This window comes from Mytilus galloprovincialis, chromosome 3 (genome assembly GCF_965363235.1).
Source record: "Mytilus galloprovincialis chromosome 3, xbMytGall1.hap1.1, whole genome shotgun sequence".
NCBI classification, from domain to species: Eukaryota; Metazoa; Mollusca; class Bivalvia; order Mytilida; family Mytilidae; genus Mytilus; species Mytilus galloprovincialis.
This window is the reverse complement of record NC_134840.1, coordinates 96,843,997-96,916,085: the sequence shown is the minus strand read 5'-3', so window position 1 is coordinate 96,916,085 and position 72,089 is coordinate 96,843,997. Positions and strand designations below refer to the sequence as shown.

Below are 72,089 nucleotides of genomic sequence, written 5' to 3'. Positions count from 1 at the left end.
GCTGAGTCTTACCCTCCCAAAACACCTGAGATTACACCTTGTTATTAGAGGGGTTCCTGTTGGTGAGTCTTACATTTTCCTTGTGTGCATACTCACATTTCCTTGAAAGATGGACTTTAGATATATCTTATTCTGCAGTACCAAATACTTTAACTGGTCCTCTGTTAAATTACAAACAGTTCTACAATGTAAATAGTTTTCCATATTAATTAAGTTGACTTAACCATGGTTACAGAAGAAGATTGATCCTAGTTTTCAATCTGTCCCCTGATTTGTTTAAGAATTGAATGCTTCTTTTCGTAACTTTATTGGGGTGTAAAAGCGTTGACCGAAGTACATTTTGTATTCCGCGCTTCATACTAAAAATGTGCACACGGTCAACGCTTTTACAACCCTATGAAGTTACAAAAAGAAGTATTTAATACTTATAATTACATTTTTTAGCTGCGATCATGAAAACACGATTTTTATAATTGTTTTATTTAATTCAGCTGTGCACTTTATTGTGGGACCATGTGTTATCATGAATGAAAAGTTTTATTGAGTGATGCAATTGCTTTAGGAATAACATGTGACGTGTAGTTAGGGAATCAGAATAAAGTATTATGATGAAACATACATCTAATGTTATTATATGACTATGAATATCTGTATGTTCATGTAGACCATTTATCAGTAAATAACACATACATGAATTTTTAGTTTCAAAATATGATTCAGACATAATCTCTTATACATAAAAAGGTTTCTGCATAAGTTTCATAAAATTCTTTAACCTCAGACTGTATCTAAATGTTCACTGCAATTAAAAGTTTTTAATAATAAATACAAGGATAAAATAATAAGCTTCGAAAATAACTAACGATGGAAAGATATGCAAACATTCAAAGCTCTGTATTACTGTGAAAGTACTTTAATTCGTGGATATCAATTTTCGTGGTTTGAGTAATATTAACATGTTCGTGGGTTTTTGAATTCGTGGATTTTAGTTTTCTAATATAAAAATAATAATTGAAAAATTAAAGCCTTTAGAAACGAAAGTTACAAATAGTCTTGATTGAAGGAAATTGCAAAGTAAACATTGACCGTGTAAATCGTAGTGATAACACTAATTAACCTATGATAAAGTGATCAACAGATTAAAGACCATCAAAGGTGTTGATTAGGCCATAAACATGTCACCTAAAGAAAACAGTAACATAAATAAATGGTTTAAACGTATCTTGAATTGTCAAATAATCAAGCCCAGCATGAAATTATTATTTCCCACATGTAGGAAAACTATGAGGATATAAAATGAACACTTTATCATACTAGCATATCAATACCGGAAATCTGACTTTCGTCGATCAACAATATTTTTTATGAGAATAAAAAGATCAAAAGTTGTACAGTTTAGGTTATTAAAGATTAAATGGGTATAATTCTGCATGCGGTTGTAGTTCTCTGACTGCTATTAATGTATTCTCAGATTTGGCGTTATTCAATATATTCTCTAGATCATATCAGTGGTAAAACCTACCGATGGGGATCTTTCCATGTCTTGATTTGGACAACGGTTGTTTTATTTCGTTGGACACTTAAATTCGTGGATAAAGTCATCCACGAAAACCACGAAAATTGGTACCCCACGAATAAAAGTACTTTCACAGTAATATGACATGTATAACCTACCCAGAATTCTTAATTTTGTTGTCCATGTCATTGCCAGATTTGTCCACTGATAAAATGAAACATTCCACTTCTTCATCGCTCACTTCGTTCATATTGTCATCAAAATTAAAACCATTCACATCACCATCAGTCTTGGCTACTTTTGGTGGATTCAACTCATCTTCTGAAGTCGAAGGTGAAAAACTTGGAAGAACACGCTTACTTCTTTTTCTCTTGTTTTTTTCATTTTTTATTATGTCTTTGTTGGGGGAAGTTGTCACATGATGATTATCCTTGCTTGTTTTAATAAGTTGACAAATATCAATTGCCCGTTGAAAAATTGAAGTTCGTCTTCTGGATTTATATGCTATGAAGTCACAATCAGGCAATTCAGAATCACTTGAATCGCTGTCACTCAAAACATTTGTTTCTACCATATTTGTAGACGGCTGATTAACCTCCTTATCGATACGTCCTCTTCCTCTCTGGCAATTTTCAACATCATCATTTTTCAAATTTTCCGTCTGCCGGTTATTCTTATAATCAAGGTCAACCAGACCATTTACAACATTACCCCCTGTTTGAATGTCATTTTCCTCCAGTCTTTCATCTGTATCAGAATTACATAGATCAGTTATCTGACAATCACCTTCATTGTCATAAATGTCAGCATTTGTAAAGATTACATCATCCTCCATTTTGTTATCAGTTACCAGGGGAACTTGAAGAAGATTTTCAGCCATATCTAAGCAATCTGAGATCACATCTACCTCATCATTTTCCACAGGATCATAATTGGCACCAAGATTATCGTCTTCCGAGCAGAATTCAAATGAAGAATGTTCGTTAATTATATCCGGCATATCTTCGGGAGGTTCTGTGAGATCTAATGAACAATCAGATACAATGTCAGGCATGTCGTCAGGAAATTCATCTTCAACATTTTCTGAGGTAATAGCCTTATCAATGTCAGGCATGCCGTCTGGAACTCCATGGTCAACAGTATCCGAGGTTGTAGTTACATCTTTGAGTATGTTGTAGTTTGACTGCTGACTAGATTTAGATTTAGTTGTGCTTATATAGTCTGTTTCAATAAAAGTTGAATCTGACCCAGGATCACAGCAATTTTGAATTTTAGGAGGAGACATTGGACTATATTTTGGAACTATAGTGGAATGGCAGTCTATTTCTATATCAATATAATCTATTTCCGACTGACAGGAATCTATGTATGGAGGATAATTTGATCCATATTTTGTTCCTCGGTAATTGATACACATGTCATTTTGACCAGACTCTGAAGATGAGTTACTGGTTTCCTGTTGTGAGCTTACTGAGGTAACAGAAGATGAACAGTTTGTTGATACAGTTTCCTGTTCTATGCTGCACAGTCCAGTGATGGATGGTTTGCTGTCTTGTACTAGATTTTTAGTATGATGAGATTCGGTGGAGGAAGAGACAGTATTGGAATCTGGTTCTTCCCCTTCTATTTCCTTAAAGTTCTGTAAGATTTTTGCTATTCTCTTTTCTTTCTTGACCTTAGAAATAGCTTTGTTAGTTCTTCCGACACTGAAAATAGGAGATTAAATATATGTTGAAAAGGCTTTTCATATTTCAAAATGGGTTTTGCTCATTGTTGACAGCTAAAAAGTGCCATAAAGTTTCTTATTTCTACATCATTTGATCTCTGGTGGAGTTATCATATTGGCAATTATATTGATATTGTTCAGTAGTTTCTGAGAAAAGTGTGACAAAACAATTGGTTGGATGAATGGACAGATGAACAGACAGACAAGGTGACTACAATATAGACCCTAGGATTGGTTTTTGGTGTTATTCGTTAGTCTTTGACTAATGAGTTTGAATATACTTTTGGCATATTTTGTCTACTTTTAAAAAGTGTGCAATTTCTAGTAACTAGAGGGTCCAAGGACCCTGTGTCGCTCACCTGATATTTTTATTTACAATTGATGCACGATAAATGCAACTGTTGTACTGTCGTTTAGTTTCAGAGATATAATACTAAAAAGTGCGTTTGAAACCTATGTTTTATTTCAGCCATGTGGGCAGGCAGGGTCATCATACACAGTGGTCCCTGGATATCCTAGTGGTGATTTAAACTAAGTTTGTTTAAATTTGACAGTTGTTTCAGGGGAGAATTTTGTAAAATTTATCTAACGAGAAATGCAAAGTAATGAGAAAGTTGTGAAGTTGTTTTGTTGTTGCTGCATTTTACCCCTATGTTCTATTTTTAGCCATGGCGGCCATCTTGGTTGGTTGGCCAGGTCACCGGACACAATTTTTAAACTAGATACCCGAATGATGATTGTGGCCAAGTTTGGTTTAATTTGGCCCATTAGTTTCAGAGGAGAAGATTTTTGTAAAAGATAACTAAGATTTACGAAAAATGGTTAAAAATTGACTATCAAGGGCAATAACTCCTAAAGGGGTCAACAGACCATTTTGGTCATGTTGACTTATTTGTAGATCTTACTTTGCTGAACATTTTTGCTGTTTACAGTTTATCTCTATCTATAATAATATTCAAGATAATAACCAAAAACAGCAAAATTTCCTTAAAATTACCAATTCAGGGGCAGCAACCTATCAACGGGTTGTCCGATTCATCTCAAAATTTCAGGGCAGATAGATCTTGACCTGATAAACAATTTTACCACATGTCAGATTTGCTCTAAATGCTTTGGTTTTTGAGTGATAAGCCAAAAACTGCATTTTAACCCTATGTTCTATTTTTAGCCATGGCGGCCATCTTGGTTGGTTGGCCAGGTCACCGGACACAATTTTTAAACTAGATACCTGAATGAAGATTGTGGCCAAGTTTGATTTAATTTGGTCCAGTAGTTTCAGAGGAGAAGATTTTTGTAAAAGATAACTAAGATTTACGACAAATGGTTAAAAATTGAATATAAAGGGCAATAACTCCTAAAGGGGTCAACAGACCATTTTGGTCATGCTGACTTATTTGTAGATCTTACTTTGCTAAACATTTTTGCTGTTTACAGTTTATCTCTATCTATAATAATATTCAAGATAATAACCAAAAACAGCAACATTTCCTTAAAATTACCAATTCAGGGGCAGCAACCTATCAACAGGTTGTCCGATTCATCTCAAAATTTCAGGGCAGATAGATCTTGACCTGATAAACAATTTTATACTGTCAGATTTGCTCTAAATGCTTTGGTTTTTGAGTTATAAGCCAAAAACTGCATTTTACCCCTATGTTCTATTTTTAACCATGGCGGCCATCTTGGTTGGTTGGGCGGGTCACCGGACACAATTTTTAAACTAGATACCCTAATAATGATTTTGGCCATGTTTGGTTAAATTTGGCACAGCAGTTTTAGAGGAGAAGATTTTTGTAAAAGTTAACGACGATGGACCACGCCGGACGCCAAGTGATGAGAAAAGCTCACTTGGCCCTTCGGGCCAGGTGAGCTAAAAATAGATCACACGAAAAAATATGACTCTTCTGCTTATGAAACAAATGATCCAACAGACTCTAATCCTCCAGCAATTAACTCCGAACACTCATTTTGTTTTACCTTATGCACATCCTTATCAACAACTAAAGCAGCCTATGTCATAGATTTATTCTTCATGAATACGAAATGGTAACCTTTGCCATTAGGAATATTAAACCTACAGATTTTTAATAGCTTTTCTTTTTCCCTCATTGGAAGATACACCATTTTCTGTGTTTCCATTCTGTTTGATGTTACCATGACTACCATTTTGACTTGTGGATGATTGTTTGGTAAAGTAATTACTTATGCTGACTGAACTAGTCTGTGATTGGCTACAGTCATGGAGGACTTTTGCTAGCTACAATTACATAAAATAAAATATTTCTACAAATTCATAACAATATATATAGGAGCCTACAATTCAGTTGTTATTGTTAGTTACTGTATATCATATTTGTTTTTCATTTCTTGTTATGTACCAAAATGAGGCTGTTGGTTTCCTGGTTTGAATTATTTTACATATTTCATTTCTAGGATTTCTATATTTGTTCATTGCTGACAAGAATGTGTCCATAGTGCATAGATGCATGGCTTGCATTATCATTTTCTATGTTCAGTGGACCATAACATTGGGGTCAAAACTCTAATGTGGCATTAAAATTAGAAATATCATATCATAGTGAACATGTGTATTAAGTTTTAAGTTGATTAGAATCAAACTTCATCAAAAACTACTGTGACCAAAACCTTTAACCTGAAGCGGGACAGATAAACAGACGAATGAATAGACCAACAGACCAAAAACATAATATCCCTAAGTAAGGCATAATAAATATCACACATGTATTATCAACTACTGTTAATTCCCTACCTTTGTTACACTTTTAGTATCTTGAGATTCTAATGAAGTGACAAACACAACCACTTTCTCTCTGAACACAGTGTGGGCAGTACTGTAAAAATCTGAAAGTAAACATACTAAAGATGTGCGAATCATGTGCTAATCAAGGTTTACAGGAAGCAGCAAGTAAATTGCTTCACAAATAATAAATGCAATCTAAGAAACGCAATCCTTAGATTGCAACAGAAGAGAATTTTTGTTGTCATTTGTCCTGTGTAGAAATTAAGTCTGAATGTTAAATAGTTGACGATTTTCCAAAGTGTAATTTCTTGAGAAAAGTGAAGCTTCTGATCAGAAAAAGAAAGCTAAGCTTTAAAAGACATCCAAGTTATATAGGTATTTAGCCTATGTAAAAAATACATTATAATGTGTCAAGTTGACAGGTTCTACGTCCCTATACAAATTGTTTGGTTGCTGTATTCATTGATTTTGAACAGTGCTCTCCATATATTCATTACTTCTATGTTAACATCACTGACTGATTTCTTATGCTAACTAGAGCAAATTGTTTGAATTGTTAAGTACCACTCCTACTAAAATTCATCCATAAGATGATTCATGAAAGCCTGAATTTAAATGTTTTTTTAGAATGCAAGTTTATATCAAAAGCTAATTTTAACTTCTACCTTAACTTGTGTTCATAGAATGCATAATGAAAATTATTTAAAGGGAGATAACTCTATGATCCCCAATGCATTTTATGAAACTTTGTCAATTTTCTTCCATGAACAGGTACCTATACATACAGTATTGAGCAGACTGATGTGTATCAAACAGTTGAATGAATTAGGAACATTTACAAGTGTCAATCAGTAACTCAATTTTTATGCAATGTAAAAGCCAAACCCTAATAGAAATTAATTAAAATTCATGCAGAACTTTCATCTCCTGAAATTTTTATTCCCAATGCATACAAAATTATATCAAAATGTCCCAATTTGGCACAGGCCCCAAAAATCAAAGGTTGAATTACCCCTGTAAAATAAACATATTTATTTGAACGCTTCATTCGTGTAAATCCTCTTTTTCAAAATTCCATTTTCAAATTATAGACTGGTACTTAATATACAGTTATTCAAATTATAGACTGGTACTTAAAAATACAGTATCAATATATACCCTCCTCTCCTGATTCTTCTTCACCAAGTAACAAAGTATGATGGAGTGATTTCTTTTTGAACACATAACCAAGCCTCACTGTATTTCCTATAAATATGTAAAATTGTAAATATAACATGTGTAATAAATACAAATTCTCTTATAAATGTACCAGTATGATTGATACATTTACACAAAGCACTTCACACAAGCTTGTTAAGTCAGTAGTAAAGTCCTAATTATTTTGATTAATCTTACTTTGCTGCTAGCTTGATCCTTAAAGTGGAATTTGGGATAAAAAAAATCTATAACTTTTCATCTGATCTCTAATTTTATAATATATAGAAAGTCGTTGGCACATAAATTAACATACTAGATCATTTAAAATATTTAGAGTTTGTGGAGATAAAAAAAGTTTGCAAACTTGTCCTTTATTATCAGCAAATCAGCTTTCAAAAAATAAATAATCATTGTATGGCCTCAAGTCTTTAGCTAATTTCAAGAAGATTAAAGCAGTTATACATTTTTCATTATTTCAAATATATCTCTTTCTGTTTGGAAAATGTCACACTCATATAAATCATAAACAAGAGGCTGTCACAACGACAGCAAACCGGATTTATTAACATTTATTTGTGTCCTGGCATTATCACAAGAACCATTACTGATGAACGGTGAAAGTGAAAGTCGTCAATATTAAATTTGACCTCCATTTTGTCATCAGTATCAACATATTAAAATTTGAAAAGCTTAGATTGAATGGTTCATGAGTAAATGCAACAACGTGAATGGAAACGCCATATTACGATCTTTCAAGAACCATAACTCCTGAACAGTAAAAGTCAAAATCGTCATTATTAAACTTGACCTCTATTTTGTCATCAGTAACAACATATAAAAATTTCAAAAGCTTTGGTTATATGGTTCATGAGAAAATGAACGGACACGACTGGAAACAACATTTTTTCAATCTTTCAAGAACCATAACTCCTGAACGGTAAAAGTCAAAATCGCCATTATTGAACTTGACCTTCATTTTGTCATCAGTTTAACAACATATTAAAATTTTAAAAGCTTTGGTTGAACGGTTCATGCGTAAATGCACGGACACGACTGGAAACTCCATTTTTCAATCTTTCAAGAACCACAACTCCTGAACGGTAAAAGTCAAAATCGCCATTATTGAACTTGAGCTCCATTTTATCATCAGTAACAACATATAAAAATGTTGGAAGCTTTGGTAGAACAGTTCATGCGTAAATGCATGGACACGACTGGAAACTCCATTTTTCAATCTTTCAAGAACCATAACTCCTGAACGGTAAAAGTCAAATTCGCCATTATTGAACTTGACCTTCATTTAAATGTCAGTAACAACATATTAAAATTTTAAAAGCTTTGGTTAAACAGTTCATGAGTTAATGCACGGACAACATTTGATTGCCGCCCGCACGCCCGACTGCCCCACCGCCCGCCGTAAATCCCAAATCAATAACCGACATTTTTGTCACAAAAATCCGGTTAAAAATGTCCTCAAAAATAATTAATCCACAATTATAACAGAAAAAATCTTTCAGTTTTGGTTCTGAATCAATATTTAGTTTCATTTTTGTTGTTGTGATTTTTACTTTACCTGTTAAAATATTCTGTGATCTAATGTCATTTTTGTCTCTTTCTTCTATCTTTGCTCTTACTGGAACTTTAAGTAACTTTTCAATTTCCTATAAAATAAAATCTATTCTGAAGTGATTCATACTATAATCAAAGGTCTGGATTGGGAAGCAGGTTGTTGATTGTGTATTCTGGATTTTTGAAAGGTATTTTCCCCATATTTCTAAATTTTATTTCAATTGTTTTTGCTAATAATTTTCTTTTCCATTAACCCCATCTAGAGTGAAGAAGAATATTACTTGTGGGGTTGAATGAACAACACTTATCTATCATTAAACACAGCAATGGATTTTTTTTAATGAATTGTTGGGATGCTGTCTTCCCTTTTGCAAATAAATTTAATAAATTAGGACAATGTATAGCTTTTCTATTTAATGTGTGTATATTTATTTATACAAGTACTGCACTTAATGCTTTGAATATCCACCAACCTTTAGTTGATGTCGCTGAAGCCATCTTTTGTTGGACTTTTTCTCATCCAAAGAATGAATTTCTATTTGACAGACCAATCTTGCACCAACCTGAAATAAACTCACCATAATGATTGATTGTTCCTATTTAATACTAATTTAGTACTTTTAGAATAGTGGACAGTTTTTATGAATCCAGATCCGTTGGCGCCTATTCACGTTCGCCCCCTTTCACTTTCGCACCCTATACACGTTCAAGCCCAATTTTTATTGGTTTTGTGTTTAATAATTCGTAATCATGTTTTTAAAAAAAGTCAGATTGTGACAACTGGTATTTTATTTTTGTGTTGAATAATTCTTAATCATGTTTTTGGTTAATGTATTGTTATATATATATTTCATTTTTATTCATTCATTGTCATTGGTTCTAGTAAAAAATAATCAATTCTGGCAACATATTTTTTGGTGTTGAATAAATGGTAAGCATGATAAGTGTATTGCTTTAAATATATTTTTATTCATTGTTTCTAAATATAGTGAGATTCTGAAGTTTTACTCATGGCAGATTCCAAAAAGAAATGAAAAATTCCGTCAAAAAGAACAAATTAAGAAAAATAATACTAACTGTTATTTGAATGATAATGTGTGAATGTTATATTGAATAAGAATGTTATAGAAAGCAAGAAAACCAATTATTGGATATGATTGTTTCCATTAAAAGTAGAAATGATCAAAACAAGATGAAAAATGTAAACTGTTAGACAGAAATTACTTCCCATTTTTTGACACAAGGTTCATGTTTTACGATGCTTTAAGTTGACACTGGTATAATGGTTTTTATTAGTGTAGTTTGATTATTCAAACATCCCTGTTTCTAAATCTTTTGCTTTTCTTTTGTTAAAAAAACATCTGTGATATATATTTTTTTCAATTTCAAATACCTTACTTATTAGGTGCTCGTCTGTCAATAAATTTTATGATAGCAACAGGTTCATAAAATCTTGCCACATCATTGTAGGTACTTATATAAGCCTGTTAAAATTGTATTTCATAATGTACATTAAACATACACATTTTGGATCTTTCAATTTACTTTATTTAATCAATAGTTTTATCAATTCTGTTGCTAACATAATTTCTGTCAAACTTGACATTTTATGTTAGCAACATTTGGATGTGCTACAAATTAGAGTTATCTGTCCTGGGTTGAAATCTTTTTAAATTTCAGGCAGCGGTATTTTGCAGAATTCTTAATATGACTTTCAACTAGGATAAAATATAAGTATAACATGTATTCCAAAACATTGAAGTTGATTTTGTTAAATATATTTTTGGGAACTTTTCAACTTTCTCATTTGGAATCTGCCTCATACCAAGCTAAATACAGTATTTACATAAAAGCAAGTTAAAACAGCAATCATGATTTTTAATAACTCAACAATAACACAACATTTAGCTGTGTATAAATACCAATTAGCAGCATGATATAATAATCCCTCAAATTTTAATAAAAAAAAAGAATTATTTTGTTTATATTCATTTTTAAGAAAATATCTAATAATTCAACTGAAATTCGAATAATAATTTGGTGCAAACCTGTAGGGTGCGAACGTGTATTGGGCATGAACAGACCCGATAGTGATACCAGTTTTTACCAGTAAAGGAAGCCAAAGTACCCAGAGAGAACCACTAACCTTGTCTCATCATAATGAGCATAATTATGGTCAGATTTAAGGTCAATCAGGGACAAAATCCTGCTAAATAACAAAAGTGTAAATACGTTTAGATTTAGTCCAAATAATTATGACATCTAGAACTTATATTTTATTTTTTGCCTTTCACACCTTACAGTCTTAAAAGTATAAATGCCTTACAATAGTCAGAATTATTTGGACTAGTTTAGATTTTAAACAAAAATCCTTAGCATGTGCCTTCTTGTAATCTTCAATATATGGCAGCCCAATATATTAAGGAATACGAAATTAAGAAGTATTGTATAAATTTAGATGTTTCTTGTTTCTATTAAAAAAAAATATTGATGTAAAAAAAAAATGGGTATTTTTAGCTGTTTTCGGTATTTGCCTGTTGTTCCCAGCTGTATCGTCCATCGAAACATGATCTAGTGTGTTGCAACAGATCAAGAAACATATTTCACATTGTTTGATAAATACTAGGAATGATATTGTACTTGTAAATACTTTGTGAAGAATTCGCTGCCCATCGAAAAGTGCGGGTAAAATGAGTTATTGCCCCTTAAATACAGGTTTTAGAGTTTTCGCTATTTCCAATAAACACTCTAGAGAGGTTCCAATGTTCAGAGTTACTTTTGCGCTTTTCCTAACCGAAAATATACTCTCATCACAAGTTTGAATAAAACATTGAAGAAATTATTTTGCTGGGGAATTTGCAATCAGGCGACCAAGGTTAACAAATAGTATTTGGGTAGATTTAGCTTTTAATCTTTACTAAGATAAATATTTAGATTAGATGAACTTTGAGTCACTAGGTTACAAATGCATAGGTGTCATAACACAGGAGTTTGAAATCCTATCAATAAGGGGGAACTTTGACCTCCTTGGTAAGAGGAATTATTTAAGGCAGTGTCTTCGCGTACCCGCATGCGGGTAGTCCGGTACTAATAGCAAAATTGCCGTTCGTAGGCTACGCGCACCCACATCCGGTTTTATAATAAAATGCCATCGGATCGGGAATTAAACGTGAAATACATGTATATATACATAATACAGAAATTATCGCAATTAGTGAATAAAATTGATCAACTACTTAGAAGTTTTGTAAACATTTATATATAGGTAAGTGAACAGTTTTTCTCGGTTGATAAATATTCTTAAAATGGGAAGAGTTATATACATGTGGTGGGGCAGACATTATAAAGTTATCATGAATTGGAACAATTTGTTCAAAAGTATCAGTCGATTAATTTTATACAATTGTATATAAAAACCGGCAAACTCAGAGTATATTGCAGCTGCAGAGAAAAGAAGAACTGGAAAAACAAAAAATAAAAAAGAAAGAGGAAATAAAGTTTAACAGAATAATTTTTTCCTGTATTCACGGAAAGTTCGACAGGAAAAATTTTAAAAGGCCTAATACATTATTTCTGATAAACAAAGGCCGATGTCAATAGTCTTCTAAGAAAGCTTCGTTAATTAATAACAAAATATTTGACGAAAATGTAAAACTTCAGCGCATCAAAAAATATTTCACCTCTGAAGCGTGGAAGCAACTTAAATTTCGGATATTATATATTATAGAACTAGTTTACAGGGATTTTCAATCAGTGTGCATTTAATTTGCAAGGTTTATTATGTGTATTATTAACTAATACATGTAAATACAATTCGAACATATTATTTGTCATACTCTTCACTCGTTCTACTCGAAATCCCAATATTATCAATAATTTCTGTATATATTTCACGTTTAATTCCCGATCCGATGGCATTTTATTATAAAACTGGATGTGGGTACGCGTAGCCTACGATTATCAATTTGACTATTCGTACCCGCATGCTGGTACGCGCAGACACTGCCATTATTTAACTTTAAGGATAGCAGTGTCTGCATGACCCCACATGCAGGGACTAGTAGTCAAATAGGCATTCATAGGCTACACATTCCTGCATACAGTTTTGTCTGCTGTTAACCCTTTTGCTGCCAGTTGTTTTTCAAGGTTGCATTTCCACGGTGTAGACATGGTAGAATGGTTACGGACTTATCAGGTTTTTTCGCCATTTCCGCACTAATCGGGTTCAGCAACAGACTTATCATGTTTTCATATGACAACATTTGGAATAAGTGATTATTTCTTTCAATTTGTATTAAAGCAGAATTTATATTTCCAAATAAGCTTGCTGTCACGGAATGGGGAAATTATTTATTTTGCTGAATATCTAGTCATATACTCATAAGAAGCTACGATTTAGTTTAAATTGTTTCCACCAATGTGGTACCCCAACTTGAAAACAAACATTTTTCATGGAAAGATGTCCAATTGAAGCGTATTTTAAGCTTATTGTTTTCTTCTCCAAGTAAATATTTGGTTATTATTCATTAAATTTAGACATTTTCCCTTTCGTAACTGTTTCATGCACTATTAAGGTCTTAAATGATGGTTAATTTGGAAAATTTGTGGCACCAGACTCTGTGTTTTTGGCACCAGACTTTTTGTGCGCAAATGAATATGGAAACTCATATCTTCTCAGTCAGTCAGTATGTTTTTACTCTGCCTCCATGGTTTTTCAACACTTCTTACTTTATACATTAATCACACATCACTAAATTAAATTCTTTATTAATTCACAAGCAAATGTGTGGAATTCTATCAGTATTCGGCCTCATAACTGGGACGGGTTCTAGTCCAAATAATTATGACGTCTGGGAAGGCTATTCTAAATGCTTACTTTGACGCCCTTCTGCGACCATGTAAGGCATCAAAGAAAGCCTTTCAAGACATGATAGTTATTTGAACTAGTAGGTATAAAAAAGAAGATGTGGTACGATTGCCAATCAGATAACTCTCCACAAGAGACCAAAATGACACAGTAATTACCAATTATATGTCACCATACATGTACATCCTTCAACAACTAGAATATGACTAGCAAGGCCCATACCGCATAGTCAGCTATAAAAGGCCCAGAAATGACAATGTAAAACAATTCAAACGAGAAAATAAACGGCCTTATTTATATATGGACCATAATTTGCTATTGGGCTCCGTTTCCTATAACTATAGAAAAGTGATAAAATTTGAATTACTGTAAGAAAAGTTGTAACTACATCTAAAGATGCCATTATTTTTATTAACATACAAGTGTATGCTACTCTTCCCTAGAAAAAAAATTGAAATATACGAATTTCAAAGATTCTACAACCGTATTTTTGTGTCGTTTCTCGCGTTACTTTTTGCTTCCGAAGAGCATAACGCTGACTGATTTATAGATAATCGTCACCGGCAAATTCGTAACTTTTGCTTTCAAATAACAAAGAACATCGACCAATAAGAATAGTGAGAAGAAAATGCCGAGAACTATAAGTATTTATGTAGCAGATGTAAGAACAGTGGCGTGATTTTTTTGTCCGATTTCGTAACGCAAATTTTAGATGATGTTATCTGCTTTGTTGTAATAGAATTCTTAAAAACAATATGCAAATATGAACTCTCGCGAGATGTTCAAACAGGTAAATCAGAGATGATTTACATTCTTGTTTTGATCTTCGTAATAATTAAGTAAGAAAATGACGTTATCGTTATGCGTTACATTTCACACGAAACAGAAGTCCAGTTATTTATTAAAATTGTTTTTGTCCTTAAGTTCTAATCATTTCCGGTCATACGTCAAACATGTGACTAACATGTGATCACGCCCTTACAGCCGGACATACGATATACTAGTTCTAAACATTGTTTTTGTTTCCAACGGGATGTTAGCAAACATAATCTGTAGACTTGTTTCGACTTGTTTAAAAAAGGAAAATACAATTTTCAAAGAGATTGCGCCGGGGGTCTATTATTATTCCTATGTGCATAATGTTACATACGATCTTGTGTGAAAATAAATGCCCAATGACTTGACAAAATCGATTTCAAATTTGACCGACGTTTAAACACACTACGTTTCCCAATAACGATGTAAAGGGTCCTTGGAAAATTCAATCGAAATTACGTCTCTTATCATGGTGCCGATGTTCGTTGGATTGATTTTGCTTCAGCAGTAAATATTACTGGATATTTTAGGTGAATAAAGATAATTAAATGAAAAATGCATATTAATATACCGTTACACTAGGAAAGTACAAAGTTGGTAACTTTGTCACAATTTTTAATTATTTTTTTTTATTCATGTTCTGCAAACACTTTTCAGAAACGCAATAAACTTGTCAAAGGAAAAGTAAACTTTTACCAGGCATGACTTGAAAGGAAGTACTTTATTGATTTTAGCCCACTAAAGTAGGTTAAAATGTGGAAACCATGTAGATGGTGTACAGGTCACAAATATCACATGGCGCCTATTTCAAAGATTTTAATTCTAAGTTAAAAGTTTTTTTCTTTACTGGATTTAAAGAATTTTACATTGCCAATGATTTGGAATAAATTTTATATAATTGGAATTTCAAAACCAAATATAAATATATTTTTTTGGCCAAAACATCAAGATACAACGATTATGGTATCCTGTATCAATGAAGAAAATATGGAAAATTCTGAATAAATTGTACTAACTGTTTTCAAAACAAGCACATATTTAGGAGTTTTATAATACTGTTACATTTAAGATGGATTTTAAGAAAAAGTATACTGTTCAGATTATTTTAAGCAGATTTTGCAATAAAATAGAACTAAAAAAATGCTTTCGGTTTCTTATGGTTTCCTGTCACGTTTAAAAAAAACTTTAATATAACATTGAAAATAGATTTTAAATATTAACATGAAGCAAGTAACACTAGTAATGGTGTTTATTTATGCCTTTTGAATTATATTGTGCAAAATAAAGAAAATAAAGATTGGTTTCCTGTTTGGTTTCCTGTCACGTAAACGGTGAATCAAAATGTATTAATTTTTTCTCGAAAAACTCAATTGTTCCATTCATACTATTCTAACACCAACACAACCCACAAAATAAAAGTTAAAATTTTAGAACTTATAAAAAAGGATACAAAAAGAAACCAAAGGCCGAATACCAAATTATGGTCCATATAAAAAAATGAATGAAAAACAAATGTGTAACACATAAACAAACGACAATAACTGAAGTACAGGCTCATGACTTGGGACAGGCACATACATACATAAATAATGTGGCAGGGTTAAACATGTTAGTTGGAACAGTGGTATAATAGAACACCATAAGAACGAACTATAAAATTCAGTTGAAAAAGGCTTAACTCATCAGATGGACAAAAATACAAGTGGATGTGGCTGGGTACTTGTACATCCCAACAACAAAAAAACACAAGGAACTGATCTGCGAGTACTCGCTGTTAATTGACAACTAATTTAAAGTCACTAACAACTACTTCAAAATTCATGCATCTAAGTAACATGCATCAAAAATTGTTTTTTCAGGACTGACACATAAAGCTTCTCTCATACATGCATCATTATGAATATTTCTATTACGCCGGAATGAACGTGTTTTTTCGAAACATTCGTCAAAAGACCTTCACATGTTAATCTGGGCAGAAATAGACCATTTGTGTTTTGTTTGGCATTGCTTGTGATCCCCATACCGATGTACTTCTTTACTTAAAAAAATCAAGATTGCGGAAAAATATTTGATCGTGAGATGTTCCAGACTTGAATATTCTAGCACACGATGTCATATACATGGGGTCAAGTTAAAAAATTTTATTTTTCATTTCCCAAACAAACAAAACAAACAAAAACATCATTTTTTACCCTGGGAAAACAATAAAAACACAATAAGTCCTGTGCTAAATAAACATAAATAAACTCAACAGTTTGGTGCCAAAAAACACGCCATTTTTGAGAAACCCAATTAGTCCGCTGCCAACCAATTTTGATATAAAAGCTTTAATATACGATATTTTAAGTTTTTGAATGCACACAAGTGGTTCTAATATGTATTTTGTATGAAATACCGGAACACAAAAAGTCCACATTCTTATAAATTGTGTATTTGAACGGAAAACACACCATTAGTAGCTGTGTTCGGCCTGTTGTCCTGTTTAGTGTGGAGCTTTTTGAAAAAGCCAAGAGTGGTACCGAAGAACATGATAATATACCGTGATCATATAAACATAAACACTAACGACTTCTTTTGGTCTATTTGGCTCATTTTGTGTCACACTGTCTTAAAAAAGATAAGTCTGATGCAGAACACGATTAGTGTGGAAATGCCGACAAAAACCCGTTAAGTCCGTTACCATTCTACACCCTGATTTCATGTGCCAGAAAATACGACAGCTCAACGTCTGGGACATTAGATGTCCAACAATGATGTCAATGGATATACGTCACGTCATGATGACTGTTACATTTGTGGACCCACAATTTTTCTTTTATTTGAAACAGATACTGCAATGTGATAAAGCTTGCATACATGTAAATTAAAACATGGACATACATGTACTATGTCTCTCTGGCACAGTCGGTGTGGACACATGTGTCCCTCTGTCAGCATGAGGTTTACATTCAGTTACCTTATTTATTATAAGTTATAACTTTGATTTTCAATTTATCCATTGATTATACTTTTGATTCATATTAGTTATTTATTTTCAGATTTTCCACTTTAAGACAAGAGATGGTTGATGACAAACTAAGCACATCATTACTTGTAAATTAAGAAGAAGAAAACAGAGATTGTAAAAATGTTTAAAAAGTATGAATAAGCTAGATTACAAGTTGTTTCATAATCCCATCTATATAGATATAAATTCAAGAAGCTTTTTTAATATGATAAAATTCTGTGAACAACTCATCTGAATTAGTATTTCATAAAAATTTGTCTGCAGAGCACAGGACTAAAATTTCATCAGACTACATGTAGAAATTGAATATTTTATATTGGAACTCAAGATGTTTTCAGTAAAGTAATTAGACTATTATTAGTTTCTTTCTTTGTTGATTGTTTGAAAATCTTCTCCTTTCTTGAATATTTTCCTTATTTTAATACATGTCATACTTTTTTATATGACCGCAAAAATTTTAATTTTTCGTCGTATATAGCTATCACGTTGGCGTCGTTGTCGTCCTGCGTCGTCATCCTGCGTCGTCGTCGTCTGAATACTTTTAGTTTTCGCACTCTAACTTTAGTAAAAGTGAATAGAAATCGATAGAATTTTGACACAAGGTTTATGACCACAAAAGGAAGGTTGGGATTGATTTTGGGAGTTTTGGTCCCAACATTTTAGGAATTAGGGGCCAAAATGGGCCCAAATAAGCATTTTCTTGGTTTTCGCACTATAACTTAAGTTTAAGTGAATAGAAATCTATGAAATTTTGACACAAGGTTTATGACCACAAAAGGAAGGTTGGGATTGATTTTGGGAGTTTTGGTTCCAACAGTTTAGGAATTAGGGGCCAAAAAGGGGCCCAAATAAGCATTATTCTTGGTTTTCGCACAATAACTATAGTATAAGTAAATAGAAATCAGTGGAATTTAAACACAAGGTTTATGACCACAAAAGGAAGGTTGGGATTGATTTTGGTAGTTGAGGTCCCAACAGTTTAGGAATTAGGGGCCAAAAAGGGGCCCAAATAAGCATTATTCTTGGTTTTCGCACCATAACTTAAGTATAAGTAAATAGAATTCTATGAAATTTAAACACAAGGTTTATGACCATAAAAGGAAGGTTGGGTTTGATTTTGGGAGTTTTGGTCCCAACAGTTTAGGAATAAGGGGCCCAAAGGGTCCAAAATTGAACTTTGTTTGATTTCATCAAAAATTGAATAATTGGGGTTCTTTGACATGCTAAATCTAACTGTGTATGTAGATTCTTAATTTTTGGTCCCGTTTTCAAATTGGTCTATATTAAGGTCCAAAGGGTCCAAAATTAAACTTAGTTTGATTTTAACAAAAATTGAATCCTTGGGGTTCTTTAATATGTTGAATCTAAAAATGTACTTAGATTTTTGATTATTGGCCCAGTTTTCAAGATGGTCCAAATTGGGGTCCAAAATTAAACTTTGTTTGATTTCATCAAAAATTGAATAATTGGGGTTCTTTGATATGCCAAATCTAACTGTGTATGTAGATTCTTAATTTTTGGTCCCGTTTTCAAATTGGTCTACATTAAAGTCCAAAGGGTCCAAAATTAAACTAAATTTGATTTTAACAAGAATTGAATTCTTGGGCTTTTTTGATATGCTGAATCTAAATATGTACTTAGATTTTTGATTATGGACCCAGTTTTCAAGTTGGTTCAAATCAGGATCAAAAATTATTATATTAAGTATTGTGCAATAGCAAGAAATTTTCAATTGCACAGTATTCAGCAATAGCAAGAAATCTTCAATTGCACAGCATTGTGCAATAGCAAGAAATTTTCAATTGCTCAGTATTGCGCAATAGCAAGAAATCTTCAATTGCACAGTATTGTGCAATAGCAGAAATATCTAATTGCACAATATTGTGCAATAGCAAGAAATTTTCAATTGATTGGAGTTATCTATCTTTGTCCAGAATAGTAGTTGAGTCAACTTAAATCATTGTTTTATACAATATACAATGTATATTCACTTTTACTACCAACTGATAAATTAAAACAATCTTTACCATTCAGTGATAACAAGCACCTTTTGTTACATTTTTATTGAGCCTGCAACTTTTGTTGCAGAAAGCTCGACATAGGGATAGTGATCCGGCGGCGGCTACGGCGGCGGTGTTAGCTAACTTCTTAAAAGCTTTATATTTTAGAAGGTGGAAGACTTGGATGCTTCATACTTTGTATATAGATGCCTCATGTTACGAAGTTTCCGTCAGTCACATGTCCAATGTCCTTGACCTCATTTTCATGGTTCAGTGACCACTTGAAAAAAAAGTTCAGATTTTTTGTAATGTTGAATTCTCTCTTATTAGCTCACCTGGCCTAAAAGGCCATGTGAGCTTTTCTCATCACTTGGCGTCCATCGTCGTCGTCGTCTGTCGTCGTTAACAATTTTTCAAACATCTTCTCCTCTGAAACTACTGAATGGATTTGAATGAAACTTAAAATGATTGTTCCTTAGATTATCCTGCACAAAGTGTGTGCTTCGATTTTTGATCCGTCAAAAAACATGGCCGCCGTTACTTAAAATAGAACATAGGGGTCAAATGCAGTTTTTGGCTTATATCTCAAAAAGAAAGCATTTAGAGCAAATCTGACATGGGGTAAAAATGTTCATTAGGTCAAGATCTATCAGCCCAGAAATTTTCAGATGAATCAAACAAATCATTGTTGGGTTGCTGCCACTTAATTGGTAATTTTAAGGAAATTTTGCAGTTTTTGGTCATTATCTTGAATATTATTATAGATGAAGATAAACTGTAAACAGCAAAAATGATAAGCAAAGTAAGATCTACAAATAGGTTAATATGACCAAAATTGTCAATTGACCCCTTAAGGGGTAAATGTCCTTTAATGACAATTTTTCACAATTTGTTCATCATATTTGCTAACTTTAAAAAATCTTCTCCTCTGAAACTACTGAATGGATTTGGATAAAACTTAGCATGATAGTTCCTTAGATTATCCTGCACAAAGTGTGTGCTTCGATTTTTGATCCGTCAAAAAACATGGCTGCCCTTACTTTAAATAGAACATAGGGGTCAAATGCAGTTTTTGGCTTATATCTCAAAAACGGAAGCATTTAGAGCAATCTGACATGGGGTAAAAATGTTCATTAGGTCAAGATCTATCAGCCCTGAAATTTTCAGACGAATCAAACAAACCATTGTTGGGTTGCTGCCACTTAATTGGTAATTTTAAGGAAATTTTGCAGTTTTTGGTCATTATCTTGAATATCATTATAGATAAAGATAAACTGTAAACAGCAAAAATGATCAGCAAAGTAAGATCTACAAATAGGTTAATATGACCAAAATTGTCAATTGACCCCTTAAGGGGTAAATGTCCTTTATTGACAATTTTTCACAATTTGTTCATCATATTTGCTAACTTTAAAAAATCTTCTCCTCTGAAACTACTGAATGGATTTGGATAAAACTTAGCATGATAGTTCCTTAGATTATCCTGCACAAAGTGTGTGCTTCGATTTTTGATCCGTCAAAAAACATGGCTGCCCTTACTTTAAATAGAACATAGGGGTCAAATGCAGTTTTTGGCTTATATCTCAAAAACGGAAGCATTTAGAGCAATCTGACATGGGGTAAAAATGTTCATTAGGTCAAGATCTATCAGCCCTGAAATTTTCAGACGAATCAAACAAACCATTGTTGGGTTGCTGCCACTTAATTGGTAATTTTAAGGAAATTTTGCAGTTTTTGGTCATTATCTTGAATATCATTATAGATAAAGATAAACTGTAAACAGCAAAAATGATCAGCAAAGTAAGATCTACAAATAGGTTAATATGACCAAAATTGTCAATTGACCCCTTAAGGGGTAAATGTCCTTTATTGACAATTTTTCACAATTTGTTCATCATATTTGCTAACTTTAAAAAATCTTCTCCTCTGAAACTACTGAATGGATTTGGATGAAACTTAGCATGATAGTTCCTTAGATTATCCTGCACAAAGTGTGTGCTTCGATTTTTGATCCGTCAAAAAATATGGCCGCCCTTACTTTAAATAGAACATAGGGGTCAAATGCAGTTTTTGGCTTATATCTCAAAAACGAAAGCATTTAGAGCAAATCTGACATGGGGTAAAAATGTTCATTAGGTCAAGATCTATCAGCCCTGAAATTTTCAGACAAATCAAACAAACCATTGTTGGGTTGCTGCCACTTAATTGGTAATTTTAAGGAAATTTGGCAGTTTTTGGTCATTATCTTGAATATCATTATAGATAAAGATAAACTGTAAACAGCAAAAATGATCAGCAAAGTAAGATCTACAAATAAGTTAAATATGACCAAAATTGTCAATTGACCCCTTAAGGGGTTATTGTCCTTTAATGACAATTTTTTCACAATTTGTTCATCATATTTGCTAACTTTAAAAAATCTTCTCCTCTAAAACTACTCAACCAAATTCAACCAAACTTCAACTGAATGATCAGTAGGGTGTATAAAATAAAGTTTGTGTTTTATTTTCTATTTTGTCTAAAAACATGGCCGTCATGGCTAAAAATAGAACACAGGGTAAAATGCAGTTTTTGGCTTATATCTAAAAAACTCCAGCATTTAGAGCAAATAAGACTGAAGTTAAAATATTTATTAGGTCAAGGTCTACCTGTCCTGAAATTTTCAATTTGCAATTTGCAAAAAAAATAATTTGTTGTGCTACTTCCAAAAAATAGAAAATATTCTGACCAGAAAAAAAACCATGTCCCCCTACAAGTTAAATGGTCCATGCCTAACTGTTAATGAAATCATTTAACTGTTTTGCTGTTATTGGAGCCCCTTGCCCCTTCTTTGCAGTGGAATAAATCCAAATCATGAATGAAGAAATTCGAAAGAATAACAATTTAATAATGTAACAATAACAATTTTATTGTTAAAATTCTTTTATTGTAACTATAATGTAATAAAAATAACGTCCTGCCGCTCTTCTTGTATGCATATTATATTAGAAGGAAACGTGTATACATGCTTAATAAATGATTAGTTAAAAAAATTGTCTTGATCATTTTTGTCGAGCCTGCAACTTTTGTTGCGGTTAGCTTGATATAGGGATAGTGATCCGGCGGCAGAATTGAATAACTATATTTGGTATGTGCGTTCCTTGCAAGGCCCTCATGCCTGTCGGACAGTTTTCACTTGACCTCGACCTCATTTCATGGATCAGTGAACAACGTTAAATTTTGGTGGTCAAGTCCATATCTCAGATACTATAAGTAATAAGTCTAGTAGATTTGGTGTATAGAAGAACTGTAAAGTGTACATGTCCAACTGGCAGGTGTCATCTCACCTTGACCTCATTTTCATGGTTCAGTGGTTATAGTTAAGTTTTTGTGTTTTGGTCTGTTTTTCTTATACTATATGCAATAGGTCTACTAAAATTGGTGTATAGAATGATTGTAAGGTGTACATGTCTAGCTGACAGGTGTCATCTAACCTTGACCTCATTTTCATAATTCAGTGGTCAAAGTTAACTTTTTTAGTTTTGGTCTATTTTTTTAATACTTTATGCATTAGGTCAACTATATTTGGTGTATGAAAATATTTTATGATCTATATGTCGGTTACGCAGGTTTTATTTGAACTTGACCTCATTTTCACAGTCCATTGCTAAGTTTTAAGTGTTTGTGTTTTGGTCTCATTTTCTTTATTTATAAACAGTAAGTCATATATATTTGTAATATTGAAGAATTGTTAGCTGTACATGTTTGCCTGGCATGGTTCAATATGTTCAATAAGGCATTGTTTACCACGTGAGCGATTCAGGCTCTTGAGAGCCTCTTGTTATAAGTAATAGGATAACTATATTTGATATGTGCGTACCTTGCAAGGTCCTCATGTCTGTCAGACAGTTTTCACTTGACCTCGACCTCATTTCATGGATCAGTGAACAAGGTTAAGTTTTGGTGGTCAAGTCCGTATCTCAGATACTATAAGCAATAGGGCTTGTATATTCGGTGTATGGAAGGACTGTAAGGTGTACATGTCCAACTGGCAGGTGTCATCTGACCTTGACCTCATTTTCATGGTTCAGTGGTTATAGTTTAATTTTTGTGTTTTGGTCTGTTTTTTTCATACTATATGCAATAGGTCTACTGTATTTGTTGTATGGAATGATTGTAAGGTGTACATGTCTAGTGGGCAGATGTCATGTGACCTTGACCTCATTTTCATAATTCAGTGGTTATAGTTAAATTTTTGTGTTTTGGTCTGTTTTTTTCATACTATATGCAATAGGTCTACTATATTTGTTGTATGGAATGATTGTAAGGTGTACATGTCTAGCGGGCAGATGTCATGTGACCTTGACCTCATTTTCATGGTTCAGTGGTCAAAGTTAAGTTTTTGAGTTTTGGTCTATTTATCTAATACTATATGCCATAGGTCAACTATATTTGGTGTATGGAAATATTTTATGATCTTTATGTCAGTAGCGCAGGGTTCTTTTGACCATGACCTCATTTTCACGGTTCATTGCACAGTGTTAATTTTTTGTGTTTTGGTCAATTTTTCTTAAACTATAAGTAATAGGTCAACTATATATGTTGTATAGAAGCATTGTTAGCTGTACATGTCTGCCTGGCATGGTTCATCTGACCTTGACCTCATTTTCATGGTTCATTGGTCTTTGTTTAGTTATTTTGGTTAATGTTAAGTTAATGAGACAGTTGTAATAAAGCTTTATACTTAGGACTATCAACATAATATCAATGATTAGTATAGAAGGTGAGACATTTCAGCGTGTGCACTCTTGTAATATTTTATGATGTATTTAAATGAGTAGTTATTGTTGCAAACTCCATTAGAAATTTGAATTGAGATCAGTTTTGGAAAAAGGGAAAGGGGGATGTGAATAAAAATGGGGGGGGGGGGGGGGGGGTGGGGGGGGGGTGTGTGTTAAATTTTTCTCATTTCAGATTTCATAAATAAAAAGAAAATTTCTTCAAACATTTTTTTGAGAGGATTAATATTCAACAGCATAGTGAATTGCTCAAAGGCAAAAGAAAATTTTTAAGTTCATTAGACCACATTCATTCTGTGTCAGAAACCTATGCTGTGTCAACTATTTAATCACAATCCAAATTTAGAGCTGTATCCAGCTTGAATGTTGTGTCCATACTTGCCCCAACCGTTCAGGGTTCAACCTCTGCGGTCGTATAAAGCTGTGCCCTGCGGAGCATCTGGTTCATTAATATTTTGCAAATTCTGCACATGTATCTATTATTCCTTCTAGATGATGGCTAGCAAGTTGAAAACTTTTATTATAAAATTGGTTTTATTTTGTTTTACAGGATTTCAGCATCATTCTGGCAGCTGAGTAATTGGACAAATCAGAACAAAATATTTTCCTTTATTCTGATTGTTGGTGGTGGCTCCATTATAACACTACCATATGCTTATTACAAACACATGCAACTGAGCACTGGACAACAGAGAAGTGCTGAAAGACTAAGACAAATGAAGAAAATAAATAAAACAAAGAAACAAGAATCAGAAAGTTAAAAATAATGAGGTAATTACTCAAATTAGTTTTGTTATTTTCACCTACCCAAAGGGTCTCGGAAGTTGAGTGGTCTAAGCAGTTCATCTACATGTATTGTATCACTAGCTTGTTCAACTTGGAGGCTAAATTGACACATTGGTCTATTTCATCCTCTGTGTCACTTGGCAAAGTGGGGCTGAGTTGTCTTAGTAGTCTATCTACTGAATCACTAGTCAAGACCTATATCTTTATCTTCCCAAGTTTCTAATAACTTCTGCTCTTTCAAATGTACGTTCAAATTTCTATTAAAATATTGAAAGAAAAATTAAATCTTGTACTAGGTTATTGTTTTTCTTTAATTTGGCCCTGTACCTTCATTCATGGCCCATCGACTTAAAATATTATGCATATTTGAAATGTTTAGATATTGCCATTTCAATTTTAACATTTGCATTTTACTTTCATTTTTACAAAAGCTAGTCATATCTTTGTAAAAAAATAAGAAGATGTGGTATAAATGTTTATGAGACAACTATCCACCAAAGTTCTAATGAAGCTAATGCTCAGTGTAAAATGTCATCAAATATAGTGACCCCCATGTTAAAATGAAAATAGAGCATGTCATGAAAGAGTTATTTCCTATTTTTTCTGTAAACATTTGCTTATTTGAAAAGTTTAAATATATCTTTTTATCGTGTAAATGTATATTGTATCTAAGAATATATGAGCATATAGGATAAGAATATTTCTGAAATTTTATTCAAAATCATGCACAATCAGATACTTTCAATGTTTTTTCTGACAGGAAACTAGTCTAATTAAGAGAAAATTCTAGTTTAACTGGAATCATTGATGTCATTTTAAAGAACCACTGTTTAATAGAGTTTAATTTACACGTTTTTATTCTAGATAATTATGGACCAATCAGCAGCTGGAACTTTACAATTACAGAACCTTGTGAGTCCTGATATAGTCAATGCCCAGAATCTACTCCTGAAGATAACATCATCATGTCGCGGAGGATGTATCCAGATGGTACAGAATTCTGTTGGAGGTCATCTGACCATGACCTCTACCTCTTGTCGTCTGCTACAATCATTGTCTGTGTCTAAACCTGTCATTCGACTCATTGTGACAGCCGTTGAAGGTCATCTTCAACACTTTTCCGATGGAGGACATTTTGTATCTATGTTAACTGTTTTATTATTGACTAAGTCTATGAATCTTAATGTTTCCAATTCTTATTTATCAGAGGTATATGACAGATTTTTAACAATTATTGTTGAAGACATTACTGCTGATTCATTAAAAATTAATATAGATATTTCCAGTCTTAAACAAATGACTAATTTTGTGAAAACTATAATTGGTAGAAAACCATTGTGTAAACTTAATCCGTATGATTTAGATAACTTTTCTAAGCTTCTTGTTCAAGTATTTGCAAATTATCTCCCTTGTGAGGGAAATTCTGGTAGCTGGGAAGAGAACATATATATAATTCCAGTTGAAGGACTTCCTGTTTCTAATTCTGAATTATATCCAGGATTGCTATTGCAAGGTTATCAACTTCCTCAGACTGCAATGAATAATTTAAGGAAAGTTAACAATCAGATCCCTGTTGCTGTGGTAACCGTTTCCATGACAGGTGATACAGAAGAAATTATGGATGCAGAATATGAAATTTTCAATGATTTGTCAGAAGAAAAAACAGTTTTAAGTAGAATAATGAAATTTTGTGACAGATGTGCAGAATTAAATGTTGGGGTCATTTTCTGTCAGAAAGTTATTCATCCTTCAGTGAAAAGTTACCTGTATAAACAAAATATTTTACCTGTAGAACGTCTTGGCTCACAAATGATTCCATTCATACTGAAATTAACAGGTTGGTAGATAATTTACTGAAGGGTCCATTCACATTACAAAGTACAGTCAAACCTTGTTGTGTCAAATTCGGTTGTGTCAAAAACTGGGACCAAACTTTGACATAACAAGGTCGACTGTTGTTTCCTTTACCAGCCATGTTGGTATCTTCTAATTAACATTAGTTGACATATATACATTTCCTTTCACAGCTATAGAATTATTAGGTAGAATTGTTAGATAAATGAGTAGAATATTTCATGTTTTACGAAAAAGACAAAACTAGGCAAGATACCATAAGCAAAGATAGAATAAATAACCACATGTTTATAAAATGTAGACAACACTTTTGAAAGAAAAAGAGGAAAAACAAAACAAAAGTCTGCAAAACAATATAAAGATTTAACAAAATGAACCACATAAAAACTTGAGGTATAAACTCATATAGATAAAAGATTAGGAAGAAAAAAAGGACAACTTTCTTCATAAAAAGAATTGCAATACAATGTGTCGAGAATTTAAACTTTTAGTTTTCACTGAATATTTGTTCCACATGCTAGCCTATAGTATTAAATCAATACTTATGAATATTAAAGTAGCACCTATGACAAATGTATGATTGCCTGAACTAGAGATTCTAAAAGATTAATTTTAAACAGAACTTTCCATGTTTATTTCAGGAGCACAATCTTTGAGAAGTTTTACTGTATCATTATCAGATATTGGACACCTAGATTCTATAGAACATCAAACTATCAACAAAAAGAGTTATCTTTTCCTGAAGAATCAGGAATCTCCTGTAGCAACATTAATGTTAACCAGTGATCATGAAGAATCGGTACAGGAATTAAAGGTTGGTTTATGTGGTGGTGATGTATTGATGGTGCACATCTACTTTCATTCCATTAATATTTTTGAAATGTTTTATCATTGAGAAAGGGATTAATGAAAGTATGAGTTGTAGCAAGCTTTCTCCAATAATTAGTGGGCATGTTTTTAGAAAATTAAAATATTTCCTGAACAAATCTTCAGATCTAAATGACCTGAATATATCACACTCCAGAAAAAGTTATACCTGAGAATTTTTAAAAACAATTTTTATAAATAGACATTTATCCATGATTTGATATGGATTAAAAAATGAAAAAAACAACATGTTAATATTTACACAACACATAGGAGATGGCAGACATCTTTAAATGGCTGTTCCACAAAAATATACATTGGACCCTGGGAAGGCACATCAAAATCTCAACTAAGGTTGGGTGTCATATATGTTTTTGCATAATGGAAATGTAAGTGTAATTTACATTAATTTACCTCTACAGGTGGTTTCTCCATTTTAAAAATGCCTTTCCTAGGTACCATGTATGTTGTAATTGAATAGTCTTCAGTAGTTGCCTATGAAATAGAGATCAATAATTCTGAACAGTTTTTGTCAAGCCTGCAACTTTTGTTGCAGAAAGCTCGACATAGGGATAGTGATCCGGCGGCAGCGGCTACGGCGGCGGCGTTAGCTCACTTCTTAAAAGCTTTATATTTTAGAAGGTGAAAGACCTGGATGCTTCATACTTTGTATATAGATACTTCATGTTACGAAGTTTTCGTCAGTCACATGTCCAATGTCCTTGACCTCATTTTCATGGTTCAGTGACCACTTGAAAAAAAAGTTCAAATTTTTTGTAATGTTGAATTCTCTCTTATTATAAGTAATAGGACAACTATATTTGATATGTGCGTACCTTGCAAGGTCCTCGTATCTGTCAGACAGTTTTCACTTGACCTCGACCTCATTTCATGGATCAGTGAACAAGGTTAAGTTTTGGTGGTCAAGTCCATATCTCAGATACTATAAGCAATAGTGCTAGTATATTCGGTGTATGGAAGGACTGTAAGGTGTACATGTCCAACTGGCAGGTGTCATCTGACCTTGACCTCATTTTCATGGTTCAGTGGTTACAGTTAAATTTTTGTGTTGTGGTCTGTTTTTCTCATACCATATGCAATAGGTCTACTATATTTGTTGTATGGAATGCTTGTTAAGTGTACATGTCTAGCGGGCAGATGTCATGTGACCTTGACCTCATTTTCATGGTTCAGTGGTCAAAGTTAAGTTTTTGAGCTTTAGTCTTTTTATCTAATGCTATATGCCATAGGTCAACTATATTTGGTGTATGGAAATATTTTATGATCTTTATGTCAGTCGAGCAGGTTTTATTTAACCGTGACCTCATTTTCACGGTTCATTGCACAGTGTTAAGTTTTTGTGTTTTGGTCCATTTTTCTTAAACTATAAGTAATGTGTCAACTATATATGTTGTATAGAAGCATTGTTAGCTGTACTTGTCTGCCTGGCATGGTTCATCTGACCTGGACCTCTTTTTCAAGGTTCATTGGTCTTTGTTTAGTTATCTTGGTTAATGTTAAGTTTATGTGACAGTTGTAATAAAGCTTAGCTTTATACTTAGGACTATCAACATAATATCAATGATTATTATAGAAGGCGAGACATTTCAGCGTGTGCACTCTTGTTTATAGTTTCAAAATAGATTACTCTTATTTTTCAGACAGTATGTTCAAGTGCACTACATTCCATGGAGAGATTAGCTTTCTCATCATATGTACTTCCTGGAGGAGGATGCTGGGAAATGAAGACATGTTTCAATCTCAGGAAAAAAGTATTACTTCTTTCAAAGATTTTCTACGATATCAATAATTAATTTATTTTTGTGGCAAAAATTCTGTGTGTTCTAGATATATAGTCAATACTTTCTCATACCCAACCTAATATGTACAATGTATCAGTATCAAATCTTTTTGTGTCCCTGTCGTATCTCTCTACCTTTAGTTTTTCTCAACCAATTGTAATGAGACTAGAACACAACGCTTATTACCACAAAACACAGATCAAGTTTGAATTAAGGTGGTGTCATAAGTAGAATACATAAATTTAGTATTTAATCATTAAAAGTTGATAAAACATTTTCCTTGTTGGATGGCAAAATTAATATGAATAAAGGTGGATGTTTATATATTTGCATTTGTATTTTTTTATATGTTTTGTTTTCACAGGTGCTGTCTGAAATGCCAAGTCTTGTTGAAGAGTTTTATTGTTCAAAGTCTGCAATATTATCAGCATTAGATGTGGTTTGTAAAAGTTTACAGAATATTGCAAAAACAGTTGTCAAGGACTCTGAAGAAGGCAAGACTGATTGTACCTACCATCATTTTTGGAGAGTTCCAAAGGAAGCTGAAGAAGGGGAGGTAATTTGCAGTTGTGGTATTTATTGTTTGGAGAATACAGAACTTGTAGATTTAGACTATGTGGATATAGGTAACCCAGTGAATAAAAAACTACAAGAAGATTACAACAGTTCTGTGATGAAGAGAACTATTGTGATAGATCAGTTAGACATGTGTGTCAATGCTGTAAACACTTCTTTCCTCACTGCTAATGCATTACTAACTACAAACTTGTTTATATGTGATTCTTGATACAGGCAGTGGACAAAAGTATTCATTCAGATATTATCTGTTTGTATTTTGTAAAAAATGGTTGTTTTCTTTCTCAAAATAATCACAGAGTTAATCGCAAACAAGAATTTTTTCAAGAAATATATTTCTCGAGTTTTATACTCATCTGATTTGCAGACAAGGTAGCCAATTTGAAAAAAAAAAGAAGTTTAGTGAACAATATTGTTACATAAATTTTGATAAAGAGTACCTTGTTAATGGTGCAATTATGAAGAATGGAAAATTACAAGTTGATCATCAGGTTTTATAGAAAATGTAAGATGAAAATAAAATATAATTTCAGAATATTTATGTCCACTCACTGTATTAATAAATGGGTGGTTGAATGTGTTTAATTTATATTTTGCTAATTGTAAATTCAGAAATTATTGCGATGTTTTTATTATTGCCAAAAATGTGACGGTTTTAATCGCAATAATTTGAATTCATATTTTGATTTTATAAATATATATATATATATATGAATTAAACAGTATTTTTCTTAATATCGCAAAAATTAAAATTGCATTTTAGTCTAAAATGACAAAATTGCAATAATAAATGCATGCATTAATTTCTGAAATTACAGTATTTTAATGAGTGGTTGAATGTGTTATAATTCATATTTTACTTATTTGATAGGTTATTACACCATATTTTGCTATTAGTTTTAAAAGTAGATGAGTAATATGATATAAATGGTCTCCAAGCAGGTATCTCCAAATAGAATTTTTTATCATTGGAAGTCATATTTATTGTGTGAATCAGCTGAAAAAAATATTTAGCATATAAAATATAGGATATACCTAAATGCATTTTGTGTTCTGTCATATCCTATATTTTATAATGTTAATGTAATAAAAGAGTAATTGTATAATCTATTGTATGTTAAATCAAGATGAATATAGAAAAATAATATGGGAAAATTGGTCGGTCATAAATCTGGATATCCCTAAAGGCTACTTTATAAGTCATCTTTAAATTCATATATGGTATACCTGTAGATTGTTTAATTCAGTTCTATCATGAAAGCATTGTGAACAAGTCTTTGTTTTGAATTTTTCTTTTTTTAAAGAGTCATTGAATGTTATACTTTGTACATTTATTGTTTTGTGTTACAGTATTTTTCAGTTATAAAGATTTTGGTATTTATTGTGTCACATGACAAAGAAGCTGTTGCAACATGTGTATTCAATATTTAAGTTGCTGTTAGTTATTATAGAATAGGATATAAATGTTTAAATAAGCAGTATTACTTGCATTTGAATCCTAGATTTGTTTTTATTTGCAATGGTTTGTGTGTATTTGTTTTAATATTCTGTGTTTAATTATACAAAAAGGTTCAATAATTCTGGCTTGACATTTATCAAGTTTTGTTAGCATTTTGTTTTCACGAAAAAGTCAAAAATTAATAGAAATAAATTCAGCCTTTCTTAAATTATTTCTGCTTTAGTTTGACAGAAATCAAATTTTTACTAAAAAAATTCAAAGGGAGGTAATCACAATTGAGCTTAAATCACCAAATTGAGCTATATAAGCCTGTACTGCTGATTTTCTGCCAATTGTAATGAATTTATTTTCATGCAACTTTACATATATAACTGTAAAACATAATGTTGAGAAAAAAAATTGTTCTACATTGCCAGTCTTTTTAGCATCATTCTGAGATTAATATGGTTAATCTTGAAATAAAATCATATTGATTTAATTACTTGAAGTTGTCTATTTTTTATATGCCTAACAACAATACAACTTTACACTTAGACAAGGTTTAATTTTAAAATATGTCGAGGGTCATGGGCTAGAGGAGAAACCAATTATGTCTCGCTTGACAGAGCCAAAATGCAAGACAAAGGTATGCATTTTCGGCTTTAGCAGCAGCGGCAGTATCAACAATGTATTAGTTTGTGGTGAACCACAAAATGTAGGTCAATCATATTTGGTATGCAGTTGTATTAACATTGGCACATCTCATTTCCATGGAGATTATTACTGATTTGTCGAAGGGGACTTTAGGTTTGGATTCCGTCGGTTTGTTTGTCCATCTGTCAGTCAGGCAAATCAGTTTTCCACACTTTTTTACTTCTTGCTTGCAGATATTGATTTGATATTTCGTATATTGTTATATCATTACAAGTTACAGATCAAGTTCGAATTTTGTTCTGGTCTGATGATTTTGAGCAGAGTTATGGTCCTTGAACTTAAAAAATTCACTCAAATATTTAGTTTCTTGCTCTTTTTTTCGTCATCCTTGGGGATATTGAATTTGATATTTGGCTTATTGTTTTATAATGACAATTTACAGATCAAGTTCAAATGATTTTGTGCAGAGCTATGGTCTTTTGGCGTCATGCTTGAATATGTTGATTTGAAAACGGGTTAGTAAAAGCCATACAACTTACAAAGATAGCAATTTCATTGTTTATGTGATTCAATATTGCAAAGAAATATGTTCAAAAAGTTTTAAACTTCACCAATTGGATGTCTATACAGGTACAAGCGATATTATAGTAATAGAAATATTAAAATAAAAATGTACCCAAAACTTTGTCTAGCAGATATATATCATACTTTAAAAACATAATGGATGAATTTGACATTGCGCAGATGTCTCCATTGATTGCCTAAATTTGTGACTAAAGGATAAATATTAAAGGAAGGGTGTTAAAAAGGAGGAAATTTTACCATTGTGAGAAAACTTCAAAATGTATCCAAACAAAAAAATCACCTGTATAGGTACTGTGGTAGAATAACAGAATGCTTTATGGGAGGAATGCATTGGAAATATCCAAGACAGTCCTCAGGTATATTAATAAAAGCACTCTATGCTTTGGATTGTCACAAAAAAATCAACTGTATACAGGTTTTATACTATACTTGATTGGACCTCATTTATTTTTTCAAATTCTTTTCTGCAGTCCTAAATTCTAACAAAAGTGCACACACTGAAATGTTTCGCCTTCTTTATTACCCATTGATATAATTATGTTGATAGTTCTAAATATAAAGCTTTTCTACAACTTTAAAATAAACTTGACATGATCCAAGAAAAATGAGCTCAAGATCATATAAACCAAACAAGAAATCATGTACATCTTAATATAGTTGACCTTTAGATTGCTTATAGTTTCGAAGAAACCGACTTAACCAATAAAACTAAACATTGACCAATGGACCATGAAAATGAGGTCAAGGTCAGGGCAGACATGTACAGCTTACAATCCTTACATACAACAATTATAATCATCTACTAGCTAAAGTTAGAACCAGGTGCTCCGCAGGGCGCAGCTTTATACGACCGCAGAGGTCGAACCCTGAACAGTTGGGGCAAGTATGGACAAAACATTCAAGCGTGATACAGCTCTGAATTTGGATTGTGATCAAATTTTTGACATTACATGGTTTTTTTTACACAAAACAAATGTCAAGATTTTACAAATCAATTAAAGATTTCTTCTTCAAACTTATTTAAATCTAAAATTAAATAGTTGACACAGCAATGGTTTCTAACACAGAATGAATGTGGTCTAATGAACTTTAAAAATTTTTTTTTGCCTTTGAGCAATTCACTATGCTGTTGAATATTAATCCTCTCAAAAAAATGTTTGAAGAAATTTTCTTTTTATTTATGAAATCTGAAATGAGAAAAATTTACCCCCCCCCTTTTTTTCACAACCCAGTTTCCCTTTTCCAAAACTGATATCAATTCAAATTTCTAATGGAGTTTGCAACAATAACTACACTTTTAAATACATCATAAAATTCTAAAATGTAAAATAAAGTGTTTGTTATCACTGAATGGTAAAGATTGGTTGGTAGTAAAAGTGAATATGCATTGTTTATTGTATAAAACAATAAAAAAAACTTCATCAGCAACATTTTATATTGGCAAATTTCCAATGAAGTTATTTACATAAAGTTATTGGCAAATAAAAATAGAAAATGACATCATAGTCATGTCTGGAAAATGTCCAACATACATTATCTAAAAACATTTTAGATAAGATAAGGAAAAAAAGCTTCATCAGCAACATTTTATATTGGCAAATTTCCAATGAAGTTATTTACATAAAGTTATTGGCAAATAAAAATAGAAAATGACATCATAGTCATGTCTGGCAAATTTCCAACATATATTATCAACTACTATTCTATACAAAGAAAGATAACTCCAATTGAAAATTAATTGCTTTTGCACAATATTGTGCAATTAGATATTTCTTGCTATTGTGCAATACTGTGCAATTGAAAATTTCTTGCTATTGCACAATACGTACTTGATATGGAATCCTGATTTGGGCCAACTTGAAAACTGGGCCCATAATCAAAAATCAAAGTACATGTTTAGATAAAGCATATCAAAAAACCCAAGAATTTAATTTTTGTTAAAATCAAACTTAGTTTAATTTTGGACCATTTGGACCTTAATGTAGACCAATTTGAAAACTGGACCAAAAATTAAGAATCTACATACACAGTTAGATTTGGCATAACAAAGAACCCATTTATTCAATTTTTGATGAAATCAAACAAAGTTTAATTTTGGACCCCCATTTGGACCAACTTGAAAACTAGGCCAATAATTAAAAATCTAAGTACATTTTTAAATTCAGCATATCAAAGAACCCCAAGGATTCAATTTTTGTTAAAATCAAACTAAGATTAATTTTGGACCCTTTGGACCTTAATGTAGACCAATTTGAAAACGGGACCAAAAATTAAGAATCTACATACATAGTTAGATTCGGCATATCAAAGAACCCCAATTATTTAATTTTTGATGAAATCACATAAAAATTCAATTTTGGACCCTTTGGGCCCCTTATTCCTAAACTGTTGGGACCAAAACTCTCAAAATCAAACCCAACCTTCCTTTTATGGTCATAAACCTTGTGTTTAAATTTCATAGATTTCTATTTACTTATACTAAAGTTATGGTGCGAAAACCAAGAATAATGCTTATTTGGGCCCTTTTTTGGTCCCTTATTCCTAAACTGTTGGAACCAAAACTAAAAAAATCAATCCCAACCGTCCTTTTGTGGTCATAAACCTTGTGTCAAAATTTCATAGATTTCTATTCACTTAAACTAAAGTTATAGTGCGAAAACCAAGAAAATGCTTATTTGGGCCCTTTTTGGCCCCTTATTCCTAAAATGTTGGGACCAAAACTCCCAAAATCAATCCCAACCTTCCTTTTGTGGTCATAAACCTTGTGTTAAAATTTCATTGATTTCTATTTACTTTTACAAAAGTAAGAGTGCGAAAACTAAAAGTATTAGGACGACGACGACGACGACGACGACGACGCCAACGTGATAGCAATATACGACCAAAAAATTAGAATTTTTGCGGTCGTATAAAAACTTAACACTGAGCAATGAACCATGAGAATGAGGTCAAGGTCAAATAAACACTTCGAGACTGACATGTACATCATAAAATATTTCCATACACCAAATATAGTTAAACTATTGCATAAAGTACATGCATAAGAAAAAAAGACCAAAACTCAAAAACTTAACTTTGACTACTAAACCATGCAAATGAGGTCAAGGTCAGATGACACCTGCCAGTTGCATGTGTACACCTTACAATCATTTCATTTACTAAATACAGTAGACCTTTTGCATACAGTATAAGGAAAACAGACCAAAACACAAAAACTTATCTATAACCACTGAACCATAAAAATGAGGTCAAGGTCAGATGCACCTGCCATGTGGACATATACACCTTAAAATCTTCCATACACCAAAATACTATTGGTTGTTGTATCTGGGATCTATATACAAAGCATGAAGAATCCAAGTCTTCCACCTTTTAAAACATAAAACTTTATAAAGAAGTTAGTTAAACAGCCTGATTACTATCCCTATGCTTAGCTTTCTGCAACTAAGTCCCAGTCTTGACAAAAATCACTCTCAGAAGAAATAATTTTTCCTCCAGTTCAGATGGTACCAGTCCTACAGATTTGATGATGGACCTGCATATAGCACAATAACATGCTGATGCAATATGAACCTGGCTTGGGACTAGACCAACAAGCTGAACCAGACTTTTTAAATGTGTCACATGTAGTTAACAATTGCAAGGTAACAGTCTTACTAAGGTAAACTTATCGATGCTCTTAAAATGATACCAATTCAACACTGTAAAAAGATCTTTAAATATTGTTTTTATTGGTATATAATCAATATTGATTTTTGCTACGAGTAAATTAAAACCAAACTAATATGATTGTTATATATATAATATATACACATTCATGGTTCTACTATCTGTTGGTACCTATATTTTGGCATTGAAAAAGGTCATGTTTTTCTTCGACTGTTAATGATGTCTTTACACTAGATCCATTGGATGTTGGGTGTATACCGATTGATAATTTAGTCAGGCACATGATTTGTTTTCTTAGTTGTTCTTTGCTTTGAACTAGCTAACTGTAATATACTCTCAGATCTTGGCTTGGTGTCATTTTTGCAGAGGTGATGTACCTTGCAACAACCTATTTGTGTTTTTGATCCTTGTTTTTCTGCTTTAAATTTGTATCTACAAATGTAACTGACATGCCTCATGATGGTTTTTATAGTTTGTTAATATATTGTGCTGTTACCATGGTTACACCACTGTCTTAGGTTAGGGGAGGGTTGGGCACCCGCAAACATGTTTTACCCTGCCACATTCTGTAGACGCATGTCCTAAGTAGGGAGCTTGTAATTCATTGGTTAACTTGTTGCTGTATTATATAAAAAATAAATCTTTTCAATGTTTTGAACATTAATCAATCTGTTATTAGTTGACTATACAGTATCAGTTTTGCTAATTGTTGAAGGCACCATACAGTGACCTATAGTTGTAACTTGTTTAGTTGTTACATGTATTTACTTTGTCATTTGGTCTCTGGTGAACAGTTATTGGCAATCATACCCTATTTCATACTTGTTCTTAACATCATTTTTAACTACTGTATGCTCATGATGCTATAAAGCAAAGAAGCAGGAAATGTACCATTTTTTACAAGTCTTTGTTTGGGAATTAAACTCACTCTTGAGACAACACCTACAACCAAAACCACAGTTGCAGTTCATATATTAAAAAAAAATACAGTTAAAGTATAGATATTATTTATATTACAGCACATGAACCTTGTTACAAATGTATAAACTTAAATTTCAATTAGTAACACATGCACACACGTTTTTATTTTGGACTTTTCAGCATCATGAGCATGTTCAGAAGATGTACAAATCTTAGCTTTAATGAATATTGAATTGATAGTTATAGCTGTTTGCTAAATGCCCATTCATTAATCACACAAATCGTCTTTGTACTGTCCTTCACAGATTCATGGAATTAAACTGAGTTGTCAACTTGTTAGTTCATATAATTCCCCTATAATTTCTCTATATGTACAATAACTTGTCAATCTAATGTTCCTTCTAAAAAGGCATAGCCATCTCTTGAATCGAGCACTACATCAAGGTCTTTTCTTTGTAATGTTTTTCGTTTACTGTTTAATGTGGTTACAACTGCGTCTTTAGAAATTGCTCCGATGAAAAGTTCTGTTGCTTTACAAAGTGCGACAACTGCTTCCTGGCTCGCCAAAGTAACATCAGGATCGGTTTTCATTATCACCTTAATGCGGGATAACGGCAGTCTCATTAAACGTTCATTTGAATTAGGTGACTTAGATTCACTAGTCCCTGAAGGTTCAGTTTGATCTTGTGTGCTAGAGCTTTGTTCTAATGTTTCTTCTTGATCTTCATGTGTTTCAGTTTCTTCATGAGTGCCATTCTCGATTGCAGGAATAGTATCTGATTCTTCTTTTTCTGATATAGATTCATTTTCTAAGTTTGTTGTTTTATTTTCATCACTGTTCTTTAAATGACTTATGTCTGTCTCATCTTTTTGTGATATTGTTTCTGTTATGATTTCCACAGTTTCTCCTTCTCCCGCCATTTTATAGAATTTGAGAATCAAATGCGGACCAACTCTGCAATTTAATTCGATTGTTCAAACTTCTACTTGCAAGGCTTCATTTATGGTAATTTATAGATTATTTCTATTTTAATAATAATTGATAATCTAATAAGGTTACCGGAATATGGTAATATGTGTTTCACGTGTCTTTTTTCATCATTAATATGTAAAGCTATATCATGTTTATAAACCGGATTCCCTTAGTTTTCCCGACTTGGTAAAAAATTAACATCATTTCCGATCTTCCCGTTTCAAAATCTGGAACGTCAAAATGTAAGGATTTTAAATAACCGTATTCTTTAGAATATTAAGACAGCTTTCTGATCAGTTTTATATGCTGTAACACGCATTTGTTATATTTATCGTTCTTTTTCAAGCCAAACATGGACATCTAATTGGGAAGCATTGGGACTGCTACTTTGGGGCAAGACTTTGCTAATGTTGAATACTCATATAGAAATGGTGCCATTGCCATTGCCATTGGTGACAATACACAGTTAGGGAAAAAAATTATTATTGACTCAATTTTTAACCACCCTCTTTCTCGTTTTTCAGAAAATTAGGCTTACTGTTCATGAAATTAGAATGCGGGTATGGTAGAAATTAATGACTTGAATACCGTTTGCATCAAACATGTAATTTAATTTTGGCTGCTGTGAGCATCAAATTGGTTGAGATGTTACCATCATTCATCAAAATATTCTAATTGTGATTTGCCAAAGGTCTCAGACTCAAATAACTATTGTTACAGTTATTTTATTGTTATGCACCAAAAATTACTGTTATTACATGTAGTGTCATTTGGCAAGAACTTTTACCAAATATTCATTATGAAAATACCCCCAATTCAACACTCATGTATTTAAACCAGTGGCGGATCCAGAAATTTTCATAAGTGGGGGCTCAATGACTGCTTAAGACGGGACCCTTCCGGTCAAGCTTCAGTGAATCCCTAAATATCCAACCATAATTTTTCACTGAAAAGGGGCCCTCTCTTAATCCTCCTCTGGAAACTGCATCTATTAAAGCCAGATATTAAATATTGGATATCAATGCATTTCATAGCATTTTCCATTCAATTGAAATGAAAAGTTTGATCCTAAAATAATGTTGGAAAACTTGACAATTATTTCTTTAAAAAGAAAAAGGCCTATAACATGTATAAAACATGCAAAAAAACCAATCTTGATGTTTATTAGGGTCCTACTAAAAAGCGCCCGGGTGAAGAAAAAGCGCCCGGGTGAAGAAAAAGCGCCCGGGGAAGAAAACTAAGCGCCCGGGGAAAAGAAAAGGCGCCCAGGGAAAATATATAGAGATGGTATTGGCATGAGACAACCGTTTGTGTCGATAAAATTAATTATTCACATTGATTTTTTTTTAAATTTTAGACAAGTTTTTACAAATCTTGATACATTGTAATAGACATTTGTAAAAAAAAAAGAATCACAAAAACAAGTTTGAAAGTTTCAATTTTAACAATAATATATGAATACTATTTCGAAAAGATAATAATGGATCACAGTTTATGCTGAAGATTTATAAATTGTTAGACACCAACAAACACGTTTTTCAAATTTCACAGATAAATATTAATTTTATAAAATTAAAAGAGTTACACATTATTTAAGAACGATAAAAGTAATTAAAAAAGTGTTCACCATGCAGTTGCGAATATAAGACCACAGGCACTGTTTTTTTTTTTTTAAATAACGAAATATACGTTTTGATCGAGGACAAAATCGTTCATGATTTTTCTATATCTACTCTTGTTTATATTTACTAACTTGTATATAATTTCTAAATCTAAAATGTAAAAGTGCAACAACACTATCTACACACTTAGTTTAGCATTGTACATATCCTCATTTATACTAAGGACAAAACAAGCAATGATTTTTTTTTATTCAGGAAAACATTTATTGTTATAAAATATTATTATTTTATTCTCCCGGGCGCTTTTTTCTTCTTCCCCGGGCGCTTTTTCTTTTCCCTGGGGCCTGGGCGCTTTTTCTTTTCCCGGGCGCTTTTTTGTAGGACCGGTTTATTAATTAACTTTGAATTGTCAGCTACAGTTCAAAGTTAATTAATATAAACATCAAAATTGTTTTTTGAACACTTCCATTTTCTTGATATATGGAGTTGTTATGCAATGCCAATATTAACTTACCGTACAAGGATTGTAAGACAAACATCGAAGTCCCCAATTAAAGAGTTTTTCAAAATATTAATATATATATATGGTTTCTGGAACATATATATATTAATTTCAGGTTTTATGTGCCATGGTTGACTTCAGCAGCAAAGACATTGTCAGCTTTTTTATTTGTCCTGTATGTAGTGGTGCCAGTACTGGTCAAGACAAATCCATGGATCTTCTCTAAAATACTATTCTTACATTTCTGTGAGTATTGTAAATGTCAACTAAATATTCATACACAACCAAAGTTTCAAGTCATCTGAAAATTAACATTATATACATGTATTGTATATAAGTTTGATATTTCAAAATAAAATCAATCTGTTTAAAGTTCAAATTTTTTTTTACAAATAGTTAGTACATGTACATGTAATTGAAGTGTAACTTTAGTTCTTAATTCACCATGAAGAACTGCAACTATAGGAAAAAAGACTACTCAAACTTCAACAATATGCTGGCTTTATATTAGCTTATGCACACCTGACATTATATTGTTTTGACTAATCTTTTTGGCTTTCCGATGCATGTATACAATATTTACTTCCAAGGTTTATGGTCTGTCTATATCATTATTGTTAAATTTCAATTTAGAAAACTGATAGAGGTTCAGAAAGTTTTATCATGTTTATGTTTATAGCAAATATTTCTTCATGAAAACCTTATCCTGAAAATGCATGAAAAATTTGTTGCCAATCATGAAGACAGTTATTAAATAGGTGTTTAATTAGGATTGTCACACTTTTACGAGAATATGATCTCATGCTAATGTCCAAGAAGAGGAATGAAAATAAATTTTTAATGTTAAACTGTATGGCTGTTGTTTAGTTTGTTGTTATATATAAATATTATTTTACTTTTTTCTTATTTAGTAAAGTTTCCCTATTTTGTTGACCTTAAGCGTCCAGACAAGAGAGGAATCAAAGGCTGTAAGAATTTCTACATCAAAGTCAATGAAAAAGTTAAATTAGGTGCTTGGTAAGTTATTGAGAGGACAAATTATTGTATATTTATAATCATTTACTTTAAAAAAAATTTTTATTTCTACCAGTATTATCAAAGGTTATTTGAATGGAGTTTTTAACAGTTTAAAAGCATTATACACACATGTGTTGTATAACTTTTAAAAGACAAATGAATACCATTAATTATGGAACAGTAAGCTTACTGTGATTGAGATATATATGACTTTCAATTAAATTTTATCCTGAATTTCTTTTAGCCATTGGTGTTCAAGAAAATGATGAGGAAAAAAAAGGTATATTTCAGGTTTGCTTATCAGTTTGTATTTTATTTTGTTTTATTGAAGGCAAACGTTACCAGCGGATTTGTTGGAAGGGGATTCTAGCCAGCTGAATTCAGGACACCCTATTATTTTATACCTCCATGGCAGGGCTGGAACAAGGTGTTATATTATATTGGTTTAAATTTATATCTGTAGGCATACTTTACCACAACAGAACAGGGGAGACAATCAAGACTTAAAGTTAAACTCAGGTCATCCAATCATTCTATATCTCCATGGAAACGCTGCCACAAGGTGGATATATTTGAAATCTTGTTAAGCACTTAAACATTCTACCCATGCTTACATTTAGCACTTATAAATCAAATGCAGCTTATTTAATGTAAACATTGAATTAATATACACCCATAGCTTATATAGGCTATCTGATCCATAATAAAACATTTTCATAAATGGTGGGTTTTAATGGATAAAATTGAGAAAGGAAATGGGGAATGTGTCAAAGCGACAACAACCCGACCATAGAGCAGACAACAGCCGAAAGCCACCAATGGGTCTTTAATGTAGCGAGAATTCCCGGATAATGTTTAATTCGTCAAAATTGGAGAAAACTACAGATAGGTCTACATAATTTTTGAGACAAAAGCATTTGAATAATATATTTATTTTTATCTTTCCTATGGAATATATATGGATATTTATGAAATGTTAAAATGTATGATAAATATGTTACATAATGTATAAGAAATAATCATTAACAATAAGAATTTCAAATTATTGTATTTTGAGAAAGTAAACAAGATTATTGAAAAAAAATATATGGGTTTCTATGACAAATTAATTTAAATTGCAAAGCCAAGGGAAGACCCAGAATTGTTACACAGTATAAAAGAAAGGTTGAACATGTTTCTTTGACATTCTTAATTCTTGTCACCAATTATTAAAAAATTCCTAAAAGTTTTGCCAAATACAGCTAAGGTAATCTATTCCTGAGGTAGAAAAGCCTTAGTTTTTTGAAAAATTCAAAGTTTTGTTAACAGTTAATTTATAATAATGAACATATCAATGATAACTCAAGTCAACACAGAAGTGTTGACTACTGGGCTGATGATACCCTCGGGGAAATAAATCTCCACCAGCAGCAATGTATAGTTCAAATTTTACACCTAATCAAAAATATCTACCTTTATGTTGTAAGGATGTTTACACTAATTAGAAGAGATTTATGAAAAATGGAATACGATAGTGATAATTTGAGACACCTGCTGTATTGATTAAGTTTTCGTTAAAATTTCCTGTATAGTTATAGAGATGAAAGAGCTAAATTCATTCAAGCAAACTGACCAAGATTTTGCCACTAATTGCATAATAATTGATTACATAATGATTGCATAACAAAAAATATTGCATTCATTTAAAAGATTAATCTTTTATCTATCTTTATATGTACCTCTCTTATTAATTTATATGCAGTCTTAAGAAAGTAACAGCAGTTTTAAGGTTGAAGATTGGAAGTTAAAATATATTTGTATTGTGCTACCTTAAGCAATTATAGATTTCAAAGGATATTGCTTTTAATGTGGGTTCTGTATATAAATATGTCATTTTGCTATTTGTGAAACAAGGTTATTCTGCAAATTCATCAACCATATATATGCTTTGAGAATTTCAAAACTATATAACCAGATGCCATGTTTAACCTTACAATCTATTTGTGAAGAATGGAATATAGTGAACTTTTTTTATGCTATTAATATTCAATGTTGCCTTATTAATTGATGCTGTCATATGCATAACACAATAATATTACAGTGACTTGACTGTAAGTGTTGCTATCCACCAATTGCAATTCATTCAAAATTTTGACCAAATTGCAATTTGTTTTATTAAACCAAATTGTTCAACTGGTCAGAAATTTGAACCAACTGCTGTAGAAAACCACAGTCAAGTCATGAAAGTGCAAGGTGATAAAATAAAACATACTTACAATCCTATAAGCACTGGTGGTAAGCGGATGGTCGTAACTAAAAGTTACGACCATCCGGAGATGGGAGACAACTCTAGGGATAAGTTTTTCTTTTCATATTTTCGTGCAGTAAAAGGTTCATTTGAGCCAAACCGCTGGTCTCATATACACTTATCATGAGTGCGTTGATATTGAAACCAAATTTGATAGACAAAATCATTCCAATTTTCGTAAAATAGTCATTCAAAAGTTGGAGCATGATGGTCGTAACTTTAAATGTGTGATGGTCGTAAATTCAACTATAATATTTTGGATGATGGTCGTAACTTTGAAAGATGACCGTAACTCGAGTATTTAGACAAACTTTTATTAATGTATTTTAAAAGTAAAAGTAATAAACTCAGATGTCATACATGATTTGTTACAAACAATATTATTTGTTACCATGATAATGGTATGCAGAAATTGAGCTAGAGAATTATTAAACACACACAGTTCTGATGTATTCAAAACGCTCATCATTTAGGAGGAACAATGAAAACTGTTCAACTCGCATTAAGCCAAAAAGTATGTTTGGGTTGAGTATTAATATTTTTTTTTACTGTACGTTAAGGCATAAAATTATCAAATGCACGTGTGGTCACTCATATTTTTTTTTTTTATTTTCGACTTTTTTTTCTGCAATCATGTCGGCAGATGAAATTATTAAACGTACAATTCTGAACAATCATCGTTAACTTTTAATCAGCTAATGCAGTTCTTATAAATTATAGGGCTTCAAATATTCGGCTTTTGGTGGTTCATGCGGAAATTAAATCCACAAATACACTTCGGAGTCCTGGGTTGAGTTCAATATCGTAGCAGCTACGTATAGTGCTACGTAGATTTTGACTATTGAACGTGTAGCTATAGACTAGTTGCTACATAGATATTGATAGCAGCTACGTAGCCGCTACGATACTGAACTCAACCCAGGATATTTTAACGTGCTGTCTATTGTTTATCGATTACATAACGATTATATATAGCGGTATATCATTGATATTAGTTCTAAGTATTGGTACGGAATGACAACTGAATCCATTGTGTCGCAATGAAAATTGTATTAATCTCTTGAAAGTAGGAATAGTGTTGATATATATATTTTACACTTCTACACGCGCAGACTTTAAGAGTAAAATAAAATACTAGTTTGAAGCCAGGCTTAAGCTTGTAACCAGGATAATATGTCAGAGACTTAGGTAGAACTAAATGTACTGCGGCGACTATCACATACAAACCCCACAGTATGCAGATTTAACATTATGTGTATGTTATATGTTTATATTGTATGAATGGCTACACGCTACTCATGGACTTCGTAATGGACATAACTGTCCACCTTATTATCAGCTTGATTTCACCAAATAACAAGATGACTTTCAATAATTCAGGCTAAAAATAAAGCGTATGTTCTTTAACTCAGGTACGGACCTGCGAATTCGCGGGAATGGTCTAGTCTAGATAACGACCTTCATAACCTATCAATATTAACTTTTAGATTATTTTGACTCCTTACTAATGCTCTTTCGACTTAATGTATCAATCTTAAATTGTAGATTTAAAAAAAAAACCAACTAGTAGGTACATCCTCAAAAAGTTTTTACAATGCATGTTTATTTTTAACAAAGATGCAAAGTCTAAAGAAGAAAAAAAACCAGGATACTGTTATTTCATGTGATGTCCCTTTAACTAAAAATGCCTTTCCTTAAAATCATTTATTTTGTAATTAAAAATGATTTGATACATTTCGTGCTTTTTATTTCTAACTAAGAATTATCATAACCAAGGCTGTGTTTCTTGTTTTAAAATGAATTCTCCACTTTTGAGAAATTTACATTGTTAATGAATTTAATTGCTTATACATTAATTCAACTTTTTGCCTCTGGTTAGTTTTATACATGATATTTTCAGTATATATGACTGTCATTTCATTTTGTATTGTTTCGTTCGATTCGTTCCAATTTTCTTCCGTTTCGCACTTTACAGGTACCCCTCTCTTCACCCCCTTTAGATTTTATCATTGGTGAAAACAACTTCACAATATATAATATAATATATTCATATAATAAAAGTCACGTTTAAAACTCTTGACTTGCCTTGTTCGGTCCAAAACATTTGAAAAATTTGGAATTTTAAACCAATTTGAAACTTTAATCAAAATTCCCCCAAACTAATATTTGAAAACTTTTTTAAAAATTTTAATTGATAAGTGTTACACGGATTGAAATTGCTTTATTTTACGTTGTATGTAAATTTTTAAAAAATCTTCAGAAATACAACATATAATATATGCATACAATAAAAGACACGTTTAAAACTCTTGACTTGCCTTATTTGGTTTTATTTAAAACAGAGTTACGACCATCACAAATTTTCGTTACGACCATCCTCAACATTTTTGTTTTTTTAGTTACGACCATCATGCTCGAATTTTTGAATGACTATTTTACAAAAATTGGCATGTTTTAATGCATCAAATTTGGTTTCAATATCTCCGAACCACCGAATAGTATGTATGAGACAAGCGGTTTGACTCAAATGAACATTTTACTGCATGAAAATCGGAAAAGAAAAACTTATCCCTAGAGTTGTCTCCCATCTCCGGATGGTCGTAACTTTTAGTTACGACCATCCGCTTACCACCAGTGATAAGATTTTAACTCCACTTTATTGATGGTATTACTAAATCAGTCTATCAATCTGTATAGTTATATTATAGCCATTACCATACTAAAGGTGAACTGTTTTATTTTTAATTGCTATAAAAATGTCCAAACTAAGCTTTTATATAGTTTTTCTTTCGAAAAGTATTCTATATTCATAAGAATCACACATTATGTGAATAAAAACATTTCATATTCAGTAAAATATTTGTGAAATTGCAATATGTTTGTAGGAAGGGGAGATAATCTTTTTGGTTTCAAAAAATCTTTATTCAAAAGAATAGTATTTTAGGTTATCTCCCCAAGGAAACTTATCAATAGCATATTGTTATTTCACACATATTTTACTGAATATATGATGTATTATTTTAAATGATATATGATTCTTATAAATATAAAATCCTTTTCGAAAGAAAAACTATATAAAAGCTTAGTTTGGACATTTTTATAGCAATTCAAAATAAAACATTTTACCTTTAGTATGGTAATGGCTATAATATAACTATACAGATTGATAGACAAATTTAGTAATAACATCATTAAAGTGGAGTTAAAGTCTTATAGGATTGTAAGTATATTTTATTTTATCACCTTGCACTTTCACATTTTGACTGAACAATTTGTTCAATATTCTGACCAGTTGAACAATTTGATTTTATAAAACAAATTGCAATTTGGTCAAAATTTTGAATGAGTTGCAATTGGTGGATAGCAACACTAACAGTCAAGTCACTGTAAAGAACAAAATATCAATTATTTTATTTCATTTAGATTAATAATAATGTGAGGGCAGCCAAACCATAAGGAAACTGTTTTTAAAGGACTTAAAAATTGAAACACCAGGATAGAATTATTATTAGAAATACAATAAAGATGCAACCATTGTTTTCATTTAAGGTTTATTTGAAAAAAACTCTTGAGAAAAGGAAAACATGCTCATATTGTTTTTGTTTTTTTCATTCTCTTCTTAGGTGTGTGTTTCTGACATATTTTGTTTTCAAATCAATGTTTTATAATATCTTGCAGAGCACAGCCACATAGAATAGAGTTGTACAAAGTTTTATCCTTGATGAACTTTCATGTGATAGCCATAGATTATAGAGGTAATTATTAGATGTACTGTGAGTTATTTACCCTGTCTATTCCAATAAGGTATTTCATGTTTGCTCAGAAAAAAATGTACTGGTAATTAACATTTTGTATATGTGCATCACAATTTTGTGGGCAAAGAGGAAGTGGAAAATAGAAGGAACTAAAACATGCTACATGGAAAGGCATACCTAAATTGAAGTTTTTTGTTAAAGTTTCTGGACCATATAATAGGTTTAAACGTTTAATTTATCAGAAAACCAGTCAACATCAGAGATTCAGGATTTAAGTTAAAGGGACCCAAACTTATTTTTTTGTGAGGTAAAATTATAGAAATATTCTTTAATAAGCTGAGGACAACCCATGCTTTGCAAATTTGCATTAATAGCCAGTCAAGGTCGTTAAACACTTCCAGTTGTTATTTGCAAATTTTATGAGGGTTGTGCGTCCACCAGGCTGAATCCACACCTGCACATAAAGCAGGAACTTGTGCACATCACTAAATATGCCACCTTGGGAAAAAATTGCATTTACATGTATTTCAATAGGTTAATAAGATTTTTAAGTTTTGTATCAAATTGTGATTCATTTCATTACACATTTCCAAATAAACATGTGTTCAGAGTTATAATTATTTTTTGAAAATAATATTCTAAAAAGTGACTTAAGGAACACATTACAGATTTTCCCAAAATCTTTGAGGTACATGTAATAATATCTTATCCAACAAGAACTCAAAAGACTAGTGGCAGGTTTAATGGTCATCTTAGTGTTAAGTATCTTACATACGTCTAGTTGATCATAACTGTGCTTTGTTAAAGAAATCAGGCAATTATCACATGATCAAATCATTACAAAAATACATAGTACACAAGCAGTTCTAATACAAGTTTGACTATTTAACAGGTTTTGGAGATTCCTCAGGAACCCCAACAGAAGAGGGTGTATTAGAAGATACATATAGAACATATAAATGGATACGTGACAGATCTGATAAAGTTCCACTCTATATATGGGGACATTCTTTAGGTTCAGCGTAAGTGTAAAATTGTACTATTAGATTTTTGTTTTAGGTTGTCTTTTTTCCTTTCATATTGTGCTTTCTGCTATTAGAGAATATGGTGTAAATGCTAGATCTTTGATAGTTTCTTACATGTATTCACTTATTTACTAGTCTTGTGGTGATTTATAGCTTTAACATATTAAATTCGACATCCCTCTACTGTTCCCATAAAAATGAGAAGATGTGGTATGATTGCTAATAAGACAACTTTGTACCAAAGACAAAATGATATAAAAGTTTACAACTACTGGTTACTGTAAGGTCTTCAGCAATGAGCAAAAATCATTACCTTATAGTCAGCTATTAAAGGCCCCTTAATGACAAATATAAAACAATTCAAACAAGAATAACAGCAACATGATTTTTGTAGAAAAAAATATATAATTATATGATATACAGCAACAAACAACAACCATGTTTTTAATTAGATATTGCATGTTTGTTTAGTATGTAAATCATAGCTTAGAAATTATAGGATATAATTATTATAATGGTTGTTGTAACAACAGACTGTACTGTTTTAGGGATGTTCTAATATCAGATGTCTTAAATGTTTTCCAGATGTGAAACTAATCTTAACATTTTCTGTTTTCAGAATTAGTACAAATCTACTTAAACACTTAAATCAAAAAGGTATGTAACTACTTTCGCAAACAATAATTAAATTTTGGATTATAGCAATTAAGTTTGTCTTATTGTGTTAGCCACTCTTGCTTATGAGTTTGTGAAAGCATTCAAGGTATTTATAGGCATTTTAGAATAATACCTGGCATGTGGTGAATAAAATCCAATAACTTTAGAATGACAAATCTGCAAATCATCCACATTTTAAGGTTGCTTGTCTTCATGCAAGCCTTGCAGATTTACTTATTAATTTCATAGGGAGAGATAAAGGTCTGACATATTTCAAATTGCTTCATCTTTCATGATATGTAAAATAGAAACATATTTTTGATAAGTCCTAAATTAAAATATTGTTTGTTTGCCCTTTTCCAACCTTATGTTTTGAAACAGGGTAGGTAGGTAGGTAAAATATTTTATTTTTTTCCCCCAAAAAATAACTTGGCTCGGTATATTATTTGTCATGGGTAGGCAGGTAGGTAAAATATTTTATTTTATAGATACAAAATCTGCATAATGTCATTTTTTTGTCCGTTTTGTTTTTGCAAATAAGTTTTCCGCTGGGACTATTAGTTTTGAAAAAAAAAATATATAAGAGATAACTTTGTACTGGTAAGATAATGACCGGGCAGACATATATTACTAGTAGACAAAGTCCCTAGAGTGTTACAAATTTCGTGTGTTTCCAATAAAAATGCTATAAGAATTAAAACTCAATTGTCAGGTATTTTGCATCACATTTATAAATGATCTGTATGGAAAACTTGGCGATTATACTGCCAGATATTCTCCACTTTACAGGGTTTTGTCACTTTTGGTTCATGTCAGATATAAATAATTTAGCGGCATCGTTAACATAATCATTCTGATATATGCGGATCACAAAAGGCCATCCCTACATAGAATACAACGTCCGTTTACAAATTAGTTTGTACACACGTTAATACTTTTGTATCAAACGAACTTTTTTGTAAATGAACCCTGCTCTTTAAGTTTAAAGGTACAGAGTAACGTACTTCATATCATGATTTCAGAAGCGTTCAACATCGATTTCAAACAAATGCAAGTGTTCATGTCAAACGCTCAGGTGATACCAAACGGACTGGACCTTATACGTAAAGATAAAACCCGAGGATTCCGGTAAAAAAGTTTTGAGGGGGAAATACAAATATAAGATTTTTGGTAGGAACGAAAAATAAAATAAAATAAAATCTTGCTGGTAAATACAAATAAAAGATTTTCAGGCGGAACGAATTGATAGGGTCGGTCGGTAAAGGGAAAAACAAACAATATTTTAATTTAAGCCTAAATAATAAAGACCACTTATGCATAAACGCCATTGTATCTTTGATGATGTTTCACAATTTGACTGGGTTTTTTTTGCAAGATAACTAAAGATTTGCAATTTTGTTTTTAAAACTGTAAAAGACACCAATAGAAGTAAAATGTACTCAAATGCACTAGAAGCAAAATAACAGTTTTTTCTGAATACGACTTTCTGGAATTATGTAAAGGATGATTTATCTATATTTGATTTAAATTACAGGAGAAAGTGTTGATGGTCTTATTTTAGAATCACCTTTCAACAATTTATGGGATGCCTCAAGACGACATCCAATGTCTTTGGTAGGTAAACAAGGTTCTTATGACATAAATGTTTGTAAATTAAAGATTAAAAATAATTGAAAGTCTAAAGGCTATAATGTTTCATTAGTTTATGGTTTCAAATTATTGGAAAATGTCAATTATATTTTCAATGTTTTTTTTTCAACTAATCTTGCTTAGGGTATGTGTAACCTTTTCCAGCTAAAGGTCAAGTTAGGTTGACATGAATACTAGTTGAATTATTGACTTGCAAGCCAAAACTACATTTGTTATGTTTTTGACCAAATAAAACCAAACTGTCTGCTGTTAGGGAAATATTATTTCAATATTTTACTTTCACAAATAGTCTTGATACTATATATTTTATAATTCTTAGCCTTTCAGATTTTTACCGTGGTTTGAGTGGGTATTTATAGACTCTATGAAGAAAGTAGTTGATTACTGTACCGAAGATAAGTAAGTATGATAAAATTAACCTGGTATTATAAAAAAAAAATGTGTGAAAAGGATTAAATTAACCAATGTACCAGTGGTTCTATTCCATCAAAACATAAACAAATTAATTTAAGAATGTCTCCTCCAGTAAGCTGTTTTAGAAAGGGTGGTTGTTTGCATGAACGAATTAACAAATGCATTGTGATGTTCAGATGGATTGGAATTTTCATGCATCGTAGGAAGAATTTCTAACTTCCTGCATGATAAGATCAATTTTAACAATTCTTTGGAGAACTTTACAGATAATTCATTTCTAAATTTACCTTATCATTTATCAAACCTTCTTCTATATAGACATTGAAAGAAGTGAAAATATATAATTTATAAAATAATTATGCAGCACAAAAAGAAATCAAATGTCATTAACCCATAATCATAAGTAAGTTATTTTCTATTCATACTTTTTCAGTATTATGGAAATAGATGAGCCATTATTAATATTACATGCAGCAGATGATCATATAATACCTGTACAATGTGGAAGGGAGGTAAGTCTTATATTTATTAATATTACATGCAGCAGACGATCATATAATACCTGTACAATGTGGAAGGGAGGTAAGTCTTATATTTATTTATATTACATGCAGCAGACGGTCATATAATACCTGTACAATGTGGAAGGGAGGTAAGTCTTATATTTATTTATATTACATGCAGCAGACGGTTTATTTATATTACATGCAGCAGACGGTCATATAATGCCTGTAAAATGTGGAAGGGAGGTAAGTTTTATATTTATTTATCTTACATGCAGCAGACGGTCATATAATACCTGTACAATGTGGAAGGGAGGTAAGTCTTATATTTATTTATCTTACATGCAGCAGACGGTCATATAATACCTGTACAATGTGGAAGGGAGGTAAGTCTTATATTTATTTATCTTACATGCAGCAGACGGTCATATAATACCTGTACAATGTGGAAGGGAGGTAAGTCTTATATGTATTTATATTACATGCAGCAGACGGTCATATAATACCGGTACAATGTGGAAGGGAAGTAAGTCTTATATTTATTTATCTTACATGCAGCAGATGGTCATATAATACCTGTACAATGTGGAAGGGAGGTAAGTCTTATATTTATTTATCTTACATGCAGCAGACGGTCATATAATACCTGTACAATGTGGAAGGGAGGTAAGTCTTATATTTATTTATCTTACATGCAGCAGACGGTCATATAATACCTGTACAATGTGGAAGGGAGGTAAGTCATATTTATTTATCTTACATGCAGCAGACGGTCATATAATACCTGTACAATGTGGAAGGGAGGTAAGTCTTATATTTATTTATCTTACATGCAGCAGATGGTCATATAATACCTGTACAATGTGGAAGGGAGGTAAGTCTTATATTTATTTATCTTACATGCAGCAGACGGTCATATAATACCTGTACAATGTGGAAGGGAGGTAAGTCTTATACTTATGTAGCTTCTGTCATATCTTTATACAATAATATTTTATAAATATTTTCCTCTATTATTGACTGTGTTAAGTAGATTTAAGGTTTGTTTTATGAAGAGCAAATACATAACCTATCTTCAAATCTGATGAAATATTCAGCATATTGAGGTTGATTATATGCTAATTTATGCACATTTTAGAAAGTTATATAAAGTACCATTTCAGTATTATATTTGATATATTATAACTTTTTCTTTCAGTTGCATAATAAAGTAGAACAGTATAGAAAAGGAAGATCTTATACTATGTATAAAGAATTTGACAAACATCTGGGATATAGACATTGTGAAATATACAAAGATCCAGAATTACCTTCAATTATTAGGTAGGTAAAATAGATATCATATCCCTGCCTTTTGCAAAGGTCATGCTGCAGTAAGGGAATCCCCCAAAATAATTGAGATCGAAAGAAAACAAAATTGTAGGTTTGTTGTCTCTTTAACATATTCCCCATTGCCATGCTCAATTTTGATAATGTCAGTTTTAACTGGCACATTTATAGAGGACCAAAGATTGTTTTGCTCCACTGTAATGCTTTCAATTTAGCATCCATACAATAATTCTTTAACAATGCAGGGGCATTTCCAGCCATTTTAAAAAGGGGGTTCCTAACCCAGGACAAAGGGGGTGAGATTCCAACTACATGTCCCCATTCAAATGTATCATCGTCAAAAAAAGTGGGGCTTCCAGGGTTTTTGGATCCACCACTGCAATGTACTTAGGTGAGGAATTTGTGTCAGATAGACGGAACTCTGTGGTTATTTTCCAATGAAACAGGGTAAAATATTTTGTCCCATAACACCTAATTTTATTTTCTTATAGGACTTCAATAGCTGATAAAAGGTCATTTACAAAATTTAAGCAGATTCTAGATTTATTTTTATTTTTATTTGAGACCAAAATAATACCAATGCAAGTAATTATAAGGTAAAATTCTGACCAGCCTTTTCCCGCCCTTTTTTTAAAACCATATCTCAAAAAGGAGATCCATAACCTATCAATATTTTTATCTCATTTTGTTCCTTCCAGAATCAGTTTAAATTCCTGATTTTTTAAATGCACGGAAGTACATCATTAAGACACTAATCAGCCTTTTTGTCATTGTGAGACATTGAAATACATGTAGTTTCTATTTAAAGGGAAATTCCGCGATTTTTTACTTATCATCTAATTATGTTCATCTTAACATAAAAAACACATTTGCAAAGTTTTAAATTTATATTCCTTCTAATAACGGAGAAAATCAAGTATTTGTAACTTTTTTGGTTGAATTCTCGAGTGGGTCGTGGCGTTTTAGCCCGATTTGTTGAATTCTGGGAAAAAATAAAATCTGTTTAACTCTTATAGCTTATCGACAATATACGTAATTAAAAGCGCACAGCTGACTAATGGTCGTAGTTATTAACCACAATATAAGAATGAACGAAAATGAATATGCATATACCGTTTTGTATTGATTGAATTAAACTCCTATAAAATTATCTCTAGTAAATGTTTTCGAATAAATTTCATTAATTAATGTTGAGATTTTTTTCATAAAATATTTATTGAACATTTTACTGATATTGAACTGAAAATATTTCAGTTCTATTTACCGTTATTGTTTTGATAATCATGTCAATGCAACTAATGTGTGAGCAGAGTGTGTATATTATTTTGTAAAGGTCACTGTATATTTCTCGGCTTGAGGTCAATTCGTTTACCTTGTAGCTATTTAGCCGCAGGTGTGAGTTCAAGCGTACACAGGTATGAATGTTGTTATTTGGAAAGGATAAACAGAAAGGATTAGAAAGAGTTTGCTGTATTTAATACACTAAGATTTAATACACGAAGAGGATAAAGATACAATAATTAAATTGTGTAAATTAATTGAAAATAAAATTCAGATTCATAATTCCGAAAGTGTATAAAAATAAAAGGAAACAAGTTTGGATTACTTTCTCAGCGGCAATTGGCGTAAAGATTCAAATATGAAGTAAAAAATAGTAGTTTTAATCTTTAATAAAAACTAAATGCAATATTTCCCAATTTGATATACCATTGCACATCTGTTTGATATCATTGACTTTACCGGAATTTCTTAACTTGTATTCAAATCTGACTGTGTTTAATGCTCATAAAACTATCGCAATTTTAAAGTTTTAATTGAAAAAAAATACAACATACAACATGCATGATTTTTTTTTAGTTTCTTTTTAACATTTCATTTTTACATAATTAAATTCATTTGACAATCATTTACACGAACTTTTTGTGAAAAGAATACCAATGATCTAAGCTAAGGATTTTTATACATTTTTTTTTTTTAAATTCTATGATAATATTTGTGCAATGTTGAACATGATAGCCGTCATTAATCCAAATAAGTAATACAGTAGTTGTAATAAAACTTATATTTTAGTCATGCATATCTGATATTGACGAATTTAGAATAGTTCGTCCATACATCGTTGTTCTTGAAACAATCATTATTAGTATACATGTAAGTTTCCTGACGTATAAGCGCCATTGAGGATGAGCTCTAGAGAAAGCAGACTAGTAGCGTTTCGTTAGTTTGTTTGTTGGGAAAGGAGAGGACATGCAACCACTTGTACAGATAAACGAAAGAATTACCATACAAGCATTTATAGTCAACACAACAAGAAAGAGTTCCCATCGTTGGACGGGGAATAGGAAGGCTTCCCAGAATGAACAAGTGACATGTCTAACTCTGAACAGTTAGAAAACGGACTATCGACATCGACCGCTTGTTCCTGATATTTGAAACTGCATGCATATATATGTATACGTTTATGATAGTGATGAGTTCTTGCGTCTGACAAAAACTAAATTCCTTCATGGTTATATCTTGCCATACGTTTATATTGGTTTGTAAGGTGATTACTCAAAATCGTTATTTGAAGATGTAGATTCATTTCAATACAGAAATTTCGTCTATATATTAATTTCACAAGTGTATACCACGGAGAAGCTCTGAAGGTACATTACTCCCATTTTGTTTGGGTGTGAACCATCGATGTTTACAGCAATATCAAAGAATAAGATGATGATGGTAGAAAGAACTATAGGCGTCATGTGGCAAATATTACATGCATATCGGACCATGAGTTGTCAATCTGTATGAAAATATTTCCAATACAACCATATTATTGAGAAGGAATGTTTACATGCTATACTCTCGTACTAGTATTACTGGGTTCTTGTGGCGTCCACCTTAGACACACATCTTTTTAACGATGTTTAAAAAAAAGACAGAACCAATTTAATGTCATATTTCCCTTGAATACCAAGAAAGAAAATAAATCCCCAAATTAATTTGAAACTTTGATACTCAATAGTTTCCCAGCAAAATATTCACATCCCATGGGGATAATTAGTGTTCGTCCAGTGGCATATATAACAATTGTGATGACGAATTCCTTCCTTTGTTCGGGAACAATCTTTTTGAAATATAAATCTGTGGAACAATCTTATTGAAATATAAATCTGTGATTATACTATGTCCACAACTTCGATGAACCAAAGCAAATTAAACATCGACCTGTATTTAAATCAAATTGGTTCTCTTCTTCTTCTTCTGGTATACAATAGTCTATCCACATTCGATGATTACATACTGTTGGCATACGTGGACTAGTCTATTTACCAAACTTTTACCCCAATTTATTCAAAATATATGTTTTTTTCTTATGTTCAATGTATACATGTATATATTTTAAATTGCGCTACAGTTCTGTAACTTTCTACCCAGTCGTATAAACGAATCGTCGACAAGTGATTTTTTAAATCAATATTTCTGATATGTTCCAATCTGTCCTTCACTATTGACAATGAGTATATATTACATTTTCCCAAATTCACCCTTGGAAAAAATATTTAAATAGATTTTAATTTCATCAAATCTTATTTTTTGGGTATTATTTATATTTTTATGAATAATATTCTTTACACCAGAAATGTTATTTATAAACAAGCGTATGAGTTTAGTAATGACAAGTAAGACAGAGTTGTATATTATACATCTGATAGTTAAAAATGGAAAGTTATAAGTTATCCGCCGTGTACACTGATCAATACCTGCAGAGGTGAAACGATGCATGAACTTGCAAGCCCGACAGGAAATCGCTTGAATACCTGGAAGTGTCACCTCACACCCCTCACAATACCTTTGGAAGTAATACCTTTAGCCATGCTGGTGATCAGATGAGGGAAGATCAGAATTTATTTGAAAAAAGTTTATTACTTTAAAGAATTATGAACAAATTAGATTTTCGAAAACAATTTTCACGGAACACTTATTTATGATTTCAACTTTGACTTTTTACCTAATTCCAATATCAACAGTTTAAAAACAACAGACCATGGTAATTAAAAAAAATAAGAATATTTTCCGTATCAATTTAGTTAGTCGGATAAAACAACCGTACGATTGACAAGATATCGACACGCAATTACGACTACATTGGTTACTGTAGTTTTGTTCCTTTGTGGTTTATAGACATATCGTTGTTATTAATCGGGAGAGAAGACAAAATGGCCGAACGCAGAGATTTGATACTCTAAATTTAAAATCGATGGTGATCGTTTATCTAGCGGAATAAAACTTTAATAACTATGAATTTGAGCATTTTTATACTGAATGAACATAATATCAATTTTGGATTTTTTTTGCGAAGTTTCCCTTTAAGGAATACCATATCATGCACCTTCTATTTTGTTTTAAATCAGAATAATTTTTTTTACCAAAGTATGTGCTTTGCCCTTGCTTTATTGAGATGCAATCATCTTTTTCTGCAACTCTTCCTAAACCTCTTACAATTTAATTAAACTTTCCCTAAAGTCATAATCATGCAATGCTTTTTTGCACCACCTATTTTGTTTTTATCTCATTTTTGGGGGGTTTTTCATTACCACAATATTAAACATGCAAGGTCCAGGGTATAAATTTGTAAGCTTTGCTTACTACATCTCTAGTTTTTATTTGATTTCAAGAAATGTTTTTAAAAACATTCAGGAAATGGATTTTAAAAATGCATTTCTGGTTTTGAATTATCTCCCTTATAACACCAACCTCTCCAGTGGATATAAAGTGCCAAAATATTGTTTGTGTTGATCTTCATTGTTTTATTTAAACAAATTATTATGATACAACAATCTTTCTTTTTCTTTTCAGAAATTTCATGAAGATGTGTGTTGAAAAGAAATAAATGTGATGAATATACTCCAAAGAAAACTGTGATATATTTATAACAATACTCTGATGTTTTTGTGTTATGTACTTTTTTTAAATTTTTAAATGTAAATCCTTTTAAAAGATCATTCTTTAGTAAACCATAGTTTTGTGTTTCTAGTTTAAAAGAGAGTTGATCTTACTATTGTTGTTTGTTGCTTAATCCTCTTCTGGTATATGTTTCTCTTTAGGTTTCTACTTGTAGAAACTCATTTTTAATACACATACCAACTTTATATTAATAAAAAAATATCTAATATATCTAGTGTAATTATCAGGATGAGTCCATCATTTTGTAATAGAATGTTGACATTCTCCCATTTAAGGTTGACATTAATTGCAACATCAAAACTACAAATGCACTTTTTATATCCCTACAACAAAATGTTTGTGGGGATATTTATTTACCTCTGTTAGTCAGTATGTCCCTCAGTCCTGACATTGTTTGTCTGGCTATCTCCTCCTACAGTTTTGGAAGTACAACTTTAATATTTTTTAGGATGTTCATACACATAAAGAAGGGGTGCATGGCCACAAGATTTTTTTTTTTTAAATACCGGTATTCTGAAAATGACATGTAGTTGGACTTGAGTTGGTACTAGCTGTATAAAGATATCATGGTTTGTCTGGCTGTCTCCTCCTCCTACAGTTACATTATCGGAAGGGGACGATAAATGGCTCTTGCACGTTAAAGACACCCTTGTAGTTTTCGAAAAAGAGTAGGCTAATGCCGCTACAAGGCAGCACTCGCACCCGCAAAGTGGAAAGGGATTTTAATATAAGTTGCAAAACTTGTTCTCCAATCCACTATAATTAAATATGTTTAAACTAAACTAGTTACATCATCATACAAACTGTTAAATTTATAATTTCCTATGGTCAGGCAGTGTCTTACAGACAGCGTTACAATTTCTAGTTGTATGCCAACATCAGTTTGTCAAATCAATAAATAAACAAGTCTATTTTTGTTTTTGACTTAAAGAAGTCAAAACATGTATTTATCATAAAAATGTGTTTTCAATTTTAGACTTATCTAAGTCATAAAATGACAGACTTGTTTAGGTCTATTTATGTTGATGAAAAAACTTAATTTCACTTGGTGGTCAAAATACACAACCTATAACAGCAAAAACCTGTCTGAGAGTTCACAAGGGCTTCAGCTGTCTATATGTAATTGTCTAATTGAACATCCTTACTAAACACAGATGTATTTCCTCATTAAGTGTAGTTCCAGGTGGTTGCATTGTAAGGTTAATTAACATTATCTCCGATTTTTTAGAATCTCATTCATATTTTTCTTTAGAAGACAAAGCATTGTCTTTCAATGTTGTCATTATTTGATTTAGATGCATGACCTCCTTATAAATATGCGTGGGTCTTGAAGTTAACCAATTTTGATCACTTATCGACTTGTAGGAGTCGATATTTGCAACTTTTTGATTCTGGTCAATTATTTCTTGTTTAACAATACTTGACTTATTAAAGTCGTATTTTGTCTAGCATTAAAGGGAGACTAATCCTAAAACTTACAAATTTAGACCTCTATGAGTCAAAAGCAGATTCAGACTTGTTTATGTCTGAGCTCTGACTGTATAGCTAGCACCTACATGTACCACAAAACAAGAGTTGCAGTTCATTAATTAAAGAAAAATACAGTTAAAGTATAGATATTATTTATTTTACGTACAGTACATGAACCTTGTTACAAATCAGTCAAATGTATTGACTAAAATTTCCATTAGTAATATATGCACACACTTTTTTATTTTGGACTCTTCAGCATGTTCAGAAGATGTACAAATTATTATGTAATTGTGTAATACTGTACATGTTCATTTGCAAATGTATGTCATGTCTGTCCAGTTTACTTTATACACTTCTTTGGGCAATTGTCTCATTGGCAATCATAACACATCTTCTAATTTTCATATTAAATTTATAACATGGCATGCAGTGGGTCTTGATGTACAATTTGTACTAGTTAAGTACTAGTAGCACATTGTTGTTACATGTATTTATTAATTTATAATATAATAATATAAAAGTATATTACATGTTTACATAGAAAGGTTAATAGAAATAACACAAAAATTATTAAAGAATCTTAAGATACAATGTACATGTATGATTGATTTAAGCTTGAAGCTTTAAATCACATTGATTGATACTCATAGCTATAGTTGTTTGCTAAATGCCCATTTATTAATCACACAAATCATCTTTGTACTGTCCTTCACAGATTCATGGAATTAATAAACTGATTTGTCAGTTCATATAATTCCCCTATAATTTCTCTATATGTACAAGGACTTGTCAATCTAATGTTCCTTCTAAAAAGGCATAGCCATCTCTGGAATCGAGCACTACATCAAGGTCTTTTCTTTGTAATGTTTTTCGTTTACTGTTTAATGTGGTTACAACTGCGTCTTTAGAAATTGCTCCAATGAAAAGTTCTGTTGCTTTACAAAGTGCAACAACTGCTTCCTGGCTCGCCAAAGTAACATCAGGATCTGTTTTCATTATCACTTTAATGTGGGATAATGGCAGTCTCATTAAACGTTCATTTGAATTAGGTGACTTAGATTCATTAGTCCCTGAAGGTTCAGATTGATCTTGTGTGCTAGAGTTTTGTTCTAATGTTTCTTCTTGATCTTCATGTGTTTCAGTTTCTTCATGAGTGCAATTCTCGATTGCAGGAATATTATCTGACACTTCTTTTTCTGATATAGATTCATTTTCTAAGTTTGTTGTTTTATTTTCATCACTGTTCTTTAAATGACTTATGTCTGTCTCATCTTTTTGTGATATTGTTTCTGTTATGATTTCCACATTTTCTCCTTCTCCCGCCATTTTATAGAATTTGAGAAACAAATGCGGACCAACGCTGGAATTTAATTCGATTGTTCAAACCTCTACTTAAAAGGCTTCATTCATGGTAATTTATAGATTATTTCTATTTTGATAATAATTGATAATCTAATAAGGTTGCCGGAATATGGTAATATTTTTTTCAAGTGTCTTTTTTTCATAATTAATATGTAAAAGCTATATCATGTTTATAAACCGGATTCCCTTAGTTTTTCCGAGTTGGTAAAAGGTGTCAGACCACCAATTAAAAATCCCTATCTGTTCAACCAAATTTTGCAATTTTCACAGCTTTCTAAATATTTTACCTTAAGTTTAACTTCAAGGAAACCAGGTATATCCTGAATTGTACATGTATCACCTTCCTACATGCCAATTTTCAACCAATGTTTAAAGTCTTGTAACAAATTTCTGATTTTGAAAAGACAGGTACTACCAAAATAACTCCCGGTTTTCTGGAAATCTTAAATTAGTGTACTATGTAGCGCATTAATCCTGAATTTTTAATGCAAACTCATAGACAAGTGAATTTTGGCTCAAAATGGTCTAAATATATTTCCCTTTCACCAAAAGTTTCATTTCTGCAAATTTGTTGGTTAGTTTACGTAAACAATGACATCAAAAGCACTATTTTGTGTCAAAGTAGGACTACTTTTACATACGTTCTAAATTGGAGGGAGTAATTGGTGGTCTGACACCTAAAGAGCCAAAAAAGTTGCTCAGAAATCTTTGCTTTGCTTTATTCTTAATCCTTATTCAATTTGAAGTCAGAAACATCCTATCTGAGCATAATGTGACTTATATTACAAATTTCAAAGCTCAATTTAAACTGACTGTAATGTATGACTTTGATAGAAAATACTTGAAAATTTCATTTTGGACTACAGGAACATAAACTTTCAATATCAAGATCAGTTTTGTTGATTTTTTTCTTGTTTGTTCTACTTCTTAAAAGACTTTCCACAATTTTTACAATGGGTTAAGTAAAAAATTCAAGGTATTGAAGAGTCAAGGAATATTGACCCCCCTTTTTTACACCTGGTGTAAGTAATGGGACTATTAAATGATCAAAAGTGCAGTCATGGTCATTTAACTGTTTTTATTTTCTATCAGTTGATACAACTTAAGGCATAAAACTTTCATTTGAGATAATAAATGGGATTTTTGTGAGTTTTTGCAATGTTTACATCAGGCTATGTAATCTGCCAAATACATGCTATGACGCAATGATATAAGGGATAAAAATCAAATAATTTCATTAAATCTTGATGACAAGAACTTTTTTTGGTGGTAAAATAAACATGTTTTAATGTTAATACCACAGAAACATCTTGCTGTGCATTTATAACAATTTGGGACATTTTTTTATGTGAAAGCATATTGTCAGGGTGGGAAAAGCTAAAAATAGCACAAATTCAGGTCTAAGGCTCTAAATTTGCAATATATGACTTTTTGCCCCCAAAAAGATTGAAATGTTACTACTATCACTTCATATGATCAGTTAAGTAAAAAAAATCAATTGTTTTCTGAATTTGGGGTTTCACCGCATTTCCCTTAAAGGTGTCAGACCACCAATTAAAAATCCCTATCTGTTCAACCAAATTTTGCAATTTTCACAGCTTTCTAAATATTTTACCTTAAGTTTAACTTCAAGGAAACCAGGTATATCCTGAATTGTACATGTATCACCTTCCTACATGCCAATTTTCAACCAATGTTTAAAGTCTTGTAACAAATTTCTGATTTTGAAAAGACAGGTACTACCAAAATAACTCCCGGTTTTCTGGAAATCTTAAATTAGTGTACTATGTAGCGCATTAATCCTGAATTTTTAATGCAAACTCATAGACAAGTGAATTTTGGCTCAAAATGGTCTAAATATATTTCCCTTTCACCAAAAGTTTCATTTCTGCAAATTTGTTGGTTAGTTTACGTAAACAATGACATCAAAAGCACTATTTTGTGTCAAAGTAGGACTACTTTTACATACGTTCTAAATTGGAGGGAGTAATTGGTGGTCTGACACCTAAAAAATTAACATCATTTCCGATCGATCTTCCCGTTTCAAAATCTGGAACGTCAAAATGTAAGGATTTTTAATAACCGGATTCTTTAGCAAGGCCGTAGCTAGGCATCTTATTTTAGTGAGGCAAAATAATTGAGCCGAGCGAAGCGAGGCGAAATTTTTTTTTGGAGGGTATGAAATGAATGGTGCAAAATCCTCATTCTAGGCATTTTTAGAGAGTTTGATAATGTTTTGAATTTGGACACTTTTTATATAAATTTTTCATTTTTTAAGACTTTTACTACCACCAAATTTTTAACAACTTTATTTAAATTTATATGTAAGATAATCATCCAAATATCTCTGATTTGAGTCTGCTGCCAGAACATAGAACAAACATCGATTCAGTAGAGTTTTCCAAATTTTTCTATGGCCGGTTCAGTCAAATCGTTTCAGAATCATAATTTGGTCTGCTGATATCCTTATCGCGATGATCATGGAGCATGGCAAGACCGCACAATCTTGCGCCACTCATGCATGCTCTTTTTCAAGTTTTCAGTTGTTTCAGGGCAGTCTGTGTTTCTAAAGGTAGCACATCATCACCAGCACAATGATCGATGTTATCTTCCAATTCCCTTTCCATCAGCAATTCGGTAGCAGCATCGGTAGTAACAGTTTTGTTTGCAAAAGGGAATTAAGATTTCCTGTAAGCACCATCATACAGTCGCAGTTACAAAATATTTAACTCGCTTTTATTCTGACAAAGAGTAGACAAACTAGGAATAGAATGAGATAAGATACATGTATATGATTCTATCTATAGAGTAAGTATATATGGGTACAGGGGAATTGGAATGGAGTTTTTGACGTTTGTACATGTAGTTCCGTAATTTCAAATTATTTCTGGAAATAGTTGGTGATATTTTAGTTCCAGAATCTATAAATTTAGGGGTTAGGGTTTGGGGGTGTCCGATTCCGAAACCCCGAATATAAAGAAACGAAATTCCATAGTCCCGAATAAGTAACGACAAAATCCTGTGTTAAAGCTGAGATTACTAGTGTTATAGTAGTCTCAGGTTAAAGGTTCTACCATTCCTCAATAATATCAAATTGGAATATGGGATATTCTTTCAATTTTTAAGGTTAAAGAAACATGGATAAAAACTAATCCATGCATTCATGTTTCATATTATTTATATTCATTTATCTGTAAAGAGAAAGTTTAAAGTTCGTGAAATGAATACGCAGACAGGACTGCCCTCTTGCGATGCCCAGTCATGACTTTATTTGTTAAAAGTTGGTGAAACGGAGAAATGAATACGCAGACAGGACTGCCCCCTTCCGAAGACCAGTACTTTATTTGTCAGTCTACTTATCGTTTTTTGATTGTTCTAATGAAGTTATATGCAATACTCAGACTCTGTTAAAAAAATATAGTTTACTAGAATTATTTCTTCTTAACCTTCAGTGTCGCTTTTCCTTTTTCTGCAAGAGCCTGTTTTAACTAAAGATCCATGATGATTATCGTTACTAGGTTAATGTTATCGAGAAACATCACCCGTTGAGATGCTGAGTTATATCCAGGAAGAATGGTTTAAAAGGGATGATGACAAGTTATAGAAATTAAGGTTGAGACAGAACAACAAATGACAATTATATTTATATATATGTATAAAAAAAAATAATCAGTGTCGCAATTTTAGTGAGGCATTTGCCTCACTTGCCTCAAGGGTAGCTACGGCATTGAATTTGAATGATAATTTATTTATATGTCTTATATGATGTACAATAAAGGGCTTTTGCCACATTTTAGCATCATTTGTGTATGTTTCCTTGTGATGATTTTCGGATTCACAAGCGTGTTTTTTCCCGTAAAATGCTTACATTCTAACGTCATTGTTCTATGACGTCGGGTATCTCATTCATAAAAAAGCATATGACGTGGGAGTACAATCGGAACAGCACTGGCAATATATTCATATTTTACCACGGGTGTGTACTCAAAGCGTTTGAAGGACGTCATGTTAGAATAAATCGTAATGTTTTATACCTCTGGTAATTGCGACTTTTAATAAAAGAGGAATAACTCAATATTCTAAATTACACTTTCATAGAGACTGTTTTTATTCAAAATATTTCTTAATGTCTGATGCAATTAAGCTTACCATTATTGTGAAACGAAGAAGTGTATACCAAATATCAATGTTGTATAATTCTATATCGTTAAGAGAAAACGGGGGGGGGGGGGGGGGGGGGGGGGTTTGTTCTCGGCTTTATTCGTGCCATATGTAAGTAAGTCCCCTCTATCCCCCAAACTATGTTTTATACATATACTTTGTTAAATATTAGTATTCTGCATAGCGATTTTAAAATTATCAATGAAATATAATAAAAATAACATCTTTTGTTTAGCCAGCAAGAAGAAGTCCCTAGACAATATATTAATCAGAAAGGGCGTTTATACGTATATGTAAATATTTGAATAATTCAAAGAACTATCTTTTGGCAGTAATTTGTATTTCAAATATACCATGGAGGTGTTAATTTATTCCCGTAATTTATAAATTATCTGTGATGTGATTTGATTAACGAGTTATGTGCCACAGGGCCGATTATCGGCCCAAAGTCATACTCCTTTCAGTGCCAAAGGGCCGATTCATCGGCCGATTGAAATGATGTTATGAACTACGTAATGTACTATGACGTCGCCGTGTTTGTGATAAATTTAATTCCTCCGTCTTGAAACATTCGCGCGTTTTTTACCAAGATTAAAAGATATGAAAGATCATGAAAGGGGACCTTTTTTATGAAAATTATGAAAATTAAATTATGTAAGAATACATTTATAAATATGTATATAATATTTAGAACTATAGAGTCTCAAATCCACTCTTTTTCCCGACGTTATTGCAGTAGGCCATTTAGTAAGGATATTTATGTATTCTAGGCTTACTTTCCTAAACTGGCTAAAGTTTTTAAGCGTTTACTTTGCAAAAATTGTAAGAATATAATACAAATAAAATTGTAAATACATAAAATATAGAAGATAGTTTCTAAGCTATTCAAATACATTTACAAGAACGGATTAGAAAAAGCGCAAAAAAACCTCCAAAACTTAAAAAGATGAACAAGTACGCAAAAAGTGCACTACACACTAATGACGTAATTAATCTAATGACGTGATTCGTCAACGCATCCATCGGATTATGGCTAATCCTTATCCGTGGTTAATCCTCCAGTTTATTCGTTTGAGTGAGGGGTCACAAATAATTTAACCAGAATGTAGGACATATAAAAGAATACTGCAAAGAAATTTCAAAACCATTGCCTTTTTCATGCTGATTTTCACAATTCATTCGACGAAGAAGTTTGTCTTGATATCATACAGGTATGCCAATGTTCCATTGAAACGACATCAGAGAATTTTAATGCATGGACAAAATTTCGATAATTTCTTTTCTTTGTTGCTGCGTTTAATTTTTCTAGGCTTTATACGGCATACTTTTATAGAAATTTCAAAGGCAAAACTGTGAGTGAGTTAAACATGAATAATAAATCAATCATTATGGGTTGTATACATAAGATACAAGGGAAAATATTTAATACTGTATTTGTCGTGTGAAAATGCAATGTCTTGTATAGCATCGTAAATAAATATTCTTGCCGGATTGTGCCGGCCAAATTAACATTCCAGGTCAACATGACACTTTGAATTCATACATGTAACATGTTTCCTAGTAAAATACATGTTCTTTGATCATCGGTGCATGTCTGTACTCATTTATTATTTGTCCCTTCTTCCAAAATAAAAGAAAGCAAAACCGCAAACAACCTGAAAACTTTGTGAATTATAAATTCTAAATTACAATCACAGTGATTATTGTACGGTTGTCAAGAATTAATGAACACATTATTTTTCATATTAAGATACGACAGAAATTTCTATTAATTAAAAGAACTCTGACAATGTTAGATCAGGTCTTCATTTAATACAATTAATTAATTGATGGCATTTCCGAAGATCATATAAGAACAAAACAACATTTTAGAAAATTAGCAGGTCGAAAAGAAGAGATTGATCTGTATGTTCTGTACAAAATGTCCCTGGTGGCAGGAAAAGGCCGAAAATGTATATGCATGTGTGTTCTCTGTCGTAAAGTTGTTCATATATAAAGTTTAGACTAAGACAGCTTTCTGATCAGTTTTATATGCTGTAACACTGTATTTGTTATATTTTATCTTTCTTTTTCAAGTCAAACATGGACATCTAATTGGGAAGCATTGGGGCAAGACTTTGCTAATGTTGAATACTCATATAAAAATGGTGCCATTGCCATTGGTGACAATACAAAGTTAGGGAAAAAAATTATTATTGACACAATTTTTAACCACCCTCTTTCTCTTGTTTTCAAGAAAATTAGGCTAACTGTTCATGAAATTAGAATGAGAGTAGAAATTATTGTTATGCACCAAAAATTACTGTTTTTACATGCAGTGTCATTTGGCCAGAACTTTTACCAAATATTCATTATAAAAATACCCCCAATTCAACACTCTTGAATGTATTTAAACCAGTGGCGGATCCAGAAATTTTGATAAGTGGGGGCTCACTGACTGCTTAAGATGGGACCCTTCTGGTCAAGCTTCAGCGATTCCCTAAATATCCAACCATAATTTTTCACTGAAAAGGGGCCCCCTCTTAATCTGCCTCTGGAAACTGCATCTATTAAAGCCAGATATTAAATATTGGATATCACATTGAATCTCTCTTTTGAAACCATTCACATATACATGTATATCTATCACAAGATCCAGTGGCGGATCCAGAACTTTTCCTAAGGGAGGGGGGGGGGGGGGCCCGCTGACTGACCTAAGGGGGCCCGCTCCAGTCATGCTTCAGTGATTCCCTATATAATGAACCAAATTTTTCCCACGAAAGGGGGGGCTCGGGCCAACCAGCCCCCCTTCCCCTGGATCGCCTATGAGATAAAATAATAATCATATGCATTTCATATCATTTTCCATTCAATTGAAATGAAAAGTTTGATTGGAAAACTTGACAATTATTTCTTTAAGAAGGAAAAGGCCTATAAAAAAACAATCTTGATGTTTATATTGATTAACTTTGAATTGTCAGCTACAACTCAAAGTTAATTAATATACACATCAAAATTGTTTTTTGAACACTTCCATTTTCTTGATATGGAGTTGTTATGCAATGCCAATATTAACTTACAAGAATTGTAAGACAAGCATCGAAGTCCCCAATTAAAGAGTTTTTCAAAATATTAATATATATATGGTTTCTGGAACATATATATCAATTTCAGGTTTTATGTGCCATGGTTGACTTCAGCAGCAAAGTCATTGTCAGCTTTTTTATTTGTCCTGTATGTAGTGGTGCCAGTACTGGTCAAGACAAATCCATGGATCTTCTCTAAAATACTAGTCTTACATTTCTGTGAGTATTGTAAATGTCAACTAGATATTCATACACAACCAAAGTTTCAAGTCATCTGAAAATTAACATTATATATTGTATATAAGTTTGATATTTCAAAATAAAATCAATCTGTTTAACATGTTTAAAGTTCAATTTTTTTTTACAAATAGTTAGTACATGTACATGTAATTGAAGTGTAACTTTAGTTCTTAATTCACCATGAAGAACTGCAACTATAGGAAAAAAGACTACTCAAACTTCAACAATATGCTGGCTTTATATTAGCTTATGCGCACCTGACATTATATTGTTTTGACTAATCTTTTTGGCTTTCCGATGCATTTATACAATATTTACTTCCAAGATTTATGGTCTGTCTATATCATTATTGTTAAATTTCAATTTAGAAAACTGATAGAGGTTCAAAAAGTTTTATCATGTTTATAGCAAATATTTCTTCATGAAAACCTTATCCTGAAAATGCATGAAAAATTTGTTGCCAATCATGAAGACAGTAATTAAATAGGTGTTTAATTAGAATTGTCACACTTTTACGAGAATATGAACTCATGCTAATGTCCAAGAAGAGGAATGAAAATAAATTTTTAATGTTAAACTGTATGGCTGTTGTTAAGTTTGTTGTTATATATAAATATTATTTTACTTTTTTCTTATTTAGTAAAGTTTCCCTATTTTGTTGACCTGAAGCGTCCAGACAAGAGAGGAATCAAAGGCTGTAAGAATTTCTACATCAAAGTCAATGAAAAAGTTAAATTAGGTGCTTGGTAAGTTATTGAGAGGACAAATTATTGTATATTTATAATCATTTACTTTAAAAAATTTTTTTATTTCTACCAGTATTATCAAAGGTTATTTGAATGGAGTTTTTAACAGTTTAAAGGCATTATACACACATGTGTTGTATAACTTTTAAAAGACAAATGAATACCATTAATTATGGAACAGTAAGCTTACTGTGATTGAGATATATATGACTTTCAATTAAATTTTATCCTAAATTTCTTTTAGCCATTGGTGTTCAAGAAAATGATGAGGAAAAAAAGGGTATATTTCAGGTTTGCTTATCACTTTGTATTTTATTTTGTTTTATTGAAGGCAAACGTTACCAGCTGATTTGTTGGAAGGGGATTCTAGCCAGCTGAATTCAGGACACCCTATTATTTTATACCTCCATGGCAGGGCAGGAACAAGGTGTTATATTATATTGGTTTAAATTTATATCTGTAGGCATACTTTACCACAACAGAACAGGGGAGACAATCAAGACTTAAAGTTAAACTCAGGTCATCCAATCATTCTATATCTCCATGGAAACGCTGCCACACGGTGGATATATTTGAAATCTTGTTAAGCACTTAAACATTTTACCCATGCTTACATTTAGCACTTATAAATCAAATGCAGCTTATTTAATGTAAACATTATTGTTATGCGTTTACTTTTCTACATTGGCTAGAGGTATAGGGGGTGGGTTGAGATCTCACAAACATGTTTAACCCCGTCGCATTTTTACGCCTGTCCCTAGTCAGGGTGCGGGAATTTCTCGCTACATAAAATTGAGAAAGGAAATGGGGAATGTGTCAAAGCGACAACAACCCGATCAAAGAGCAGATAACAACCCGACCAAAGAGCAGACAACAACCCGACCATAGAGCAGACAACAGCCGAAGGCCACCAATGGGTCTTCAATGTAGCGAGAATTCCCGGATAATGTTTAATTCGTCAAAATTGGAGAAAACTACAAATAGGTCTACATAATTCTTGAGATAAAAGCATTATTTCTATCTTTCCTATGGAATATATATGGATATTTATGAAATGTTAAAATGTATGATAAATATGTTACATAATCATGATAATGTATAAGAAATAATCATTGACAATAAGAATTTCAAATTACTGTATTTTGGGAAAGTTAACAAGATTATTGAAAAATATATATGGGTTTCTATGACAAATTAATTTAAATTGCAAAGCCAAGGGAAGACCCAGAATTGTTACACAGTATAAAACAAAGGTTGAACATGTTTCTTTGACATTCTTAATTCTTGTCACCAATTATTAAAAAATTCCTAAAAGTTTTGCCAAATACAGTTAAGGTAATCTATTCCTGAGGTAGAAAAGCCTTAGTTTTTTTGAAAAATTCAAAGTTTTGTTAACAGTTAATTTATAATTATGAACATATCAATGATAACTCAAGTCAACACAGAAGTGTTGACTACTGGGCTGATGATACCCTCGGGGAAATAAATCTCCACCAGCAGCAATGTATAGTTCAAATTTTACAACTAATCAAAAATATTTACCTTTATGTTGTAAGGATGTTTACACTAATTAGAGATTTATGAAAAATGGAATACGATAGTGATAATTCCAGAAACCCTTTTAGAGCTCCTGCTGTATTGATTAAGTTTTCGTTAAAATTTCCTGTATAGTTAAAGAGATGAAAGAGCTAAATTCATTCAAGCAAACTGACCAAGATTTTGCCACTAATTGCATAATAATTGATTACATAATGATTGCATAACAAAAATATTGCATTCATAAAAAGATTAATCTTTTATCTATTTTAGTATGTACCTCTCTTATTAATTTATATGCAGTCTTAAGAAAGTAACAGCAGTTTTAAGGTTGAAGATTGGAAGTTAAAATATATTTGTATTGTGCTACCTTAAGCAATTATAGATTTCAAAGGATATTGCTTTTAATGTGGGTTCTGTATATAAATATGTCATTTTGCTATTTGTGAAACAAGGTTATTCTGCAAATTCTTCAACCATATATATGCTTTGAGAATTTCAAAACTATATAACCAGATGCCATGTTTAACCTTACAATCTATATGTGAAGAATGGAATATAGTGTTCTTTTTTATGCTATTAATATTCAATGTTGCCTTATTAATTGATGCTGTCATATGCATAAAACAATAATATTAAAGAACAAAATATCAATTATTTTATTTCATTTAGATTAATAATAATGTGAGGGCAGCCAAACCATAAGGAAACTGTTTTTAAAGGACTGAAAAATTGAAACACCAGGATAGAATTATTATTAGAAATACAATAAAGATGCAACCATTGTTTTCATTTAAGGTTTATTTGAAAAAAACTCTGAGAAAAAGAAAACATGCTCATATTGTTTTTGTTTTTTTCATTCTCTTCTTAGGTGTGTGTTTCTGACATATTATATTTTGTTTTCAAATCAATGTTTTATAATATCTTGCAGAGCACAGCCACATAGAATAGAGCTATACAAAGTTTTATCCTCGATGAACTTTCATGTGATAGCCATAGATTATAGAGGTAATTATTAGATGTACTGTGAGTTATTTCCCCTGTCTATTCCAATAAGGTATTTCATGTTTGCTCAGAAAAAAATGTACCAGTAATAAACATTTTGTATATATGTGCATCACAATTTTGTGGGCAAAGAGGAAGTGGAAAATTGAAGGAACTAAAACATGCTACATGGAAAGGCATACCTAAATTGAAGTTTTTTGTTAAAGTTTCTGGACCATATAATAGGTTTAAAGGTTTAATTTATCAGAAAACCAGTCAACATCAGAGATTCGGGATTTAAGTTAAAGGGACCCAAACTTATTTTTTTGTGAGGTAAAATTATAGAAATATTCTTTAATAAGCTGAGGACAACCCATGCTTTGCAAATTTGCATTAATAGCCAGTCAAGGTCGTTAAACACTTCCAGTTGTTGTTTGCAAATTTTATGA

General features: G+C 31.8%; 4 protein-coding genes across 6 annotated transcripts in view; 3 read left to right on the top strand and 1 right to left on the bottom strand.

Annotated features, from left to right (window-relative positions):
- Positions 1 to 54: 54 nt before the first annotated feature.
- On the bottom strand, positions 55 to 11,504 carry LOC143069480 (uncharacterized). Its single transcript, XM_076244132.1, has 8 exons — positions 11,410 to 11,504; positions 9,243 to 9,332; positions 8,774 to 8,861; positions 7,162 to 7,248; positions 6,013 to 6,104; positions 5,321 to 5,499; positions 1,675 to 3,222; positions 55 to 181 (listed from the first exon to the last, which is right to left on the bottom strand). The coding sequence occupies exons 1-8, from the start codon at positions 11,440 to 11,442 to the stop codon at positions 70 to 72; spliced, it is 2,229 nt and encodes a 742-aa protein (XP_076100247.1). The 5' UTR covers positions 11,443 to 11,504; the 3' UTR covers positions 55 to 69.
- A 5,986-nt stretch (positions 11,505 to 17,490) lies between these two features.
- LOC143069479 (molecular chaperone MKKS-like) lies at positions 17,491 to 30,520 on the top strand. 2 transcript variants are annotated; one of them, XM_076244131.1, is made up of 6 exons: positions 17,491 to 17,590; positions 24,788 to 25,008; positions 25,888 to 26,860; positions 27,519 to 27,691; positions 29,406 to 29,516; positions 29,911 to 30,520. In XM_076244131.1, the coding sequence occupies exons 3-6, from the start codon at positions 25,894 to 25,896 to the stop codon at positions 30,331 to 30,333; spliced, it is 1,674 nt and encodes a 557-aa protein (XP_076100246.1). In that variant the 5' UTR covers positions 17,491 to 17,590; positions 24,788 to 25,008; positions 25,888 to 25,893; the 3' UTR covers positions 30,334 to 30,520. The 2 variants fall into 2 exon arrangements, with proteins under 2 accessions (XP_076100246.1, XP_076100245.1); XM_076244130.1 differs by having other exon boundaries at positions 29,388 to 29,516.
- A 7,992-nt stretch (positions 30,521 to 38,512) lies between these two features.
- Positions 38,513 to 58,299, top strand: LOC143069476 (lysophosphatidylserine lipase ABHD12-like). 2 transcript variants are annotated; one of them, XM_076244127.1, is made up of 12 exons: positions 38,513 to 38,604; positions 40,602 to 40,732; positions 41,398 to 41,503; positions 41,967 to 42,065; positions 47,469 to 47,545; positions 48,438 to 48,567; positions 49,190 to 49,227; positions 50,762 to 50,841; positions 51,197 to 51,276; positions 51,725 to 51,803; positions 52,993 to 53,117; positions 57,966 to 58,299. In XM_076244127.1, coding segments are annotated over exons 1-12 (981 nt in total). In that variant the 5' UTR covers positions 38,513 to 38,602; the 3' UTR covers positions 58,000 to 58,299. The 2 variants fall into 2 exon arrangements, with proteins under 2 accessions (XP_076100242.1, XP_076100243.1); XM_076244128.1 differs by lacking the exon at positions 41,967 to 42,065 and adding an exon at positions 41,835 to 41,930.
- A 4,652-nt stretch (positions 58,300 to 62,951) lies between these two features.
- The window catches only part of LOC143069477 (lysophosphatidylserine lipase ABHD12-like), a 14,712-nt gene continuing 5,574 nt past the window's right edge, over positions 62,952 to 72,089 (top strand). Inside the window, exons 1-5 of the mRNA XM_076244129.1 lie at positions 62,952 to 62,973; positions 68,223 to 68,353; positions 69,015 to 69,120; positions 69,452 to 69,547; positions 71,588 to 71,664. Of these exons, the coding sequence (XP_076100244.1) occupies positions 62,972 to 62,973; positions 68,223 to 68,353; positions 69,015 to 69,120; positions 69,452 to 69,547; positions 71,588 to 71,664 (412 nt within the window). The 5' untranslated portion in view covers positions 62,952 to 62,971. The remainder of the gene's footprint in view (positions 62,974 to 68,222; positions 68,354 to 69,014; positions 69,121 to 69,451; positions 69,548 to 71,587; positions 71,665 to 72,089) is intronic.

What these genes read in the sequence shown, in the direction of transcription:
- LOC143069480 (XM_076244132.1), bottom strand. Translation starts at nt 11,442, where the DNA reads ATGGGCAGCGAATTCTTCACAAAGTATTTACAA. An exon ending in TCTTCACAAAGTATTTACAA is followed by an intron (nt 9,333 to 11,409) that starts GTACAATATCAT and finishes AGTTTATTTCAG; the next exon opens with GTTGGTGCAAGATTGGTCTG. An exon ending in ATACTAAAAGTGTAACAAAG is followed by an intron (nt 5,500 to 6,012) that starts GTAGGGAATTAA and finishes ATGTAATTGTAG; the next exon opens with CTAGCAAAAGTCCTCCATGA.
- LOC143069479 (XM_076244130.1), top strand. Translation starts at nt 25,894, where the DNA reads ATGGACCAATCAGCAGCTGGAACTTTACAATTACAGAACCTTGTGAGT. An exon ending in AATCGGTACAGGAATTAAAG is followed by an intron (nt 27,692 to 29,387) that starts GTTGGTTTATGT and finishes GTTTCAAAATAG; the next exon opens with ATTACTCTTATTTTTCAGAC. An exon ending in GTTTCAATCTCAGGAAAAAA is followed by an intron (nt 29,517 to 29,910) that starts GTATTACTTCTT and finishes TTGTTTTCACAG; the next exon opens with GTGCTGTCTGAAATGCCAAG.
- LOC143069476 (XM_076244127.1), top strand. An exon ending in GGACATTCTTTAGGTTCAGC is followed by an intron (nt 48,568 to 49,189) that starts GTAAGTGTAAAA and finishes TTCTGTTTTCAG; the next exon opens with AATTAGTACAAATCTACTTA. An exon ending in TAAACACTTAAATCAAAAAG is followed by an intron (nt 49,228 to 50,761) that starts GTATGTAACTAC and finishes TTTAAATTACAG; the next exon opens with GAGAAAGTGTTGATGGTCTT.